We start from the raw sequence: 72,089 nt of genomic DNA, 5'->3' as shown, positions 1-72,089 counted from the left end.
ATTAATCTGGACTCCCAAGATTTCTCAAACAATGGACCACCAACCAGAAAGCATATACCAGCTCATATGAGGCCTTGAACACATATATAGTGAGGAATACTGAGTCTTTGTTCAATCAGAGATGATGTACCTAACCCTCAAGAGACTGGAGGCCCAGGGAGTTTAGAGCTCAGGTAGGGTGGAGGTGGGGGTTGGAGACAGCCTGGTGGAGACAAGGGAATGAGTTGGAGGTACTGGATGTGGAATGTGGAATAATTGGAGGGGGGATAAAATCTGGAGTGTAAATAAATAAATAAATTTTAAAAATAAAAATAAATAAAGTCTTTGTTGAAAAGTCTGGTGTAAATTTAACAACTCTTACATTTATATGTTACTTGTACTTTATCCCATTTAGCTTTTAATATTCTTTCTTTTTCTGTATATGTAGTGTTTTGATTATTATGTGGAAGGAATATTTTCTTTTTTGGTCCACTCTATTTGGTGTTCTTTAAGCATCTTGTATGTTTATAAGCATCTTGTCCTTTAGTTTAGGGAAATACTTTCCTATGATTTTGTTGAAGATATTTTCTAGGCCTTTGTGTTTGAAGTCTTATTCTTCAATTTTTATTATTCTTAGGCTTGCTTTTTTCTTTTTATTTGTTTATTTTTGGGTATTTTATTTATTTACAATAAAGATGTCATCTCCTTTCACCATTTCCCTCCCTAGAACCCCCATCCTATATATCCTATATAAGATATACATCTTTATACTTTTATATCATTTTGATTACATGATACATGCATATATTAAGGTCAGTCCTAGGTTGAGGGTCTAGCAATACATTAGATGCAAATAGTTGAAGAACAAGCAATACAATAAACACAAAAAATCAAAAGAAAAGCAGGGCATAAAACCGAATTACATGAACACTCCCATGACCACTGTTTCTAAAGGTTTATCAGGATGACGACAGTGTCTGAGCCTACTTCCCTATCCTAGCCCAAGGTCATTTACATGTCTGAGGCCTACTTCCTTATTCTAGCCTAAAATTTGGATTCTTGTCAGAAATTGCTTTTTTGTTCTAGTCTAATATTTAGATTTCTGCCTGAGATTACTTCTTTGTTGTAGCCTAAGATTTAGATTCCTACCTGAAATTACTTCTTTGCTCTAGTCTAATGTCAGATTCATGCCTTAAGCCTCCTTCCTTGTCCATGGCTAATGTCCTATTTCTGCCAGGCAGCCCGTTTCCTTGTCCTTGGCCCATGTCAGCATCTTGTCAAGCAGCCACAATGGCTCTCCACCTCTCCCCCTTTTTTATTTTGTTAAGAAGACAGAGCCTGTCTTAGGTTGTTCTGACAAGAATGTCTTTCTTACCCATCATGGAATAGGCATTATCCAAGCAATGCACTTCTGTCTTAGGTTGGTAAGGCTCTGTGCAGAATCTTACCCATTCTTGGCTTGCCAGGCTGTTAATTTAATAATTCTGTCTGGGGGTCCATTTTCAGGTTCAAGCCATGTACTTTGGCTGCCAACATTTTGATATTGTTAAAGATAAGCTTTAATACTATGGGCAGGAATAAATGTATTGCCAGGACAAGAAGGGCTAACCTGATCAAGCTATATATACCATTCCTGACAATTGACCAAAATGGAAATACTGACCTCAGGACATTGATAATTTTATCAGCATTATCTGCAGCATCAATGGTTGACAGAGCAGCATTATTTAAATTCACCATCTCACTATGCAAAGTTATCACACCCAGAGAGGTGTTAGGATTATGCCAAATATCCGACATGTATCTTTAAACTTTTTTCTAATTTTAACGATAATCATTGTGAATTTCAAAAATAATACTACTCCAATGATATTTGTTATGACACTTGGGATTCCTTCTAGCTCTTGAACCCTGAACCTCCTTCAGATAATTTGAATGGGTTATAGAGAATCATGCATAGTTTGAGATGCCTATATAAATCCTTTTGAATACTGAATAATACATTGGTAACATTTTTGTGCTAGATGGTTAACAAAAGTAGTTGTCTTACCTCCATGTGTCAATGCTATTTCAGAAGCAGAGATGCTAGAAATTAATGGAATTAAATCAGATATACCAGCAATAATCAAGCCTGCTACCTTCTTGCTTCTGCTTAAAGCCAAACTCATTTCTTCCAGTACGTTCAAGCTTTATTCAGTGAATTAAGATTTTATAATATTCAGGGTAGTGAGACAAAGACTGGTTGATAGACCCCTATAACAGACATGCCATGTTTCAATACACTAACATAATTGGAAATTATACAGTCAATGTAACTTATAATAAATACTGTAGAAGAGACAAAACCAATTTTAGCTTGACAATTAAAAGAGCCTTAAAACATACACTAACACTTGTTTAAAGCTCAGATCCTGTCCCAACATTATCTCTTGCTATTGTAACATCATAGTGAGCTACAACTAACTTCCAAATATGTCTCTGACACAGTCCAGATCCAGTCTTCCAAAAGTAGACTGTTATTTCCCATATTGGATTGATTTCTAGACCAGTACATGATTGAGTTCAAATAGCTGGTCACCTTTAAGAAGGATACAGGAGACATAATTTCTCTTTTTGATTCTCTATTCCACAAGGTTTGAGAACTTGAGGCAAGGCATCTTGTCCCATCTGGGATATAGTCAAGCTAAAGGTGCGTCAGAAACATATGTGTAATACAGCTCCCCAGCCCCTTCATCAGGGCACTCAGCAAGCTCACAGTTCGGCATCATTCTTTGTCTCAGCAACAGCATGTCACACCAATCTTTTTAAAGTTCCATGGGCCTCTTCCATAATACCTTGTGCTTGAGAATTGTACAAAATCCCCTTAATAAATTGTTGACAAAAAGTCTTGACTGCTCAAATATAATTGCCAGACACATTATATGTTTTTTTAATTGGATAATTTATTAATTTACCTTTCAATGTTATCTCCTCTCCCATTCCCCCATAAAACCCCTTATCTCATTCCCCTCCTCCTATTTCTATAATGGTGTGGTCCCACTATCCTCCCATTCCTCCATCCCTGCTCTAGAATTCCATAACACTAGGAAATCCAAACGTTCAGGGACCAAGGCCCTCCACTTCAACTGATGACTGACAAGGCCACCCTCAACTACCTATACAGGTGGAGCCATGAGTCCCTCCCTTTGTGTTCTCAGGCTGGAAGTTGAGACCCTGGGAGCTCTGGTTGAATATTTTGTTACTCCTTCTAAGAAGGACCAAAGCACCCACACTTTGGTCTTCTTCTTGAGTTTCATGTGATCTATGCATTGTATCTTAGGTATCCTGAGCTTTTGGGCTAATATCCACTTATCAGTGAGTGCATACCATGTGTGGCTTTTTGTGATTGGGTTACCTCACACAGGATGATATTTTCTAGTTCCATCTATTTGCCTAAGAATTTTATGAACTCATAGTTTTTAATGGCTGAGTAGTACTCCATTGTATAAATTACCACATTTTCTGTATCCATTCCTGTGTTGAAGGATATCTGGGTTCTTTCCAGCTTTTGGCTACTATAAATAAGGCTGCTATGAACATAGTAGAGCATGTGTCCCTGTTGTATGTTGAACCACCTTTTGGGTATATGCCCAGGAGTGGTATATCTGGGTCCTCAGGTAACACTATGTTCAATTTCCTGAGGTACCACCAGACTACTTTTCATAGTGTTTGTACCAGCTTACATTCACACGAACAATGGTGGAGTGTTCCTCTTTCTCTACATCCTCCTCAAATCTGCTGTCATCTGTGATTTTGTTCTTAGCCTTTCTGACTGATGTGAGGTGGAATCTCAGAGTTGTTTTGATTTGCATTTCCCTGATGAGTAAGGATGTGGAACACTGCTTAGGTGCTTCTCAGACATTCAAGTTTCCTCAGTTGAGAATTCTTTGTTTAGTTCTGTACCCCACCTTTAATAGAGTTATTTGAGTGTCTAGAGTTTAATTTCTTAAGATCTTTGTATACCTTGGATATTAGCCCTCTATCAAGATGTAGAATTGGTAAAGATCTTTTCCCAATCTGTTGGTTGCTGTTTTGACCTATTGAGAGTGTCCTTTGCTTTACAGAAGCTTTGCAGTTTTATGAGGGCTCATTTGTCAATTCTTGATCTTAGAGCATAAGCCATTGGTGTTCTGTTCAGGAAATTTTCCCCTGTGCCCATGTGTTTATGGGTTTTCCCCATTTTCTCTTCTGTTAGTTTCAGTGTATCTGGTTTTATGTGAAGGTCCTTTATCCACTTGGACATTGTACAAGGAGATAAGAATAGATCAATTTGCATTCTTCTGCATGAGACCTTCAGTTGAACAAGCACAATTTTTTGAAAATGCTGTCTTTTTTCCACTGGATGGTTTTAGCTCCTTTGTCAAAGATCAAGTGACCATAGGTATGGGGGTTCATTTCTGGGTCTTCTATTCTATTCCACTGATCCTCCTGCCTGTCTCTGTACCAATAGCATGCAGTTTTTTTTTTTTTTTTTTTTTTTTATCACTATTGCTTTGTAATACAGCTTGAGGTCAGGGATTGTGATTCCCCCAGAAGTTCTTTTATTGTTGAGAGTATTTCTTTGTTATCCTGGGTTTTTTGTTTATTTCAAATGAATTTGAGGATTGCTATATTGATTATTTCCACTCTGTGAAGAATTGAGTGGAAATTTTGATGGTGAATTGCATTAAATCTGTAGATTTCTTTTGGCAAGATGGCCATTTTTACTATATTAATTCTTCCAATCCGTGAACATGGAAGATCTTTCCATCTTCTGAGATCTACTTCGATATCTTTCTTCAGGGACTTTAAGTTCTTGTCATACAGGTCTTGTACTTGCTTGGGAAGATTCACACCAAGGTATTTTATATTATTTGTGGCTATTGTGAAGGGTGTCATTTCCATAATTTCTTTTCAGCCTGTTTATCTTTTGAGTAGAGGAAGCCTACTGATTTGTTTGAGTTAATTTTATATGCAGCCAATTTGCTAAGTTTTTTATAAGGTTTAGGAAATTTCTGTTAAAAGTTTTGTGGTCACTTAAGTATACTATCATATCATCTGCAAATAGTGAAATTTTGTCTTCTTCCTTTTCTATTTGTATCCCTTTACTTCCATAGTCCTCTGGCTAGGACTTCCAGTACTATATTGAATAGGTAGTTAGAGAGTGGGCAGCCTTGTCTAGTTCTTGATTTTAATGGGATTGCTTCAAGTTTTTTTCCATTTAGTTTGATATTTGCTATTGGTTTGCTGTATATTGCTTTTACTCTGTTTAGGTATGGGCCTTGAATTTTTGATCTTTCCAAGGCTTTTATCATGAAGAGGTGGTGAACTTTATCAAATGATTTCTCAGCATCTAGTGATATGATCATGTGTCTTTTTGTCTTTGTACTTGTTTATATAGTAAATAATATTGATGGATTTCCATATATTGAACCAACCCAACATTCAACGATAAAGCCTACTTGATCATGATGGATAATTGTTTTGATGTGTTCTTGGATTTGGTTTGCTAAAATTTTATTGAGTATTTTTGCATATAAATTCATAAGGAAGATTGGTCTGAAGCTCTCTTTATTTGTTGGGTCTTTGTGTGGTTTAGGTATGAGAGTAACTGTGGCTTCATAGAATGAATTGGGTAGTGTTCCTTCTGTTTCTATTTTGAGGAACACTTTATAGGGAATAGGTATTAAGTCTTCTTAGAAGGTCTGTTAGAACTCTGCAGTAAAGCTGTCGGGTACCAGACTTTTTTTTTTGGGGGGGGGGCTCTTTTAATGAGTGCTTCTATTTCTTTAGGGGTTATGGGACTGTTTAAATGGTTTATCTGCTCCTGATTTAACACTGGTAACTGGTATTTTTATAGAAAATTTTTTATTTCATCCAGATTTTCCAATTTTGGTTAGTATAGGCTTTTGTAGTATGATCTAGTGATTTTTAGAATTTCCTCCGTTTCTGTTTTTATGTCACTCTTTTCAGTTCTGATTTTATTAATTTGGATAATGTCTCTCTGCCCTCTGATTAGTATGGCTAAGGGTTTATCTATCTTGTTGATTTTATCAAAGAATCAGCTCCTGGTTTTATTGCTTCTTTGTATACTTCTTTTTGTTTCTACTTGGTTGATTTCAGCCCTGAGTTTGATTATTTCCTGCTGTCTACTCCTCTTGGGTGTACTAGGTTCTTTTTGTTTTAGAGCGTTCAGGTGTGTTGCCACACTGTTAGTGTGTGCTCTCTCTATTTTCTTTTTGTGAGCACTTAGAGCTGTTAGTTTTCTTCTTAGCACTGCTTTCATTGTGTCCCATAAGTTTTGGTATGATGTGTCTTCATTTTCACTAAATTCTAAATAGTCTTTAATTTTTTTCTTTATTTCTTTCTTGACCAAGTCGTCATTGAGTAGAGCATTGTTCAGTTTCCACATGTATGTGGGTTTTCCATTGTTTTTGTCATTGTTAAAAACCAGCCTTATTTTGTGGTGATCTGATAGGATGCATGGGATTGTTTCAATTTTTTGTATCTTTGGAGGCCTGTTTTGTGACCAATTATATGGTCTATTTTTGAGACAGTATTATGAGGTGCTGAGAAAAAGAAATATTCTTTTGTTTTAGTGTGAAATGTTCTATAGATACATGTTAAATATATTTGGTTCATAACTTCTGTTAGTTTCACTATATCTATGTTTAGTTTCTGTTTCCATGATCTGTCCGTTGCTTAGAGTTGGGTGTTGAAGTCTCCCACTATTATTGTGTGAGGTGCAAAGTGTGCTTTGAGCTTTAATAAGGTTTCTTTTATGAAAGTGGGTACTCTTGCATTTGGAGCATAGATGTTCAGAAATGAGAGTTCATGTTGGTTGACTTTTCCTTTGTTGAGTGTGAAATGCCCTTCCTTATTGTTTTTGATAGCTTTAACTTGAAAGTAGATTTTATTTGATATTAGAATGGCTACTCCAGCTTTTTTCTTAGGACCATTTGCTTGAAAAATGGTTTTCCAGCCATTTATTCTAAGGTAGTGTCTGTCCTTGTCACTGAGGTGCGTTTCCTGTATAAAGCAAAATGCTGGGTCCTGTTTATGTATCCTGTCCATTAATCTATCTCTTCTTATTGGGGAATTGAGTCCATTGATGTTAAGATATATTAAGGAGAGGAGATTGTTGCTTCTTGTTATTTTTGTTTTAGCAGTGGCATTGTTTTGTGGCTATTTTCTTTTGGATTTGTTGGAAAAGGGTTTCTCTTTGCTCTTTCTAGGGTATAATTTCCCTCTTTGTATTGGAGCTTTTCCATTATTATCCTTTGTAGTGCTGGGTTTGTGGAAAGATATTGTGTAAATTTGGTTTTGTTGTGGAATATCTTGGTATCTCCATCTACGGTAATTGAAAGTTTTCTTGGGTATACTATCCTTGGCTGACATTTTTGTTCTCTTAGGGTCTATATGACATCTGTCCAGGATTTTCTTGCTTTTACAGTATCTGGTGAGAATTCTGGTGTAATTCTGATACGTCTACCTTTATATGATACTTGGCCCTTTTCCCTTACTGCATTTAGTATTCTTTCTTTGTTTTGTACCTTTGGTGTTTTGATTATTATGTAACGGGAAGTATTTCTTTTTTTTTTTTTTTTTTTTTTTTTGTCTAGTCTATTTGGCATTCTGTAGGCTTCTTGTATGTTTATGGGCATCTTGTTCTTTAGGTTAGAAAAGTTTTCCTCTATGATTTTGTTGAAGATATTTATTGGCCCTTTAAGTTGGGAATCTTCACTCTCTTTATTATTTATTATTATCCTTAGGTTTGGTATTTTCATTGTGCCCTAGATTTCCTGAATGTTTTGTGTTAAGAGCTTTTTGAATTTTGCATTTTCTTTGACAGTTGTGTCAATATTTTCTATGGTATCTTCTGCACCTGAGATTCTCTCTTCTATTTCTTGTATTTTGTTGGTGATACTTACATCTCTGGCTCCTGATTTGCTTCCTAGGTTTTCTATCTCCAGGGTAGTCTCCCTTTGTGATTTCTTGATTGTTTCTACTTCCAGTTTTATGTCCTGGATGGTTTTGTTCAATTCCTTCACTTGTTTGGTTGTGTTCTCTTGTAATTCTTTAAGGAATTTTTGTGTTTTCTTCTTAAGGGCTACTACCGGTTTACCTGTGTTCTCCTCAATTTCTTTGAGAGTGTTATTTGTGTCCTTTTTAAAGTCCTTTATCATCATAATTAGAAGTGATTTTAAATCTGAATCTTGCTTTCCTAGTGATATGTGGAATTCAGGACTTTCTGATGTGGGAGAACTATGCTACATACCCTGGGTTGCTGATGCTTATGTTCTTGTGCTTGCCTTTTGCCATCTGGATCTCATTAGTGCTACTTGCACCATATCTGACTGTAGCCTGTCTTTCTTATAATATTGGTTGTGTCAGAATTGTTTGGGGTGGGTGTTGCTGCTGGGGTTAGAGCTAAGGCCCAAGATCTGCTCAGTGCTCAGGTGTAGACAGGAAGGAACCTGTATTCCAGGCCAGGAGTCAATTCCTGGGTCCCAGTGGATGCCAGTTACTCCCTGTTTGGGACAGGTGTTGCTGTCTCATTACCTTAGATACTGTCTGGGTTAGAGCTCTTGGGTGCCCAAGTTCCTCTGGGTTTTGTGAGATTGGGTGCAGAACTGCCACCCAGGATCTGCTCAGTGCTTGGGTACAGACCTTAAGGAACCTTGCCTGCTTGTTCTTGCATTTCTCTGTTCTTTGCACCAGATTACTGGAGTTCTCCAGAAGGTAGTTGCTCACCAGCCTTAGTGACTCACCTCCACCTCACTGGGTGGGACAGCTCTGGCTCCTGCCAGGGCTGACAGCTGCTGGCCAGGCTCCAAGAAAGTGGCTTAGCATAAAGTGTTGATGGCAGTGCAGTTCACCCTACCAGGCCCCTAGAAGAGATCCCTCCTTCTTAGAAACCCTTCAGTGTGGAGAGTCAGTTTTCCTCTCTGGAAAATTTGTTAGGATGTGTTCACCTACTCTGCTCTTCAGCGATGCTCCTCTCTGCTCCTTATTTTCCTATCTAAGCTAGTAGCAGGGAGACTTGCTCTTTTCATAGTGTTCAAAATTTTCTGTATGTTTTCCTTTTGAAACATTTTAGCTTTAGCATTTTGTTTAATCAATGTATCAGTTTCTTCTATAACATCTTCTATGCCTGAGTTTCCCTCTTCTATCTTTTTTATTCAGTGTTTTTTGCTTGTGTCTGTAGTTCCTGTTCTTTTTTGTATATTTTCTATCTCCAGGACTTTTATTTTTCTTATTGCTTAAATGTATATTTCCGGGTCTTGAACTTTTTTTTTTTTTACCTGTTTGTTTGTATTTTCATGTATCTATATTTATTTATTTCTTCTTTATGTATTTCTACTTTTTTATTGTATTTGCTGTAGTTCTTTAAGGGATTTATTAATTTCTTATTCAAAGACTTTCATCATCTTCATAAGAATAGATTCAGGTCATTTTGTTTGCAATCCATGTGTGTTAGGATATATAGGGCTTCTTGTAGTAGGATAGCTAGGTTCAGATAGTGCCATGTTGCTCTGGCTACTATTGATTGTGTTCTTATATTGGCCTTTAGCCATTTGGTTGTTCCTAGAGTTGCCAGACCTGGTAGTCCCTTATGAGAGTAGGTCTTTGGGGCTGCAGGTAGGGCTGGTAGTACCTGATGTCATCAGGCCTCTGATATTGCTTGTAGAGTTATTTGTTTCTTGTGGCAGCATGTCTCCAAGGATGGAGGTAGAGCTGGTGTTCCCTTATGGTTAGAGGCCTTTGTTTGTTCTGGGCAGAAGCAGTCTTCCAGGGATGCAGGTCAATTGTGGCCTAAGATATTGAATACAGAGGAGGCAGGGCACAGCTTGTCATTGCTGCTTTTGTACAGATGTTCCTTCACACAGAAGATTGAGGTAGGGTTCTCACCTCATAGTTTGCTGATAGCTGCATGTATCTGGGATTTGGGTTAGAAGTATGGATCAGAAGCGAGATGTATGTTTTAAGATGGTCCATAATCCAACTCAATTATATATAATTATACATAATTATATTTATATAATCCAATATAATATAATCCAATATAATCAAATAATTACCAAACTCAAAGAAATAAAACCACATGATCAACTCCTTAAATGCAGAAAAAGCAGTTGAAAAATATAACACCCCTTCATGTTAAAAGTATAGTAGAGATCAGGAGTTCAAGGGCCATACCTAAATATAATAAAAGCAATTTACTACAAACCAACAGCCAAAATCAAATTAAATGAAGCCATACTTGAAGCAATCACAGATCAAGAATGCTTTTTTTCCTGTGCTTTGATAGTCTTTTTCCCATTATAGTTACATTTAGCTGTTTGTTATAACGCATTCGTGATCTGGTTTTGCTAGATTGCTAGCCTGGTATTACCACAATTGAAGGTCATTGAAGTCCTCTAGTATATACAATTTCAGATAATTTAACACTAGGTATGGAGAGGTGTTTGAGCTAGAAAAGTACTTCTTGCTCATGAAGGGGATCAAGATTTAGTTCCTAGCATAGATTTGCTGGCTCACTATCATTTATAACTCAATTTCTGGGTATCTGATACCCAATTCTGACTTTTATCAGCAATGGGAATACAAATGGTGCACAGACATACATTCAGGTAAAGCACATAAACACTGAAATCAATTGTTTTTTAATATTTAAAAAGAAAGTAAGAGACAGATTATGGAAGAAGAGGTGGTTTTATTCATCTCATTTCTTGAAAATGTGCAGTAGAATTATGTGGTTCAAAGAAATGTATTCCCTGACACCAGAGAGAAGCTTCTTTTGCAGTAAATAGTGGTTAATACAGAGTTCCACAAAAAGTCAACACATAAGGCATCAAAGCTATAAAGTGCTCAAACTTACATGAAACATATATTATATCTAATTTTAGTCAAGGTTCTCTAAAGTAACAGAACTGATAGAATGAATTTTATGTGGGCTTCTACCAAAAGATATGGCCCAGATTTGGAGATAGTCTTTCCACCACAAATAACCCAGTCAAGAAAATCTCTCTCTCAAATTAACAGTCAAGATTAGCTATGGCACAGCCATTCTCATAAGGCACAAGGATCATCAAGAAAATAGGAGCTGAAAAACTGCAACAGCCAAATGCAGTGGATCTTTGCAGGAAGACAGTATAATCTAGACATGACAAAACCATTGCACACATGATTCTCAGCAGCTGTGATTCATACCCAAGGCTTGCACAAGCTCTAGCTAATCAAAACTCCACCATGGATAGAGGAGGAGATCATTAAGTTCCACCCCATGAATTTTTGGCAACTGATATTTCTTTATTATAGACGATTTTATTAGAGAATACCTGACCAAGGAATGGAATCATTCTTTTCAAGGATCTTCAGAGAGGAATAAATGAATTCTAACACTTCATTTTTTAATGTACTGAGACCAATGATAGTTTCATATTCTTAAAAATTATAGTAGTACATTTTTGTTTAAGTCATTAAATGTTTGGTTATTGATAGGCAATGAAAGTTAGTTCAGTGTTCACACTTTTCTTACTTATTTGGTAAACTACCTATATCAAAATTCTAAATTATTATTAGCATTATTGTTAACAAAATTCTATATTATTGTGTAATTCAGATAGTGATTCAATTTATTTAAATGCTGTACATTTTGTATCTAAAATTAGCATATTTTGACTCCCTATAATTTTATAATAGTAATTAATCACATGTAAAAAATGACAAAAATGGTAAAAAGAGAAAATATCTGTTCATAAAAATGACAAAAGAATATGCTTGTCTAAAAAGAACAGTTAATACGATAGAAAAATTAAGACTGTGCTTATTATAAGTACATTATAAATAAACATTCAGAAATATGTCCTCCCCTTTAGTATAACTAAGTCACTTTAAAATTATTGAAACTTATGGGCTCATAGCAAGGTGAGAAAAACACCTAATAAGCAATGGTTTAACCCCTTTCTATCCATGGAATAATTTATAAGAATTTTCTAAATTCTCTAAAATAACCATAGAGAATATCCAAGTGAATGTTTAGCTATGCTGTAATTTAAAACATCAAGACAAAAAGTAGTGTGCATGCAGTGCCTGTCTGCACTATGAATATTTGTATATACATTCTTTATATTCTTTACGAAATAAAAACTCCTCAGAGGAATAACACAAAAAATGTGGCAATAGTGCTTGCTATACTTATGACAATATTTAATGTAAAACATTTCCTAATTTATTTTTACTAATTTATATAATGTAGCAAAAGAGTATTCTAAACTGCTTCTCTAAGTTCTAGTGAAGATATGTCTCTCTTTAATGAACCTGATGAAACTGTGTTATATTATCTGTTCTCAAGAAATTCATCCTACATTACGCATTTCACAAAGGCATGAAGTTAAACACATTTGTGACCAACTTCCTATACTTGCATTATGATTATTTTTCTCTTTTGGGTTGCTTTTGATTTCAGTACTCATCCATATGGAATAGATATGTCTATTTCATTATCTCCCAGAGCATCAAAGTCACTTAACCTTTTATAAATGGAGTCTTTGGCCCAGATTGATCGAGTTAGATTCTTATAGTGAGTAAACTACTCCCTAGGACAAAGTTGAGCATTTTTGGAAACTGTGTGAACTCTTCCCTGTCACTGGGGTTCCATTAAGTAAGTTACTGCTTCAATGGCTTGAAAGAAGTCATTCAGCTTCCAAAGTGCCTAATTGACTCTCTGGGAATACTGTTGGAGGTAGCTGCTCAGTCACTATTGTTTTTTCATATTTGCAACTTCCACTTCATTGGTGGATTTAATGGGAGGACACTAAGTGAGCCAGATTTCCCAGCATGGGAGCCCATTGAGACTAAATCAGGCAGTCTCTTGTCTGACTTGAGTATTCAGCCACAGCTCAGTGATAAGTTGAGAAGCAATTGTTTAATGACTAAAGAATTCTGGATAGTCCTAAATTTATAATCTATTACTAAGGGTTTGGATAATTAATCTGACCAAATAATGTAACATAGAACATATTTCGGTCACCAACTTGAAATCAGAACTATATGTAAAGCACTGTGCTGAAAAATAATTTTTCTAAGAAATCTTATTTTAAGAGCATTATTTTGTAGTCTTTGTCCTCTCAAACTGAATCACAGCACCATGTGAAATCTTCCAATTCAATATGAATATTGTAAAACAAGCAAACAAAATAATTCCAACAGTAAAATGTCTCTGAACATGCAACAAGGATGTTTAAGTGACAAAACAGTGGTGAATTCAGGATTTTTCTGGCAGTACTCAATCCACTTTGCATTATATTACTTCATTGCAGCTTTGATTCTGAAAGTACAACAAGAATATTTTGCATTGGTCCTGGCAGTACAACCAGTGTATGTCTTACTGAAACACCTAGACTCAGATTGAGAGGTAATATATTATATGAACTGAAGTATTCATATGTGTTACAAGCTATGGGTTACTATAGCAATATAGTGGAATATTTACAGAAAGAAAAACTTTATTATCCTTCCATCATTTCTCAGTGTTGTAAGAGAATACAGCAAAACTACAGAACAGGGCAATTCTACATGAAAAAAACAAACAAACAAAAAACAACAACAACAAAAAAATAAAACAGAGGGGACAAACTAGTGGGCTGTCTTAGAAAAGTAGAGAGACTGGTGTGAGGTGGTATCTCAGGGTTGTTTTGATTTACATTTCCCTGATGATTAAGGATGTTGAACATTTCTTAAGGTGCTTCTCGGCCATTTGAATTTCCTCAGTTGAGAATTCTTTGTTTAGCTCTGTACCTCATTTTAATAGGGTTATTTGGTTGTCTGGAGTATAATTACTGGAGTTCTTTGTATATATTGGATATTAGCCCTCTATCAGATCTAGGCTTGGTAATGATCTTTTCCCAATCTGTTGGTTGCTGTTTTGTCTTATTGACAGTATCTTTTGCCTTACAGAAGCTTTGCAATTTTATGAGGTCCCATTTGTCAATTCTTGATCTTAGAGCATAAGCCATTGATGTTCTGTTCAGGAACATTTCCACTGTGCCTAGGTATTCGAGTGTCTTCTCCACCTTCTCTTCTATTAGTTTCAGTGTATCTGGTTTTATGTGAAGGTCCTTCATCCACTTGGACTTGAGCTTTGATCAAGGGAATAAGAATGGATTGATTTGCATTCTTCTACATGCTGACCTCCAGTTGAACGAGCACCATTTGTTGAAAATGCTGTCCTTTTTTTCACTGGATGGTTTCAGCTCTTTTGTCAAAGATTATGTGACCATAGGTGTGTGGGTTCATTTCTGGGTCTTCAATTCTATTCCATTGATCTTCCTGCCTGTCTCTGTACCAATACCATGCAGTTTTTATCACTACTGCTCTGTAGTAGTTTGAGGTCAGGGATAGTGATTCCCCCAGATGTTCTTTTATTGTTGAGAATGGAATCTTAAGATAAAAAATTCAAGTGATGGTAGATGTTGACGAAGATGTAGAGAAAGAGGAACACTCCTCCATTGTTGGAGGGAATGCAAGCTGGTACAACCACTCTGGAAATCAGTCTGGTGTTTCCTCAGAAAATTGGACATAGCACTACCTGAGGACCCAGCTATACCACTTCTGGGCATATACTCAGAACATGCTCCAACATATAACAAGGACACATGCTCCGCTATGTTCTTAGCAGCCTTATTTATAATAGCCAGAAGCTGGAAAGAACCCAGATGTCCTTCAACAGAGGAATGGATACAAAAAATGTGGTACATTTACACAATGGAGTACTACTCAGCTATTAAAAATAATGAATTAAAGAAATTCATTGGTAAATGGATGGAACTAGAAAATATCATCCTGAGTGAGGCAACCCAATCACAAAAGGAACACACATGGTATGGTATTTACTCACTGATAAGTGGATATTAGCCCAAATGAAACCACTGTATGTATCTACACATACATGTATATATTTTTGATTGCCAAATTTATTATAAAGAGTAACATCCATTTGCCAGATACTGTTTGGTATCTGTCCCTTTGGATTTATGCCCAAATGAGGAACTTGTAAAAGTGTAACACATGATTGACATTGTTTAACAATTTGTCTAGCTTGTTCTCTGGTAATTGTAAACATAATTTTTAAAGTTTCAGAATTAAGGTGATGTAACTTATGAGCCTTTGTGGCCTGATCTAAGTTAGATTTGGAATCTGATAAAGCCACTTCAGTAGGTAAGGCCCGAGTCCCATTTCTGGGGTTAATACTGTGTGGGTAGCAGAGCTGAGATCTAGTCCTGCACTTTCTGGTGTTGCTCGACCAGAAAGTTCTGAATTGGATTGTTGTTTGCTGGTAAAAAACTGACTGCTCCATAAGCCTCTTTTGGCTTGCATTGGTTCGGGGCCTGGAGCTGGCCCCTGTTCTCATTTCCCTGATTATTGGAAAGGATGTTTCTTTGTGCTTCTCTTTTGGACCTACATTCACTAGCCCAATGCTTTCCACATATGCAAAGTTGGCAGAGCCCAGGCTGTTTTCTGGGCTGTCTCTGGATTAACTCATTTTCTGCCTTGCAATCTCTTGCAAAGTGTCTAGGCTTGCCACATTTAAAACATGCCTTTCTGTCCCTACTTGCCAAAAAATCTCTTACTGATTGTCCTTGCATGGCAGCAGCCATAGATAATCCCTGTTGGTATGAGGGACCTATATCAGAACAGAGTCTTATTTACCCTGTAAGGTCTGTCTTTTTCCTGTAGGGTCTAATGGCCGCTTGGCAAGCAGGATTGGCATTTTCATATGCAAGTTGTTTCACATAATCTATACCTGCCTCTGCATTACCAAAAATCCTCCCTGCTGTTGTCATTAATCGATGAACAAAATCAGAAAATTGTTCATCAGGTCCTTGTCTGACTGCTGTTAAGGATGCACCAGGACCCCCTTTTGCTGGGAGTTTATGCCAAGCTTTCATGGCTGCAAATAAGCCTGGGTCATATTGCATCTGGTTATCACTAGAAGCAAATTGCCCTTCTTTTACTAAAGCATCAAACAACCAACCATTGTATGCCTGAATGTTTCTCCTAGCTGTTTCTTTAAAATTCTCATGATACTCTGATTTACAAATAAGATAGTCACCACCACTAGGAACTGCTCTCACTATAGTATTCTAATAACTAGGAGTCAGCCACTCCTCTGCTGTAGACTCTAAAATTGCAAGAGTAAAGGGAGCAGTGGCACCGTATTGTGATACTGCATTTTTAAATTTCTTAATAATTTGAAAATTAAATCTTGTATGATGTCTCCAAGCAACCCCTTGATTGTCTCTGGTCTCTGATACAAGGGAAAGCCTCAGCATTTCCCTTCTCTGGATGATCTGTGGCTAATCTTAAGCTAGGTGATAGGGACTGCCTTTGGACTCCTGGTTGAGGAACACAAGGAGCCAGGGGATTTTCAAAGTTTATCTCTCAAGACATCCTCCCAGTCTTTAATTTTTGTAGCTGATTAATTAAGTCCTGATACTCTTTTTCTAATTCTATTTGGTGTTTAAAAATGGATATTTTTTCCTGTAACTCCCATCTGGGATCTATAACCACCATCTCCATTTTGGGAGCACCTGGAGGTAGAGGCGCACTGGGAGAGGGGCTTTGGGAAGAAGACCATTCAGGGTCATAATGTTTGGCTGCCTCTTCCTCTAGGTTAGCACAATCTGACTCTGACAAATAGTCATCAACCTTTGGTTGTATTTTAGATTCTAATTTACGTTTCTTTTTATTTTGAACATGAAAGACAGCATTCAAACAATGAAACAAAAGCAGGCAATTAACACATGTGAGCAGCAAACAGCAAAATAAAAACAGAGAGTTGAGTTCAGGCTGACTTATTTCTTGCCCCATTTTCATTAACATGACTTACCTTTCTCAATGAGGCAGATTCCTGCGGTGATCACCTTCATTTCACTTCTGAATTTTCAGCAGATCCTTCTTCCAGTAATTCTCTTCACTGGGTCTCTCATTCTTGCTGCCCCACATTGGGTGCCAAAAATGTTGAGAGCCACTCTGCCCCACATTTGGGGGCCAGAAATGTCAAGAGCTGCTTAAGCTACCCCATGTTTGGGGGCCAAAATGTTGTGGCCTGAGCTGCCCCAAGTTTGGAGGCCAAAATATCACAGGCCGCTTTGTCAGTGTTGGAACCCGCACTGCCAAAAGCCTTGAGGGCTAAGTTGTTAGAACTAGCACTGCCCCAGCTGCTCCAGTCTGCGAGTCAGGGTTCAGCAAGAGACAGAGTGAGGTCTGATTCAAAGAATGGAGACCAGACAGAGTGTGATTCAATCCCATTTATTCTTCAGTCTCTCTTCTTCTCTCTAAGTTCCAAGTCTTGAGTTCCTAGTCCCTAGTTCCTAGTTCCTAGTGTCTCTAAGTTCCAGGTTACTTCTTCCAAGTGCTAAGTGCCTAATGTCTAATGCCTAATTCTCTGTTCTTCCTCCAAGTGCCAAGTGCCTAATAACTAATAATTCTTCTTCTGAGTTCTCTAGTCCAAGTGTCTTCTTCTTCAATGCCTAATTCCTACTCCAAGTTTTACTCCAAGTTGTACTCTTTAACCTAATTCCTAGTTCCAAGTTGTACTCCAAATGTCTAATAACTAACTCCAAGTTATACTGAACTCTTCTGTCTGCCTCTCACCTTTTATATGTCTCACTTCTAAGCCATGCCTCTAAGTCACGCCTTTAAGTCATGCCCTTAGGCCTTGTCTCTAAATCTGATCTCTATGTCACACCCTTAAGTCTCAGCTCTAAATCAAAGTTTTAAGTCTCACACACCCAAGGGAAGATCCTGGGTATCTAAAGTAAGATGTTATCAGAGTGGGCTCAGCTGTTGTAGGCTAATGTAATCAAGTCTCTTTGTCAGGGTATATGGCTCAAGATGGCTGCAAGGATTATAGCAGCCTTCTGTTGGCTCCCCACACACTGATAAGCAGATATTAGCCCCAAAGCTTGAAATAGCCAAGATTCAACTAACTGACACATGAAGCTCATGAAGAAGGAAGACCAAGTGTGGTTGCATCAGTTCTTCTTGGAAGGAGTGACAGAATGCTCAAGGGAGCAAATAAGGCAACAAAGTGTGGGACAGAAAGTCAAGGAGGGGCCATCGGGAGACCACTCTACCTTGATATCTGTCCCATGTGCAGTCACCAAAGATAGACGCCAATATGGATGTCAGGAAGTGCATGCTGACAGGAGCCTGATGTAGCTGTCTCCTTGGAGGTCTGCCAGAGTCTGACATATCCAGAGACAGATGCTTGCAGCTACCTATTGATCTGATCAAGGGTTCCCAATGGAGAAGTTAGAGGACTGAAGGAGCTGAAAGGGTTGGTGGCCCCAAGAGGAGAGCAACAGTGACAGCCAACCAGAGCTACCCAGGGTTTAAACCACCAGCCTGGGAGCACAAAGAGAAGTACCCATGACTTCAGCTGTATACTTAGGGGAGGATGGCCTTATTGGACATGGGTGGGAGAGGAGATCCCTGATCCCATGAAGGCTGAACACCAAGCAGGGAGAAATTTGAGGGAGGGGAGGAGGTGTGAGTGGTAGGTGGGAGCACACCCTTGTGGAGGCAGAAGGAGGGGAAAGAATAGGGGGTTCCTGGGTGGTGGGGGGAATGGAGTGAGGGGATAAAATCTGAAATGTATTTTTAAAATAAATAAATAAATAAATAAATAAATAAATAAAAAGTAGAGAGAAATAGCCCAGCTTGGGAGAAGCAAGTAGGCTTCAGAGGCATCCTGAATGCTTATGGGCATATTCCTTTCTCTTGGGAGATTTGCTTTATCATGGGTAGAACAGGGTCCTGATGCTGTGCCTAGAGGGAGATTTGTACCTGGAATAATTATGTAAGTTTATGGGTAGCAGTTGTCTCTTTGGCTGTTAAGAGTGGCTATTTAGGGAGAAATGAAGGGACTGAAGGTATGCATTCAGTAAGGGCCCTGGAATCACAGGGTTTCTGTGAAAATATGGAGATTAGGTTTCTGTTTCCTCATAACCATCTACCCTGGCTAAATTTGGTAGCATCTGTAACAGCTGTACTGCTGCCATCATTGTGATCATTTGATAATTGAAATTATGGAGGTTAGGTTTCTATTTCCTCATAACCATGTACGCTGGCTAAATTTGGTAGCATCTGTAACAGCTGTACTGCTGCCATCATTGAGATCATTTGATAATTGAAATTATGGAGGTTAGGTTTCTATTTCCTCATAACCATGTACCCTGGCTAAATTTGGTAGCAATTGTAACAGCTGTACTGCTGCAATCATTGTGATCATTTTGATATTTGCTGTTTGATATACTGACTTTACTAAAAACATTAAATACTTAACTTACTTAATAAAATAAAATTTAAACAATGTTTTAAAAAACACATGAAATAAATTTGTTTTTTAAATTTAGAGACAGAATTTCTGAAATGGTTCTGAAACCATATCTTCCATTTTATACTATGTATTAATGTGAGGTAGTATTCCAAGTATTAATAATTGTAAAATCAGTCTCTTAGTAGTTTTTTTTTTTAAATATTGAAGATCTATGTCCTGTAGCCTGTAAAATACTCAATGAAGATGCAGTTCATGTTAAAGTAAAGACCCACCCTGTTAGTATGCAAATATGTTTTGACTGTTAAAAATAGTAAAAGTACATGTATAGGAAAGAGTTTTCAAATATGATTTTATGACTATCAGCTAATATTTAGCTTATATATCAAGCAACATGTAAAACTATCTTAGAAAGTTGTCACAAGTAGAAAAGCTTTAAGTCCCAGTATGGGCAATAAAATTAGGCATTTTAATTGAATTTTAAATGTAGATCATTTATTAAGAAGCTAGGAAACATTGTTGTACACTATTAATATAAGGTCACCCTTCAAGTGTAGGTTGAAAAGGAAACTAGATTAATAGTCATGGGTTCTACTCAATTGCAGATAATTAGCATTTGGCATCTACTACAAGCAGCTTTCCTTCATCTGCACACTGTAATTACTGTATTATATTGCAGCAGAAAAAATTAACATAGTGGTATTATAGTGATGCATACGAAACCATTCTTAATATTCAAACTGTGTCCCAAAACACATTACGTTATCTTCTTCAATTTAAAAGATCAGAAAAAAAATATTCTTAGAATTACACAAGTTATTGGTTCATAATGAAAATATATAAAAGAAATTTTTCTTTGCCAGATGTAATTATCTTGGATGCTTATTTATTTTTTGGGGGGGGAGATAGTCCTGGGTGAGCGAAAGTATCGGGGTACATGATGTGAGATTCCCAATCAATAAGTAAAAATACTATGCTTATTTCTGAATAAACTCACTTTTTCTAGTTTCTATCTGAACTCTGGCTGGTTGGTTCAAATCAACTCTTCTGGCCCAAACTCCTTTATAATCTGACTGATTCAAACTGGCTTATCTCAGCTTCTGATAAAATTGCTCTGCTTGGCCTAAAACTAACTCTGGTAATTTATTCTAATCATCTAGCCCTTTTGTATTCTCCAGCTTGTTTTGTCTACTGTGTAACCTATTTCTGTAAAACTGTCTTGGTAAAATATCTCTCTCTCTCTCTCTCTCTCTCTCTCTCTCTCTCTCTCTCTCTCTCTTCTCTCTGTCTCTGTCACTCTGTCACTCTGACTCTCTGTCTCTCTGTCTGTCTATTTCTCTTTTTCTCTACCCCCACCTCACCCCACTCCCACTCTCTTAAGTTTTAACCACCTCTCCTTTGTGCCCTGTTCTTTTGTGAGTAAGTTGTAGTTTATCTCTAACTCATTCTGTCAAATCTTTCTCTGATTCTTCACTTTGCCTGCCCCACAATTAGATATCACTTTCAAGTATGGCTGTTTCCTCCTACAAAGTAACCTTACCTACACTGTTTGTGATTAAAGGTGTGTACTAAGAACAAGTCTGCATTCCAGACAGAGTGATTAAATGTGTATGGCCTGCCTGCATCTAAGTGAAATCACAAAGACCTAAGCCTTTGGTTGTGATCCTTTGCCAGAGCAGCCATATTGCTGTATTAAAAGTCCTCTATAAGGATATTTTGTTTACTTCTGACAGTAATATATTTTAAGTGTTATTTCATCATTTCATAGTTATTCATAAAATGTTATTGCTGAATGTTGTCTTTATTATTTCAACAGTATTTAGGAAGACTATCAGAATTAAACACCAAAAACCAGACACCCTGTCCCCTGCAAAAATAAATTTTAGATTCTGACCTATGTTGAGGAAAGCCAGCATATTTTATCTTCAACTTGAAATTTAGAAATGATAGAATGATGTAACTCACATATTTGTTAAGCCATATTCTTTTTGTGTAATTACCACAAGTCTAATATTTAGAAATAGATGTCTTATTATTGTTGCGTTTGGGGTGGAAGCCGAGAAAACTCACTTCAGAGACAGAAGCTTAAAAATGAAAGCTTCATTTTCTGAATTCAGGATATGAACTTTGTCCCCAGAGTAAGATTGGGCAATATTTTTAAAGAATGAAAACCTAAAGCAAAGGTGTGAACTACAGTGTTATCCAATTGTATTTTGAAATTACAGGTTAAGCAAGAGAGCACACGTTGGAGACTGGGCTTGTATCCAGGGCACCTGGCTTCAAGTTTCTTATTTAGCTTTTGCAGCCAGGTGCCTTGCTGGACTCTGGCCCAGAAATTTAGAATGATAAGAGAACAAAGAAGTGGGCAACCTGCACGTAGGCAAGCTAGGCATAACAGGCAAATAAATAGTTATATATTTTTTATAATTTATGACTGTATAATTTTGGTTTCTATAACAGTGCTTTCTATATTATTTACTGGTTAATAGACAATTAAGAAAAGATTTGGAGATGTAGGACAGGCAATCATTTTTAGGCCTGGAACCATGAACATGTTTGACACTCCTAACAGAAAGGTACAGGTATCCTTGAAATGGCTGGCCTCAGACAACTGTCTCCTACAAATTATACCTGAAGTGTCTGGAGTCATACAACAGTTCTTAACAGAAGCTGTTCATCTATAGGGAACTCCCCAGTACCACTAAGGCCTGGGACCTTAAGATTAGTATCTCCTTATGATTAATTGGATTCTGTAAACAAAAGGTTAGTACTTAAAATAAGTTACTTTTGCTTGTTTGCAACAAAAATCCCATTAACTGCATCCAAACTTTTAGGTCTAAATCCCAGAGAACTATTACCATTCATTCTCTTTTATTCTTAGATATGTTCAGAATTGAGAAGAAACATATGTGAAGAAAAAGCATTCATATGCTAAATTAGATAATGTCTTTTAATTTACATAATGAATTGTCAACAAATATGTCTATCTTTTGCCACATTTACAACACAGTTTTTTTTTTTTCTAGACTTGGTGTTTGTTATAAAGTCAAGATAAATGCATTCTTTGGAACTTCAAGTATTTTTCTTAAAACTCCACTTAGATTTCTCAGAAATTTGTGCCAAATATTGGGAATTAAGGTGATTAGAAATAAACATAGCTGTGGATTTTTGTTATAAGCTCTTTAGGAATGAGCCAATTGCTTAAAATAATATGTGTCAGGAGATCAATTTAATATAATATAATATAAATTCATTATTTTATTGACATAAATTTTCTTTATTCTATTAGTATTCTATTTCTAATCACATTATATTCTCTCTCTTTTTTTTTATTGTAGTTGCTTTTCATTAGTTTGGTTTTGCTGTTTGATTCTGTTCTGGTCTGATTGAGGCAGTGTTATTGTATAACTCCAGGTCACTAGAAATACAATCAATAGACCAAATGCACCTGACAATTGCAGTCTTCCTACCTTTGCTTTCAAAGTGCTTTGATTATAGTCATTATCACTATACAAAGATCACTTCCAATCCTTTATCCTTTCCAACATAACTCATTAATTTATCTAAAGAAATAATAAATAAAAATATTTTTATTTATGTGTAGAGTGTGATCTCTGTGTGTGCATACACTAAAACATACATACTGAATGGACATTTCCACAAATATACTTTCATTTGATTTTGTTAACACACATTACAGATATTTTTATTCTTTATTTCTATATCTAATGAAGATAGCAATGAAATAAGATACCTGTTTCAAATCAATTTTATTACAACTGACCATTTAATATGTCTTTGGTAAATGAAGTAGAAGTAAAATTTGTTAGGCAGAGATTTGGTAAAATATATGCTTTGGCTTCACCCTTCTTCATGACATACCTGATGGTAAATAATAAAAATTATATTGTGCAGCTGGCATACCAGGAGTAACATTCTGAATGATTCCCCCTTAAATATATTAGCAGAATCTACATTTTGGAAATGACAAATATCTTCTCTTTATACTTACAAATAACTATTAATGGCTAAACATTGATGTTAGATCTAGAGTTTTCATTTATCAACTTCTGGTATAAGGGAATATATATTATGTTAAGTCACTGAATGTATGAAACATTTTACAGGCTCTCTGTGTGTAGTCCTGGATGTCCTGGAAATCATACATAGACTAAGCTGGCCTTGAACTCATAAAAAATACTCCTACTCCTACCTTTCAACTTCCTATCTTTTGCCTATCTTTTTGGATTAAAAGAGTATGCTACCACAACTCATCTATTAGTTCACTATTTTCTCATCAGTGTTTTGCTTCCTATCTTCCCTCTATGTATTTTCTCTGTTTCTTTTTCTCACTAACTTGATTAATTTAAATAAACCTGATCTTGATTTTCTCTCCAAATTCTGGCTGATGAATATAATAGTTAAATACAGGTACATTCATTTTTTTTCAATTTCCTATAATAATTTGATATTTTCTCATTTCTGTTAAGTTTTTGAAGACTAGCATTGACAAATATTGTCCTCCAATATCTATTTTAATTATCTTTTTTGTTTGGGAATTTACTTTCTGTTCAAACTATGAGAATGTTCTATTGTAACTTGAATGTGATTAACTTTGTTATTTCTACTTTATTTTTGTAATGCCACTCCATCTTCTGTTTCCCAAGTAAACCTATTTATCCAAAACACATTCAGCTCTTCAGTATAGTTATGCTCATTATGCATAAAGGTTTTAACTTTTAACTAGATAGGCATGGTGTGCATGCCTGTAGTGCCAGAACATAGGAAATCGAAGCCAGAAGATCAGAGTTCAAGGGGAGCCTCAGTTACTTAATGATGTTGAGGTTGGACTGGACAACATGAAACTCTGCAAGACAAAATCAGAACCAAAATGTTTTAACACTTTATTTCCATTGATAGTTATCTTTGTTTACATAAAGCTTTGTCAATATTTTTGTAAATCTTGCTTGCATTTTGAACAGTATATCACATCATTAAAACTTCTAACATGTTAAATGACATGAGGTTTTAGTGAGAGAAATCCTGACACATTATTTTAAAATTAAATTTAATAGCAACAATTCTTGATGCATGTATTTTTGTCTCTTGCTTAAAATTGAATAATATTCCAATAACCTGTGCTGGAGGAAGTCAAAGGAAAATAGTGCAGAATGATTGCTGCTGATTGCTTCTGGTGATTGTATCAAGGTTCCAGTTAATTAAGGATAATTGTAGAACTGATGTGTGTGACAAGGCTGGTGATTATCTGGATAACAATGTTGGGCTCACTTCATGGCAAGTGTTAAGTGTGGAAAATGTGTACAAAGCTGCTCACTTAACAAGGAATATTAATGGTAAAATAGAATGATGTGAGTTAAATACTTAAGGTTTTATTACTAAATATGGAAGTAGTTATTGATATGGCCAATTTGCAAGTGAGAAGACTAGAAATTGTGAGATAAATGTTTCAGTTGACTCAAGTTTTTTTTCTTTTACAAAAAAAACATTAAAAATAGAACACACTGTACTAAAAATATTTGTACATTGATGATTTTGTAGATCATCAGTCAAACAATTCAACTGGATTGTTAAAATCAGCAACAGAAAACTATCAGTTTAATAGTTATGCATAAAAAATACAAAAGGACTGAAAATATAATTCTCTGATACTTTTCACATATTGGCTGAATTCAGAATGTAAAGTAGCTCAAAGTTTTAAGTTAATCTTAATACATTGAGCAAGGTGTAAAGGTGAAAAAATATTCATTATATTTTATGTTAAAACTTTCCTGAATAACCTATTTATAAGAAACATTGGCTAAACAGTTACAATAAAACATTTCAAAACTTTAGTTTACTTTATAACTTCCTTTTGTATTCCAAAATGATTTCTGGGGTGTACTACCCCTAATTTGTTATTTAAAATACTTAGAAACAAAAATGTTACCAATTCAACTTTTTCTCATTTTTGAATATTGAAAATATCTGAAATCCATTCATATTTTATACACATCTTTTGCACTTAACAGCAAGAGAATTTTATATGATAGTATAGTATGCCAGAATTTTTATCTCTGATATTCACACATTTGTGAAATGTTTTGCTTGGGACATTGTGCTGGTGTTCAGTTTCAGTTTTTACTGTTTTGAAAAAAAATCTGAAAGCAGTTTTGATTTGCATTTACTTCCTGGCTAAAGATGTTTTACATCTAGACAAAATATTCATTGCCCATTCATCTTTCTTTGCAGAATTGCCTGGTTTACTAGCCCATTTATTGATTACCAGTTTTGTCTTTTGGACATTTATTTTTGTATAATTAACTTTGTCTAGTTTGGGTTTGGTGATATTTTCTTCTTTTGTCTTTTGCAAAGTAAATTTGTATGCTTCTCAGCTTTCTATTACTGTTGAAAAATACCTATGATACTGAACTTAAATGGGTGAAAATTCATTTCAATTTATAATTTTTTAAATGTCACTCCATAATTTGAGCCAATGCTTATGAGCCCTTACAAGGCTGAGAATCATGGCGGCTATTCATGACAAGGGAAAGGACATGCATGATGATAATCATCAATGATAAATTCAAAATAAGCAAACTTTTTCCTTCTAATTGCCACTTCTATTTTTATATATCTTTTTTGTATTATTTCTGTGACAATTCCATATAATGTACTGTCTTAGTTAGGGATTTACTGCTGTGACCAGACAACGTGTCCAAAACCATCCTTATATGACAACATTTAATTGGGGCTGGCCTATAGGTTCACATGTTCAGTCAATTATCATTAAGGTGGCAGTATGGCAGCGTCCAGGCAGGCATGGTATTGGAGGAGCTGGAAGTTTTATATCTTCATCTGAAGGCTGCTAGGAGAACACTGGGGTCCATGAAGCTAGGAGGAGGGTCTTAAAACCCATACCCACAATGACATACTTCCTCAAATAAGGCCCCACCTATTCAAAGAGGTCACACCTCCTAATAGTGCCTCTTCTAAGCCAAGCATATTTAAACCATCACATTCCACTCCCTGGCCCCCTTAGGTTTATTCAAACACAAGAGTCCATGGGAGCCATACCTAATCATAGATATAATGAAAAATAACACAATGAAAAAAATCCACATAGTCTATGGCAGTTTCAATGTTAAAAGTCCAAAGTTCAATGTGTTTTCTTAGATTCATACAGTTTCTTAATTGTAATCCTTTATAAAGCCAAAAATACTGGAAGTAAGTAAGTCAGAAAACCAGCTGAACAGTTTGTCTGCCTCCCAGGAGGTCCAAAGTAACCATGGACACAGGTGAGAATCTTGCCCAAATACCTACACTAGCTGGGTTACCCACAGAACTCAGCTGATTCAGGAATCAAGCTCCATCTTCCTTCTGCTCTGCTTCTGTGCCTGGGCCACATTGTCAGGCCTGATACCCTCCCAAACCCTACAGCCTGCCTGCCTCCCAGAAAGATCACAGTAACCAGGGACACAGGAGGCCCACACAAACCAGAGACAGCACTGCCAGTCTCCCAGGAGACCAGTTCTAACCCATGTCACACAGGTCGACTTGCCTCAGTAAAGATCAGCTTCAATTAACCACAAAGATAACCAGTTGGTAAGGGGCAAGGGCAAGATCATAAGCTACATAACACAATGCAAGTCAGCAGCATCAGAACCCAGTTTTCCCCCCACGGCAAATGATCGATACACTAACATGCTTAAAGGCAAGATTCTGACCTAAAATCCAATCTCATGAAGATGGTAGAAGCCTTTAAGGATATAAACACCAGCATAAAAGAAATACAGGAAAACACAAACAGGTAGAAGCTCTTAACAAAGAAATAAATAACTCTCTTAAAGAAGTTGAAGAAAATACAATCAAGCAGGTGAACAAATTGAACAAATTGAACAAAATAGTCCAAGAACCTTCTCCAAAATTGACCATATAATCAAACACAAAACCAGACTCAACAGATAAAAGCAGGTTGAAATAACCACATGCATTATGTCAGATCACCACAGACTAAGGCTGAACTTCAATAAAAACAAAAACAATAGAAATACCACATACTCATGGAAACTGAACAACTTGCTGATCATTACTTGCTTAGGGAAGAAATAATGAATGAAATGAAAGACTTTATAGAATTCAATGAAAATAAAGACACAACATACCAAACTTCTAGGCCACAATGAAAACACTATTAAGAAAATTCACAGCACTAAGTGTGTTCATAAAGAAATTGAAGAGATCCTATAAAAGCAATTTAACAGCACACCCAAGAGCTCTAGAACAGAAAGAACTAAACATACCCAAGAGGAAGAAACTACAGGACATAGTCAAACTCAGAGCTGAAATCAACCAGTTAGAAACAAAGAGAGTGATACAATGAATCAACAAAACCAGCTGCTGGTTCTTTGAGAAAATCAACAAGATAGATAAGCCTTATGCAATCTATCTAAAGGGTACATAAGAGAGAGAGAGAGAGAGAGAGAGAGGAGAGAGAGAGAGAGAGAGAGAGAGAGAGAGAGAGAGAGAATCCAAATTAACAAAAGCAGAAATGAAAAGGGAGACATAACAAAAACTGAAGAAATTAAAAAATTACCAGAAACTAATTCAACAGCCTATACTTAGCAAAACTTGAAAATCTAGATGAAATGGATGATTTTCTAGACAGATACCACAAACGAAAGTTTAATAAAGATCAAGTAAGCTACTTAAACTTACTCATAACCCATAAGAAAATAGAAATAGTCAGTAAAACATCTTAACACCACCAACAACAAAAACATAGCCTGATGGTTTTAGTGCAGAATTCTACCAGACCTTCAAAGAAGAACTAATACCAATACTCTTCAAACTATTTCCCTAAGTAGAAACAGAAGGATTACTACCTAATTCATTCTATTAAGCCACAGTATCTCTGATACCTAAATCTCACAAATACTTCAAAAAGAAAGAGAACTTAAGCCAATTTCACTGATGAATATTGATGCAAAAAATACTCAATAAATTTCAGGCAAACCTAATCCAGGTATATACCAAAACTATCATTACCCACAATCAAGTGGGCTTTATCCCAAGAATGCAAGAACAGTACAATTTATGAAAAATCCATCAACCTAATACAATATATAAAGCAACTCAAGAAAAAAAATCACATGATCATCACATTGGATGCTATAAAAGCCTTTGATAAAATACAACACCCCTTCATGTCTTGGAGAGATCACGAATTCATATCATATAACTAAACATAATAAAAGTAATATATAGCAAATCAACAGCCAACATCAAATTAAATGGACAGAAACTAGAGCCAATCTCAATAAAATCCTGGGCAACACTGCTCACTCTCTCCCTATCTATAAATATAGTATTTGAAGTTCTAGCTAGAGTTATTAGACAACAAACAGGAATCAAGGAGATACAAATTGGAAAGGAAGAAGTCAAAGTATCACAATTTGCAGATGATATGATAGTATACATAAGCAATCCCCCAAATTCCACCAGAGATACAGCTAAAAAACAACTTTAGCAAAGTATCAGGACATAAAGTTAAGTCAAATCAGTAGCCTTCCTTTGTACTAATGATAAGAAGTCTGGGAAAGAAATTAGTAAAACAACACCCTTCATAATAGCCACAAATAGTATAAAATATCTTGGTGCAACTATTACCAAACATGTGAAGAATCAGCTTGGCAAGATTGTCAAATGCCTGAAGAATAAAGTCAAAGAAGACCTCAGAAGATGAAAAGATTTCCCATGCTCATAGATTGGTAGTGAAAAATTGCATCTTACCAAAGCAATCTATGGATTGCCCAACATTGGGGAGAGAGAACTTGAAAAGTCCACCTCCAGTATATTGGTCTCAAGTGGAAGAACAGTGTTACTAACCAACAGTCAAATTTTCTGACCCAGAATTGTTTCTGTCCAAAAGAACTGTAGGGACAAAAATGTAGAAGAGACTGAAGGAAAGGCAAGTTGAGATCCACTTCATGGGTGAGGCACCAAAGCTGATACTATTACTGATGCTATGGTGTGCTTGCACATGGGAGCCTAGCATTACTGTCCTCTGACAGGCCATACCAATAGGTGATTGGGACAAAAGTGGATACCCATACCAACAATTGAACTGAAGTCAGAGATCCCTATGGTTGGGGAACAATTGAAAAAACTGAACTCAAGTGTGATCCCATAGGAAGAGAGTAAATCTTAACTAACCTGAACTCCAGGAAACTCCCAGAGACAGAGACATCAATCAGGCAGCATACAGGGACTGGCTCAAGACCCTAGGCACATATATAGCAGAGGATTGCCTGGAATTGTCTCAGCGGTAGAAGATGTACTTAATCCTTGAGAGAATTGAGTCACTAGGGAAGGAGGAGGCCTGTTGTAGTGAAGCACGCTCTCGGAGGCAAGAGTGAAGAAGAGTGGAATGAGGAAATGTGGTAGTTAGGGTTAACAGCTTGGAGTACCAAACACTAAACACAAGAAACTGGATTATATCTTATGATGCTGTAAGACAATGATCTGATAAAAAGCCTATAGACTGTCTCTCCTTATCTACACTCTGTTCCAGCTAACACAGCCTGATTTAGGAAGACCAGATGGCCAGGAGAATGAATGGAATTATGCAGCCTTGCAGGGAGGGATATCAAGTCAGTCTTCCTTTTTCAGTGATATTCATGCTCTGTCCTTTGAGTCCTCCTTGTTACTTAACTTCTAAAGGGTTTGTGCATTGCAGCATGGTTATTCTTTACTTTATGGCTAATATCTGTTTACTAATGAGAACATACCGTATTTGTCTTTCTGAACCTGTTATGTCACATAGGATGATCTTTTCTAGTTCCATCTACTAGCCTGCAAATTTTATGATGTCATTGGTTTTAATCACTGAGTAACAGTGCATTGTATAAATGTATCACATATTCTTTATGCATTCTTTGGTTGAGGGGCATCTAGGCTGTTTCCAGTTTCTGGTTTTTATGAATAATTCTTCTATGATCATAGTTGAACAAGAGTTCCTGTGCTATGGTGGAACATCCTTTGGATATATGGCCAGGAGTCTTATATTTTGCTATTGAGGAAGATAACTTTCCAGTTTTCTGAGAAACCATGAAATTGATTTCCAAAGTGGCTGAACAAGTTTTCCCTCAGAGCGCCGCAGACTGTATAGGGAACAGAAGGGGGATAAGAAGAGAAATTAGGTGTGGGGTGGACATAGGGGAAAGCTATTGAGAATTGGAAGTAGGAATACCTCTGGGTTGAATTAAAAACCCAGGTCAAATAAAATTCCCAGGAATTTATGAGGATGACCCTAGATAAGACTCCTAGCAATAGGAGACCTGTATTCAGAACCAGCTATCTCCAGTAAACAGGTACGACTTGCAGTAGAGATTTTGGGACAGCAACCCAGCCACAAAACATTCAACCTACTATTGCTCTGGCCCACAATTGTGCAGGGGTAAATATGGGGCAGAAATCGAAGGAATGGTCTCAATGAGTGGTCAAGGTTGAGATCCAAGCCCTGACAATATTAATGCTATTCTACTACACTTGCAGGCAGGAGCATAGTATAACCATCATCAGAGAGGGATTATCCAGCAAATGATGGAAACAGATGCAATGACATATAGCCAACCATTAGATGAATCCAGTGGCAGAGTGGGGAAAAGATTGTAAGATTGTAGGAGACAGCAGGGTCAAGGCCACCACAAGTAAACCTACAGAATCAACTAACTTGGGCCCATAGGTAATCACATAGACTGAACTGTCAACTAGAGAGTATATGTGGGACTAGTCTAGGCCCTTTGCCCATTTGTAACAGTAGTGTAGCTTGTTTGTCCTGTGGGACTATTAAGCATGAAAGCAGGGGCTATCTCTGATTCTATTGCCTGCTTTGAGAACCCATTCTCCCACTGGGTATCTTGTCTTATCTCAATAGAAGAATATGAGCTTTGTCTTACTGCATCTTGATATGCCAAGGCTAGATGATATTCATAGGAGGCCTCCACATTTCTGAAGAGAAAGGGAGGATGAGTGGATGGGTGAGGGGAGGTTAAGAGGAAGAACTTGAGGGAGAGAAAAAAGGAAAAACTGCAGTTGGAATGAAAATTATTTATTTATTTATTTATTTATTTATTTATTTATTTAGGTTTCAGAATAATCCGTGTCTAAATTCTTTCTCATTGCTGACTATAGTAAGGTTTAGCTTATATTTTGATAAACCAAGAAATACAAGAAACTGTAAGGATCAGGAAATTAAATTTTCCAGTTTCTCTATGGAGCATTTTTATCATTTAAAGCTTTATTTTGATACAATAAGAGCTGTAATTCAAAAAACCTTATTATTTTAACAACCAACAGAGATAAAAGCTGCAAATCTTGAAAGTTATGAACTTGCTATCAACTTCAAAACATGATTAGGACATTCATGTTGATGGTAAGTCAACTCATAAATTAATAAATTTTTTTTATCATTTTCTTTTTGTTTTACTTATTCATTTTACATCCTGCTCACTACCCCTTTCCCAGTCACCCCCTCCTAAAAACCTTCACCCATCCCCCTTCCCTTTCTAATCTGAGCATGTGGCAATCCCCTGTATATTTTCCTACCCTGCCACATCAAGTCTCTGTGATGTTAGGCACATCCTCTCCCACTGAGGCCAGACAAAGAAGTCTAGCTAAAAGAACATATCCCACATAAACACAACAGCTGTTTGCATATCTTACACTCTAGTTGAATAGGACCTATATGAAAACTACATTCCACATTGGCTACATATGTGCAGTGAGGCCTAGGTCCAGCCCATACATATTCTTTGATTGGTGGATCAGTCTCTGAGAGTTTCAAGGTCCAGTTTAGTTGAGTATGTTGGTCTTCCTGTGGAGTCCCAATTCACACAGATGCCATAATCTTTCCTTCTGTTGTTGCATAAGACTCCCCAAACTCCATTCACTGTGTGGCTGTGGATGTCTACATCTGTATGAGACAGCTAATAGGTGGATCCACTCAGAGGATAGACATGTAAGATTCCTATCTTCAAGCATAACAAAGTATCATTGATACTGTCAGAGATTGGCATGTGCCCATGGAATGGGAATCATGTTGAGGTCTGTTATTGGTTAGCTATTCCCTCAGTCTCTACTCCATCCTCCATCCTTCCATTTCTTGTAGACAGGATAAATTTTGGATTGAAAGCTTTGCAGGTGGGTTTATGCTCCTATAATTTCATTGGAGTTTCTGCTCTGGTACAGGAGGTGGGCTCTTCATTTTTCATATCCCGAATGGTCACAGCTAAGACCATCCCCATTGATTTCGGTGTGCCTCCCTTATCCCAGGTCTCTGTGTCTTCCTAGAGATGGCCCCTACCTCCCCACACCTGTCAGCTGCACATTTCTATTCATTACCATGGCCATATGGCCATCTGTCCTGTCCCTCCCCATATCTAATCCTGAAATTACCCCCATTCCTCTCCTCATCCCCTCTTCCACCCAGTTCCCTCCATCCTGCTGCATTTAATGACTATTTTCTTCCACTTTCTGAGTGAGATTCAAGTATACTTGCTTGCACCATTCTTCTTGTTTATCTTTTTTGGGTCTCTGGACTATAACATGGGCATCCTGTATTTTATGGCTAATATCCACTTATAAATGTGAACATACCATACATGTCCTTTAGGTTTTGGGATACAACACTAAGGATGATATACTCAAGTTCTACCCATTTGCTTGCAAAACTAATGATGTCTTTGTTTTTAATAGATGAATAGTATTCTATTGTGTAGATGTACTACATGGTTTTTTGACAATTCTTCAGTTGAGGGACATCTAGGTTGTTTGTGGTTCCTGGCTATTATAAATAAAACTGTAATGAGCACAGTCGATCAAGTGTCTTTGTGGGATGGCAGAACATTTTTGAATATATGTCTAGGAGAGGTATAGCTGGTTATTGTGGTAGAACTATTCCCAGTATTCTGAGAAACTGCCAAATTAATTTCCAAAGTTGTTGTATAAGTTTTCACTCTCACCAGCAATAAATGAGTTTTCCCCTTGCTCTACCTACGTGATAATATCACCTAAGTTTTTATCCTAGCCATTCTAACTGATGTAAGATTGAATTTTAGAATTGTTTTGATTTATATTTCCCTGATGACTAAAGAGTTTCAACGTTTCTGTGACTGATTCTCTGCCATTGGAGCTTTCTACGTTGAGAATTCTCTTTTTAGTTCTGTACACCAGGCTTTAATTGGGTTATTTGGGTTATTGTTGTTTACATTCTTGAGTTCTTTGTAAATTGTACATATTAGCTCTCGCTCTCGGTCACATGTAAGGTTGATGAAGATTTTTTCCAAATCTGTAGATTGCCATTTTGCCCTATTGACAAAGTCCTTTGCCTTACAGAATCTTTAGAGTTTCATAAGGTCACATTAATTGATTTTTGATCTTTGAGCCTGAGACATTGTTGTTCTGTTCAGGAAATTGTCTCCTGTACTAATGTGTTCAAGGCTATTTCCCACTTTCCCTTCTACCACATTCAGAGTGTTTGGATTATGTTGAAGTCCTTGAACCACTTGGACTTGAATTTTGCATACAGTACTACATATAGACATTTAGTTAGATCAGCATCATTGTTGAAAATGCTTTCTTTTTTCCACTGTACCAGCTTGCAATCCTACCAACAATGGAGGAGTGTGCCTCTTTCTCCAAATCCTCACCAGCATCCACTGTCACCAGTGATTTTGGTCTTAGCCATTCAGACTGGTATGAGGTGAAAATTCAGGGTTGTTTTGATTTGCATTTTCCTGATTAATGAGAATGTTGAATATTTCTTAAGGTGATCCTTGCCCATTTGAGCTTCCTCCATTGAGAATTCTTTGTTTATCTCTGTATCCCATTTTAATAGGGTAATTTGTTTGTCTGGAGTCTAATTTCTTGAGTTCTTTATATATATTTGATATTAGCCCTTTATCAGATGTAGGATTGGTAAGGATATTTTCAAAAATCTGTTGGTAGCCGTTTTGTCCTATCAATAGTGTCCTTTGACTTACAGAAGCTTTGCAATTTTATGAGGTCCCATTTGTCAAATCTTGATCTTAAAGCATATGCCATTGGTGCTCTGGTCAGGAAAATTTCCCCTGTGCCTAGGTATTCGAGGGTCTTCCCTACTTTCTCTTCTATTAGTTTCAGTGTATCTGATTTTATGTGGAGGTCCTTCATCCATGTAGACTTGGGTTTTGTACAAAGAGATAAGTAAGGATCAATTTGAATTCTTCTACATACTGACTGCCAGTTGAACCAACACCTTTAGTTAAAAATGCTGGTTAATTTTTTTCCATTGGATGGTTTTAGCTCCTTAGTCAAATATGAAGTGACCAGATGTATGTGGGTTCATTTCTGAGTTTTCAATTATATTCCATTGATCTTCCTGCCTGTCTCTGTACTATTATCATATAGGTTTTATCAACTTGAAATCAGGGATGTTGATTCCCACACAAGTTCTTTTATAGTTGATAATATTTTTCACTATCCTGGATTTTTTGTTATTCCAAATGAATTCGAGTATTGCTTTTCCTAATTCTATGAAGATGAGGTTGAAATGTTGATGGGGATTGCATTGAATCAATAGATTGCTTTTGACAAGATGGCCATTTTTATTATATTAATCCTGCCAATCCATGAGCATGGGAGATCTTTAAATCATTTGAGACCTTCTTCAATTTATTTCTTCAGAGACTTAATGTTCTTTTCATACACAGCTTTCACTTCTTTGGTTAGAGTCACACCAAGGTGTTCTCTATTATTTGTGACTATTGTGAAGGGTGTTGTTTCCCTAATTTATTTCTCAGCCTGTTTATTTTTGAGTATAGGAAGGCTACTGATTTGTTTGAGTAAATTTTATATCCAGTTACTTTGCTGAAGTTGTTTATCAGGTTTAGGGGGTCTCTGGTGGAATATTTGGGGTCACAAGTATACTATCATAGTATCTATAAATAGTGATATTTTGACTTCTTCTTTCCAAATTGTATTCCTTGGACCTCATTTTGTTGTCTAATTGCTCTGGGTAGGTCTTCAAGTACTATATTGAATAGGTAGGGAGAGAGTGGACAGCCTTGTCTAGTTTCTGATTTTAGTGGGATTGCTTCATGTTTCTCTCTATTAGTTTGATATTGGCTACTGGTTTGCTGTATATTGCTTTTACTATGTTCAGTTATGGCCATTGAATTTCTGATCTTTCCAAGTCTTTTACTATGAAGGGGTGTTGAATTTTGTCAAATTCTTTCTCAACATCTAATGAGATGATAATGTGGGTTTTTTTTTATTTTGAGTTTATTTATATAGTGGATTATGATGATTGATTTCAGTATATTGAACCATCCGTTCATTCCTGGGATAAAACCTATTTGATTGTGATGGATGATTGTTTTGATGTGTTCTTGGATTTGGTCTGCAAAAATTTTATTGAGTATTATTGCAACAATATTCATATTAGAAACTGGTCTAAAGTTCTCTTTCTTTATTGGGTATTTGTGGGGTTTAGATATAAGCTTAATTGTGGCTTCATAGAATGAGGTGGGTAGTATTCCTACTGTTTATATTTTGTGGAATAGTGTGAAGAGTATTAGGTCTTTATTTTGTGGAATAGTGTGAAGAGTATTAGGTCTTCTTTGAACGTCTGATAGAATTCTGCAATAAAACAATCTGGTTCTGGGCTTTTTTTAGTTGGGAGACTTTTAATGACTGCTGCTATTTCTTTAGGGTTTACAGGACTATTTATGTGGTTTCTCTGATCCTGATTTAACTTTTGTGTCTGGTATCTGTCTAGGAAATTGTCCATTTCATTCAGATTTTCCAGTTTTGTTGAATATAGGCTTTTGTAGTAGGATCTGATGTTTTTTTAATTTCCTCAGTTTATGTTGTTATGTGTCATTTTTCCGTTCTGATTTTATTAATTTGGATACTGTCTTTGTGCCCTCTGGTTAGTCTCGCTAAGGGTTTATCTATCTTGCTGATTTCCTCAAAGAACCAGCTCTTGGTTTTGTTAAATCGTGCATAGTTCATTGTGTTTCTACTTGTTTGATTTCAGCCCTTAGTTTATTATTTCCTGCTGTCTACTCCTCTTGGGTGCATTTGCTTCTTTTTGTTCTAGAGATTTCAGGTGTGTTGTCAAGCTGCTAGTTTGGGCTCTCTCCAGTTTCTATTTGTAGGCATTTAGAGGTATAAGTTTTCCTCTTAGCACTACTTTCACTGTGTCCCACAAATTTTGATATGATTGTCCTCATTTTCATTAAATTCTGAAAAGTCTTTAATTTCTTTCTTTATTTCTTCCTTGACCACATTATCATTGAGTAAAGTGTTGTTCAGTTTCCACATGAATGTGGGCTTTCCATTGATTTTATCATTATTGAAAACCAGCCTTATTCCATGGTGATCTGACAGGATGCATGGGATTATTTCAATCTTCTTGTGTCGCTTGAAGCCTGTTTTGTGATGAATTGTATGGTCAATTTTGGAGAAGGTACCATGAGGTGTTGAGAAAAGGGTATATTCTTTTGTTTTAGGATGGAATGTTCTATAGATTTCTGTTAAATCCATTTGGTTTATAACTTCTATTTGTTTCATTGTGTTTCCATTTAGTTTCTGTTTCTATGATCTGTCCATTGCTTAGAGTGAGGGTGTTGAAGACTCCCATTATTATTGTGTGAGGTGCAATGTGTGCCTTGACCTTTAGTAAAGTTTCTTTTATGGATTCAGGTGTCCTTGCATTTGGAGCATAGATGTTCAGAATCGAAAGTTCAGCTTTGTAGGGTTTTCCTTTGATGACTATTAAGTGTCCTTCCGTATCTTTTTGGATAACTTTTGTTTGAAAGTCAATTTTATCTGGTATTAGAATGGCCACCCCAGCTTGTTTCTTGGGATTATTTGCTTGGAAAATTGTTTTCCAGCCTTTCACTCTAAGGTAGTGTTTGTCTTTGTCACTGAAGTGCATTTTGTATACGCAGCAAAATGCTGGGTCCTGTTTACCTATCCAGTCTCTTAGTTTATGTCTTTTTATGTTAAGATCTATTAAAGAAAAGTGATTGTTGCTTCCTGTTATTTTTGTTGTTAGAGGTGGAATTATGTTTGTATATTCTTTATTATGTGTGTGTTTTATTATGTTCTTTGGGGTTTGATGAAAGATGTTTTTCTTTCTTTTTCTATGGTGTAATTTTTCTCCTTGTGTTCAAGTTTTCCATCTATTAGCCTTTGTAGGACTGGATTTATAAAAATATATTGTGTAAATTTGTTTTTTTTTATGGAAAATCTTGGTTTCTCCATCTATATTAATTGAGGGTTTTGCTGGATATACTAGCCTGGGCTGGCCTTTGTGTTCTCTTAATGTCTAAGATCTGTCCAAGATCTTCTGGCTTTTATGATATCTGCTTGAGAATTCTGTAGTAATTCTTACAAGTCTGCCTTCATATGTTACTTGACCTTTTTCCTTACTGCTTTTAATATTCTTTCATTGTTTTGTGCATTTGGTGTTTTTATTATTATATGATGGGAGAAAATTTTTTTCAAATACAGTCCACTTGGAGTTCTGTAGGTTTCATGTATGCTCTTGATCATCTCTTTCTTTAGGTTATGGAAGTTGTCTTCTATAAATTTGTTGCAGATATTTATTGGCCCTTTAATTTAGAAATCTTTACTCTCTTATATACCTATTTTTCTTAGATTTTGTCTTCTCATTGTGTCCTGTATTTCCTAGATGTTTTGAGTTAGAACCTTTTTGCATTTTGCATTATGTCAATGTTTTCTATGATATCTTCTGCACCTGAGATTATCTCTTCTATCTCTTGTATTCTGTTGGTGATGCTGATCTATGACTCTTTCCTAAGTTTTCTATCTCCAGGGTTGTCTCCCTTTGTGATTTCTTTATTGTTTCTATTTCCATTTTTAGATTCTGGGTGGTTTTGTTCAATTCTTCACCTGATTGTTTCTGTTTTCCTATAATTCTTTAAGGGAATTTTGTGTTTCCTCTTTAATGCCTTCTACCTGTTTACCTGTGTTCTCCTGTATTTATTTAAGGGAGTTATTTATGTCCTTCGTAAAGTCCTCTATCATTATCAAGAGAAGTGATTTTAAATCTGAATCTTGTTTTTCTGGTGTTATGGGGTATCCAGGACTCGCTATGGCAAGAGAACTTGATTCTGATGATGCCAAGTAAAATTGGTTTCTATTGTTTATGTTCTTGTGCTTCCCTCTTGCCATCTTGTTATTCCGTGTGCTACCTGCCCTTGCTGTCACTGACTATAGCCTATTTCTACTGTGATCCTGATTGTGTCAGAACTCCTCAAAATCCAGAAAAAATGTCTCTGTTTCTTTGATTCTGGGATCCTCTGATCCAGCGATCCTGGATGTGTCAGAGCTTCTGGGAGTTGAGCTTCCTCAGGGTTTTGTAGGACTGGGTTCAGAGTCAGTGCCCAAGGTCTGTTCAGGCATCAGCTCAGACCAGAAGGAACCCATGACACTGGGCATGTGGGTGTTCCTGTGTCCCTGGATCCTGGTGATCCCAGTTACTCCCAGTATTGGGGAAGATGTTGTGGCCTTCTCACCTATAGAGCACCTGGGAGTTGAGCTTCTTCTGGGTGTTTTGGTGCTGGGTGTGGAGACAGTGCCCAAGGTTTTCTCAGGGCACTGGCTCAGATTTGAAGGACTCATATGACTTTTTTTAGTTTCTATATATGGTGGATTAAGTTGATGGATTTTCATATATTGAGCCATTCCTGCTTCCCTAGGATAACATCTACTTGATAATGATTGATGATGTGTTTGATGTGTTCCTGGATTTGGTTTCCCAGTATTTTCTTGAGTATTTTGACATCAATGCCCATAACAGAAACAGGTCTAAAGTCTGCTTTCATTATTGAGTCTTTATGTGGTTTAGGTATCAGGTTAACATGAATTTGGCAGTGTTCCTTTTGTTTATATTTTGTGGAATAGTTTGAAGAATATTGACCCTAGTTCTTCGTTGAATATCTGATAGAATTCTGCACTAAGACCATCTGACCCTGAGTTATTTTTAGATCATGAAACTTTTAATGATTGTTTCTATTTCTTTAGGAGTTATAGGGCTATTTAAATAATTTACTCAATCTTGAGTTGACTTTGACAAGTCATATCTCTCTAGAAAATCTTCCATTTCAATAAGATTTTCTATTTTTGTGGTACAGTCTTTTGAAGTAAGACGTAATGATTATTTGAATTTTCTCAGTGTGTCTTGTTATGTTTCCCTTTTCATTATTGATTTTGTTTACTTGGATACTATCTCTCTGCCTTTTAGTTAGTTTGACTAAGGTTTTGTGAAGTGGAAACTTAGGGATTCTTTGGAAAGTCAGTTGTGTTGAATGGTGTTTTGATGTGACAAACACATGAAATAACATTTCACTGAGGTGGACATAGATGAAAGGATGTTTTGCATAAACATGCATGCGAAAGGTCATATGATAAAGAAATCTTACTAATGGTACAGAACTATTGGTTCACCTTACATTGCATAATTGAGCTCCATTTATTGGGATTCCATAGAGTGAAACACACCAAAAAACTTCTGGTGGTATACTGTGCATTTTTTGCTGCTTCTGCAGCCTTGAGTTGATTACCAGAGTGACATCAACTGCAGTAGACCCATGCTGAAAGAAGATATGTGGTGAGACAAGAACCATGGAGAATTTGTGATTTTCAAAAGGAGTATAAATTGGGCACCAGGGACAGTGACTGGGGCTGAGTTTGCCTTGCCTGTAAACCTAGCTGGACAATACTTGTTGGATTTGAGTCCGATCTTTCTCTTTGCTGAAAGAAGTAAAGCCTAAAACATTTCCTGTTGTTCCTGTTGTCCCTGGTTCCTCCAGGCTGAGGCTTGCTCTTTCTGCTACCACTGCTGATTCATGTTTGCTATCCTGACTCTATCAAACCAGACTGCTGGTATACTGTTGAAGTGTTTCAGAGTGGATCAAGTTACCACAGCTGACCTATGAAATGAAATACAAATACCCTACAACATAGATCAGATTTTCTCCAAAGAACTATTTCTAAACAGGTCCACTTCCCCTGTATCCTTTCATTTCCACTACCTCTGGAATGTGATGGGCTAGAAGGGAGGTGAAACCGTTAAAGAACCATCATTAAATGTAGACTTTGAAGAAAATTAATGTTACAGATTTGTCTATTTGTCTATTTTGTTGATTACTTTTAAAAACCAGTTCTTGGATTTGTTATTTTTTTCTATTGTTTTATTTCTTTCTAACTCATTGATTTCGGCTCTGATTTTGGTTATTATCTGACTTCTACTCTTCTGTGGTATGTTTACATCTTTTTTTTCCTAGAGTTTCAGGTGTACTTTAAAATTGCTGGTATGTGATCTTTCTAATTTCATTATGGAGGCATTTATTACTGTGAAATTTCTTCTTAGCATTTCTTTCATTTTGTCCTATAAATTTAGTTTTGCTGTACCTTTCATTGAATTCTAAAAAATTTTTAATTTCTTTCTTTATTTTTTCCCTGACCTCTAGACTAGAAAAATGTTAAATTTCCATGAGTGTATAAACTTTCTTTTTTTCTTTTATTTATTTTTTGGATATTTTATTTACACTTCAGATGGCATCCCCTTTCCCCAATTCCCCTCCCTAGAAAACCCTTATCCCATGCCCCCTTTTCATTTGTGCATTTATACATTTTTTTAAATGTTAATCAAAGGCTTTATAAGGTTGGTAATGCTCAATCAGAAGTGTAACCCAATACCCAACCTAGATATATCAACTATCTTTGACTGGTGGAGACACGTGAACATCTGCCTCCATGTCCCCTCTCTCTTTCTCTCTCTCATCACCTAGCTTCTCCTCTCCTTCTTCTCCTCCTCTCCTCACTCCTTCTCTTCCTCTCACCTTAGCTCCTCCTACATATCACCCTTCCTGTTAAAATAAAACTTTTCGCTCAAAAATACAATTAGAGCATAATTATACCAATTTGTACCAGTGAGGTATAAGATAGTCCTAATACACAGTCCATCATTTTGTTGACTAACCAGAACCTCTGTCATCTCTCCTAAATAAAACACTTAGTTCTGAACCTGGCTTTTTTCTTGGCTTTAGAATGAATGTCAGCTGAAAACCATCCTCTCAAATCTTTTCTCTCAAAGTAAATAGCCAGGATTGGCTATGCGATTATATGTTTTCAACCCCGTCAGAAATCCACAATGGCTGAGTTAACTGAAACTATGGGAAGCACTAAACATAGCTTCTAGAACTTAGCCAATTTATAGATACAGCTGAATACCTGGACAGTCCCTATACTATAAAATGTTGGAGCATCTGATCTTCAGCCTTCTGGCCCAGGATCATCTGACAGACCTTAGTGATGCAGAATTATTAAGGGCTGATTACTCTGTCTAGGCAGATATAATCAGTCGACTATTCTGCAAGTATGTCTTTTTCTGGACATTAATTTGTCTGTGAATGGAAAGAGGCAATTCTTGCCTAGTGGCTGTCTCACCACAACTGGAGTAACTCCAAAGATGCTCAATTTGTTCTTAGAATCCAAGACAGGAAGCTGTCAGGATCAGACACGTCTCTAATCAAAATGAACATTAATACAAAAATGTTTGTAATCAATTCTGTGGACTTCTGACATTTTGAAAACCAACTATTTGTGTAAGGTAATCTGGACTGTTGTCTGTTAACTCCTCTCAGCTATTTCTAAAGAAAATATAGAAAACATAGCAATAAACTCCAAGCCATGAATTTGCTATAGGCTCTTAACTCACAAGCTAGCCATATCAAATTAGTTAAGAATGTTAAAGAAGGCCTGGGTCTAAGCCTTGTATTCCTAAATGTGTTATACAGGCCCAATGCCTATGAGAGTAACAATATTCATCTCACTTTTATATCAATAAGAAGCTCATACCAATGGAAACCTTAAATTTGAAATCAAAGTAAATTCTGTACCATTTAAGAAATTATAACTTCATCTTGATAACAATTATACAGATTTCTACCAGTAGATAATGGCTATGAAATAAATCCTAGCTAATCCTTCCTGTTCCAACAGAACCACTACTTTTCCCTAGAATGGCAGCCCAATATTAACCACCTTAGGCCCCAAGCCCAGGGCATAGGGGCGCTGACTCTTCATTAACTTCTTCAAGTTGATTATGGGTGTTGAGATATTAGAAGAGGGGCAGGAGGAAGAGTAAATTGATAAGCCTCTGATGCTGTGTCTTCACTGCATCCAGATGGAATTCCAGGACATCAGAGGTTTGAACAGGTCTGCTCAGCTTGCCTGATGAGTAGATACACCAAGGCTGCTTATTCTGCAATATACAATTCTCAAAACAAATTTTAGTATCAAGATTATTTTTTAAGACGTCTGACATTTTATTAAAGATGTTGGTTCTAACAACTTTTCTTTTTTTTCCTTCTTTTTTAAAATTGGCTATTATATTTACATTTCAAATTTTATCCCCTTACCCCATTCCCCCCACTACCCCAGGAGCTCCTTATCCCATCTCCCCTCCTCCTGCTTCTATGAGGGTGTGCCCCTACCTATCCCCCACTCCCACCTCTCCACCCTCAGATTCCCACACACACACTCAGTGTTCAGCCTTCTTGGGACCAAAGATCTCTTCTCCCAACTATGACCAACAAGGTCATCCTCCCCTACATATATAACTAGAGTCATGTGTCCCGCCCTATGTGCTCTTAGGCTGGTGCTTTAGACCCTCGGGAACTCTGGCTGGTTGGTATTATTGCTCTCCTCATGGGGCCATCAACCCTACCAATTCCTTCACTCTTCTCTCTAACTTCTCCATTGGGAGCCCTTGATCAGATAAATGGTTAGCTATGAGTATCTGCCTCTGGGTATGTCAGACTCTGAAGGACCTCTAAGGAGACAGCCCTATCAGGCTCCTGTCAGCATGCACTTTCTGTCATCCATATCAGTGTCTATTTTTGGTGACTGCACATGGGATGAATACCCACGTGGAATGGTCTCCATACAGCCCCTCCTTCAGTTTCTGTCTCACACTTTGTCTCCATATTTGCTCCCTTGAGTATTTTGTTACTCATTCTAAGAAGGACCAAAGCACTCACACTTGGTCTTCCTTCTTCATGAGCTTCATGAGCTCTGTGAGTTGAATCTTGGGTATCTCAAACTTCTGGGCTAATATCCAATTATCAGTGAGTGAATACCATGTGTGTTCTTTTGTGATTCGGTTACCTCACTCAGGATGACATTTTCTAGTTCCATCCATTTACCTAAGAATTTCTTGAATTCATAGTTTTTAATAGCTGAGTAATATTCCATTGTGAAAATGTACCACATTTTTTGTATCCATTCTTCTGTTGAAGGACATCTGGGTTCTTTCTAGCTTCTAGCTATTATAAATAAGGCTGTTATAAACATAGTAGAGCATATGACCTTGTTACATGTTGGAACATCTTCTGGGTATATGCCCAGGAGTGGTATAGCTGGGTCCTCAGGTAATGCTATGTCTAATTTTCTGAGGAACTGCCAGACTGATTTCCATAGTGGTTGTACCAGCTTGCAATCTCATCAACAGTGGAGGAGTGTTCCTCTTTCTTCACATCCTTGCCAGCATCTACTATCACCTGAGATTTTGATCTTAGCCAAACTGACTGGTGTGAGGTGGACTCTAAGGCAAGAAGATCAATGGAATAGAATTGAAGATCTAGAAATGAACCCATACACCTATGGTCACTTCATATTTGACAAAGGAGCTAAAACTATCTAGTGGATAAAGGACAGCATTTTCAACAAATGGTGCTGGTTCAACTGGAGGTCAACATGTAGAAGAATGCAAATTGATTCATTCTTATCTCCTTGTACAAAGCTCAAGTCCAAGTGGATAAAGGACCTTCACATAAAACCAGAATACACTGAAACTAATAGAAGAGGTGGGGAAGACCTTCAAATACTTAGGCACAGGGGAAAAGTTCCTGAACAGAACACCAATGGCTTATGCTCTAAGATCAAGAATTGACAAATGGGACCTCATAAAATTGCAAAGCTTCTGTAAGGCAAAGGAAACTGTCAATAGGACAAAACAGTAACCAAGAGATTGAGAAAAGATCTTTACCAATTCTACATCTGATAGAAGGCTAATATTCAATATATACAAAGAAATCAAGAAGTTAGACTCCAGACAACCAAATAACCCTATTAAAAATGGGGTACAGAGCTAAACAAAGAATTTTCAACTGAGAAAACTAATGGCTGAGAAGCACCTAAAGAAATGTTCAGCATCCTTAGTCGTCAGGAAATGCAAATCTTCTGTTATTAATTTTAGCTTATGTCTTTTCATGGTATTGTGAATTTCCTGGATTTTTGTGTCAGAAATGTTTTATATTTAACATTTTCTTTTACTGGTGTATTAATTTCTTCTATTTTATCTTCTATGCCTGAGATTCTCTCTTTTATCTCCTGTGTTCTGTTAGCTAGCATCTGTTGTTACTGTACTCTTCCCTAGGTTTTCCACCTCCAGGATTCCCTTAGTTTGTGTTTCCTTTATTGATTCTGTTTCCACTTTCAGGTCTTGCACAGTTTTATTTATTTCCTTCACCTGTTTAATTTTATTTTTCTCTGTTTTAAGAGATTTATCTGTTTCCTCTTTAAGGACCTCTACCTGTTTGCATGTATTTTTATGTATTCTGTTAAGGAATTTATCCATTTCTTCTTTAAAGGCCTTTATAAGATTGGATTTAAGTTCATGTTTTTGAGTTTTGGTTATGTTTGGATATCCAGGATTTTCTCTAGTTGGGTACCTATGTGCTGAAGCTATCATATTTCCTTGGCTTTTGTTTATAGTATTCTTTTGAGGGTGTTTAGCCATCTGGATGGCTTTGATCCTAAAATGTTCCAGTTGTAATAGGTATTGAGAAGTAACTTGACCTAAATGGTCCTGGTTTGGCAGTTCTCTGATGGATTTCCTTGAGCTGTATGGTTGGTCTGCAGGTCTGTATGGTTCAGAATACACAGATCTGTATTGTTCAGGATACACAGGTTTGTATGTTTCCTGTCTTGTTGCCATTGAGGTAATGGCTATTAGATACCAATATAAAGATGTACCTACCACAGAGTCAAAGATTTGACCGAGGATACAATTCAAGAAGGGAAAGGTTATGGCTAAATTTATAATCTTATTTTAAATTACTGTGAATAAGACATGTCTAACATGACCAGTATGTCGCTGCTCAGGCCCAGATAGGCTGCCAGTGTGGCAAGTGAGCTGGCTATTAAATGAACCCCATCTGGGACTACAGAAGCTAGCCCAGGACAACTGCCAGCCCAACAGCATCTTGTCTGGACAGGGAGTTTGCCTCAGATGATCACCACCCTGACACAACATACTCCTAGGCAGGTAGACCATGCCAGCCATGACTACTTCCTGATTCCATACTGCATGGGTGAAGCATAGCACTGTTAGTGTCAGACCTCTGAGCTTTGCCCCATGGATATGTATGTTCTTGAGATTTTTTTTGTTACTCAGGATTAAAAAAAGACAGACCTCTTTTGTATTAATAAATGGGTATTCAGTACTAACTAAATTAAATAAAAAGTACTGACATTTTCTTTATTCAAGTTAGAGAGTGTGTCAATGGTTCAGTGAAATCTGAATTCTTGAATTGGTTTTATCATTAGTTATCTTTGTGATCTTAACAAAGCTATCTAAGCTTTTTAGAATTTCAGTAGTCTTCCTAATAAAGGAGCATACTATCAAATGATTTGCTAATTTTTCAGGAGTTGAAATTATGCCTTGTCAGAATACAAACTGAGTAAAAGTATGATACTCTGGACTAGTCAATTAAAATAGCAGACCAAAAATAAAAATAATAGTAAGCTTTTAATCATTTGCTGCAATAATGCAAGACACATTAACTAGAGAAAGTGCTAACTCACCCCCATACCTACAGGTAGTGTTAACACTATTCCAAAGCTTTTGTTTTGTTTTGTTTGTTTGTTTTTTACCAAGGAAAGATGTTGTTCTAGAGGCAGCTGGATCATCAAAAATGAAGAAAATGGCTTCACTGCTAAGGAAACTAATTAGAAAGCCACACAACACTGTTCTATGAAGCTGGGGTCTCAGGAAAAGAAAGACAAAATAAATAAAAGAAAATAAGCAGACTGAGAACTGAACATGGTCTCTGAATGGAGTAATCTTGCCATTTCCTCTGGACTAATCTCTGACTCATAAAGAAGTTTTAGCAGAGTTAATCAAGATAAAGCCTGATCAAAGGCCCACATAAAAAATCATCTAAGAGGAAGTGGCTGGAATAAGGCAGGTTTATAAACACATGGGGCTGGGAAAAGGAACCCAAATATTTCAATACATCTACTGTAGGGTTGTAGTGCTTTGTCACCACATGAAGTGTGGAGGAGGAATGTAGCTTGTCTTATGAGTCTTTCAGACAGAGCATTTATAATTGACTGTCTATGGATGTATATAAAAATCATAGCTAGAGGCAATGCTTATATAATTTATTAAAAAATACCAGCATTATAATCATACTGAGGTATTTATTATTTTAGTTATTAAGTTCTGTTCAGTTAATTCAACCAAAGTAAGAACTTTCATTATCCTTTTCTTCCTATTTTTTTTTTATTTGATACCTGAAGAGGGAATATTTAGCTTAATCAGAATTTTCTAAGCTATTTTGAAGGCCTAGAAACAGTCAAGCAGTCCCATTTTGCTTGGTTTATAGCAATGAATAAAACCACATCATTCAGTGATAAATTAGATATAGGTTAAGAATTAAAGAAATGTCAACTCACTGAACTTCTTGATACTTACTGCTATGTTATGGTTTGAAGTCACTAAAATGACTTTAAAGGCAAATATATCCAAATATAATACATATTGTTAAGAAAAATATGATTATAATTTGGAGTTTCAAGCTGACTAAAGAAAAATTCATTTTTTATACTCTGCCTACTGATTCATGATTTCACTAACATTTATCAATATAATTTATAGTAAGTTCTTTAACAAAAGTACCTGATAGAAACAGAAGATTGCAATGTAAAATTTGACATGTCGATATGAGAAAGAGTAATTATCTTATAATGAATTCTTTGGATTCAGTCATTAAATATAATGATTTAACTTGAAAAAATACAATCGTGATCACATTATTAAGAAAAAAGGTATCCAGAGGATTATACCATAAGCCACATCAACTTAAAAAATAAACTCCCACTCCAGGGGATCTGATATCTCTACTGACTTCTGTAATCCATTAAAAAATACCTGTGATAGTATGGCACATACACAGTCATATAAATAAAATAAATATTTTACATAAAATAAGAAAGTTTCATGTGGGCTAGATTTTCCCTTATTTCTCATAATGAATCATTCAGCTCCATCATTGCTTTGCTGCTTAATCCATTTTTTATAATTTTAAAGCTTTATGCATTAATGTATTTCATAAGACATTATACAATATATAGAATGTTTGAGAGAAGTTAAATAAATATTGTCTTATTAAATATATTAAAGAAAGCAAAACAATACAATGGTTAATCCAGAGCCTATTTCTCATAAGTGACATTACATTTATATTTTTAAATTGTTGGTGTTATTAGAACATAATAAACAAATGTAAATAATTAATTAGACTTCTCTCACTTCTAAGTGCAGGAACAAATAAAAGTAATGAAATGAAAGTGTTCAAAAGTTCAAAAGTGACACTAGGAAGTTTTTTGAAAGTTTTGTAAAATGCCATGACACAATTTCTTTTTGTAAAATATTTGTCTGTCCCTTTGGGTTAAATACAAAAGATTTTAAAATTAATATTTTACTGAGTATAATAGTAACTTTATCACTTTACTTCTACCAGAATTCCCCTAAAGAACAGCATTAGCTCAAAAGGCAAAAAATATCTTCCAATTAAAACTCTTCACAGAAATTTTATTTTAATGTCATACTATCACTTTGATGATTTTAGTTTCATGCTCTAACATTGTGCCAATGCAAATTGAGACACATTTAAGGGCAGACAGTAAATATAGACTATTGATCTTTCTTTCTATCCCTTTAGCATGTGTTTTTCAAACAGAAAATCTTATGTAAACATTTTCAAAGATAGACAACTAATCATAAGTTTCAGCATAATAAATGAATATAATTACATCAAGAAGACCTGCATAATGAATGGTAAGGCCAGTTTACATGTCAGAATAGATGGCAGAAATCTTACAGGGTCCCACCCATAGATGAACAGATACAGGCATTTGATCACTGCTGAGAAGGGAAAATTCATCTTCTCCTAGTATGGACTTCCTTATTGGTTATCTAGTACTAGATGATAAGCCCTAAAAATATACAAATAGAAAAATATTAAATAGACTTAGAATACTCTATTGTTATATTTATTAATGTAAACATGTATATAAACATATATAATACACATACATAGTAGTAATAATTTTTAAAAGTTGAGACTAAGAGAGAGCAATGGTGTATGGGAGGCATAAGAGAGAGGATTGGGAGAAAGAAAATCATGTACATTCATTATTCATAGGAGAAATACTAGAAAACTAAATTAAAAATAAGAACATGAATATGATGTTCTTCCATAATAAGTATTTTGATTAGGATATTATAGTTGCTTTTTAAAACTTTATGATTTAGATTTAGATTTGGATTTTGTCATCACTAAAACTATGTAAATAGAGTAGGGATCTTAACAGGAACTCTAGGCCCTGTTCTCCTCAGGAAATATTTAAAAGCTATTGAAAGAAACAAAATAGGAACTTCTGACATCTGTAAATGAAAAAGGCTAAACTTAAAAGGGAGATAATATGATGTATTTGTTTTTAAATCATTTTTGTGATTTTAAGGTGTATTTACTTATTTTAGTATATGCACATGGGTGTTTTCTCTGCATGTATTTCTGCATACTATGTACATGCATTGCCTGTGGAGATCAGAAAATATTGAGTCCCCTGTTGCCAGAGTTACTAATAGTTATGGACTCTCATACAGAAGCTGTGTACTGGACCCATATCCTCTGGAAGAGCATCTAGTGCTTCTAACTAGTTAGCCACCTCTATATTCTCATAAAATATATTTTTTGGATCTTGTCTTACTCAGTTCTAGGCATAGCATAGTGTAGTTCATTAAACGTCCTAGTTATTGTTTTGTATCCATGGCCTGGACAAGTTGAGAATATATTTATCATTCTAACCAGAGTTTATTATTCCTGAAAAACTGGTTTTACTATCACTTCTTTGAATCTTGAGAATTAAAAGGGAATATAGCTGGAATTTCAGACTGACAAGAGAGAGAAAAAACAATGATAGATACCAAAGCACATGAAAGCTGCAAATGAACTATAGACCCCAGGACAATAAATGATGGCTAGAATAAAACAGTTTTTACAAGGAAATACTGGATGAATTTACAAACATTTAAAGGCTACAGTGTTTGTGGAAAGCATCTGGAGAAGTATTAAAGATACAGACAAGAGTTGAAAGAACATTAAGCTTTCAACTTAGAATGATTACTTTGCTCAAAATACTTTATTAAAGTGTTCACTACTTTATTAGTCTAAATGGACTAAGAAACTGTGGCCAATTTTTTTCAAATGCCCAATATTTAACAACACATGAAAAAATATAAAACAATACAGAAAATATAATTGCTTAAAATTTACATAATAGAATGTTTTAGGTAAAAACAAAAAAAAAAAAAAAGAGAGAGAACCTGGAGCTAAACTGTTCCAGAAGTATATAATTAAGACATAAATGTCTGGAAATAGATTTTTCTTTGATCTTGTGATGATTAGTTTTGGTCTAGTTTGTTAGTTATTAGAATAGCTGTAACTACTTGTCTCTTTGTTACACTTATAATAATATTTTCATCTTTGTATCCGAAGGCAGTGTCTACCACCAATGATAAGATATGACTCTTGAAGGGAGAAAAAAGGTGGATTTCGTTTACTAATTTAATCTGTTAGGCTATTTTTTCATTGGGGGGAGTGAAACAATTACTGCTGAGAGTTATTGTTCTCAACAATATTTATTACTGCTTTTGTGGTAGTATTATTTTCTTAGACATTTTTGGTTATCCATTCTTGAATTATATAATCTTGTGCGCTCTCAGGTATGATCTCTTCATACCAGTCTAGGGCTTTCTGTCTTTCTGTCTTTTTATCCATTGAAAACTCAGTCATTATTCTAATATACCTTCTTTTACAATTATTTATTCATTTATTTTTATGTGCATGACTGTTCTGTCTGCTTCTAAGTATGTGTACCATGTATATGTCTGGTTCTTATAGATGACAGAAGAGGGTGTTAGATTCTTTGTAATTGGAGTTATGAACTGTTGTAAGATGTCATGTGGGTTCTGGGAAGAGAACCTGATACCTTTCCAAAAATTCCCACTGTTATTAAACACTGAGGCATTTCTCCAGTCCCAGAACTGTGGCTTCATCTTTCTCTCTTGCTTTTATTTGCTATACATTTAATGTTTTTTTTCTGCTCCTATCTACTTGATATTCTATAGGTCTCATACACTTTGATAAATCATCACTTTTTTAGATTTAGGTAAAATTCTTCTGTGATTTTTTGACAGTATTTTTTTTTTTAATTTTAGTTTGTTCTCCTTGCTCTATACAAATTAATCATTGGATGAGTGTTTTTATAGTGTTCAAAATTTTCTGCATATTTTAATTTTGAGGATCATTTTCATTACATGAATGAACAATTTCCTGTCTCATGTCTTCAAGACCTTATGTTCTCTCTTCCACTTGATCTAGTCTGTTGGTATTACTTTTTTCTAAACTTTTTGTAAAATTCATTTAGGTTTTCATTTCAAGTTGTTTTATGGAAATAATATTTACTATGTAAAGGCATTCTGTGACCCTTGAAATACCACAGATAGACTCACACATATATCTCAGGTAGGCATAAAAAAGTAATGTTTCTTATGTAAAATATATTTAATTGGGAACATGCTACATTTAATGAAAATTCTGCTAACTGACCAGTCTCTTTGGGATATGACTTGAGTCTTTTTCGTAGAGATGTATAACTGAATCAGGCAGTAAACCTGTTTAATGTATTATGCATTTGAGATATTTCACTTATTTGTAAGTATTCCATATTAAAGAAAAAAGATAATATCTGTTTACCTAATAGAATATTGATACTTGATACATCATCTCTCAAGCTGTGTAAATGCATTGAGACATAACTGAAGTCAAAAATATATCTTGAGGGATTGGAGATACTCAAACGAACTACTCAGCCTGCTTCTTTGTTTTAATTTTTCATTTATTTTTCATTTAATTTTTTTTGTACACTCCAGATTTTATTCTCTTACCACTCCATCCTTTGGCTAGTAGGCAACCTACAGATTGGGAAAAATCTTCACTAACCCCACATCAGATAGAGAGCTAATATTCAAAATATAAGTTAACCACCAAAAAAGCTAAACAACACAATAAAAAAATGGGGTATAGAACTAAACCAAGAATTCACAACAGAGGAATCACCAGTGACCAAAAAAACGCCTAAAGAAATGCTCAAAGTCCTTAGTGATCAGAGAAATGCAAGTCAAAACCTCACTGAGATACCACCTTTCATCAATCATAATGGCTAAGATAAAAACCTCAGTTGACAACACATGTTGGCAAGGATGTGGAGAAAGGAATGCTTCTCCATTGCTGGTGGGATTTACAAGCTGGTAGAACCACTCTCGAAATCAATCTGGAGGTTCCACGGACAGTTAAAAATGAGTTTACCTTAAGATCCAGCAATACCATTCTTAAGAATATACCCAAAAGATGTCCTACCATGCCACAAGGACATGTGTTTCAAAATGTACATAGTAGCCTTGTTTGTGATAGCAAGAAGCTGTAAACAACCTAGATGCCCCACAACAGAAAAATGGATCCAGAAAATGTGGTTCATTTACACAATTGAATACTACTTGGCCATGAAAAATGAGGACATCCTGAGCTTTTCAGGCAAATGGACAGAACTAGAAAATACCAACCTGAGTGAGGTAACTCAGACCCAAAAGGACATGCATGGTATATACTCACTAAAATGTTGATATTAGCCAAACAATGTACAGAATACCCAAATATAGTCCACAGAACTCAAAAAGGTCAACAAGCCGAAAGGCCCAAGTGAGGATGCCTCAATCACACTTGAGAGGGAGAAGAAAATAATCACAAGGGGATAGGAAGGGAGAGACCTGGGAGGGAAACAGGATGAGAGGGGAAAAGAGGGAAACATGATCTGGTATTGGGTGGGGGAAAAGGACTGAATACCTGAAGGCCAGCAGAAATAATGGAAACAGAGGTAGGAGGTTGGGGAAACAGTCCATAATGTACCAGAGAATTGGGGCATCAGATACTCTCAGTATTCAAATGAAGGGACCTTGGATGAAATGCCCTACAGTGGGGAGAGGAAACATGTAGAGCCCACCTCCAGGAGAAAGACAGGGCATCAAGAGAGGGATGGATTTGCCATCTTACAGAACTCTGACCCAAAATTATTCCTGTCTGAAAGAACTGCAGGGATGGGAATAGAGAGCAGCCTGAGGAAAAGATGGGCCAGGGCCAGGCCCAAAGTGGGATCTAATTCAAGGGGAAGTCCCAAGGCCTGACACTATTACTGATGCTATACAGCTCTCACAAAAATGGACCAATCATTTCATGTTTTATTTTGGGTATTCAACAGATAATTTTTTTAATCCATTTTATACTTTAAATTGTTTTCATTATTTTTATTTATAATTTTTATCCTTATTCATATATTTGTGCATGTGCTGTTTGGGTTTCTTGAACATATTTATACTTGGTGTTTTTTTTTTTCTTTTCTTTTTTTTTCTTTGAGGAATAGATCCGAGCAACCAACCTTTAGTTTCAGGTTGGACTCTACATGGTGATGATTTGCAGTAGAGTGGTGGATTGGGTGACTGATAGGCAGGCAATCAGGGAAATCCATTACATAATTTTAACATTAAATTTACTGAGTATTGTTTGATGTCCTACAATTAATAAAATCATAATAGGAACTTAAAACAAATTTATGAAGTTAGTTTATCAGTTATTGCCTTGGGGATTACAGTAATCTTGAAACAACCTATTCTGGATTAAAATTGCCTACACTTGAAAAGTACTCAAAAGCTCAACTTCCTTACCTGTTACTTTCCAGACCCACTCCTTATGTTACTGCAAAAATTGTAAATAAACATTAACAAATATTCTGTAGTTTCATGATTGTGGCCTTTTTATTTTTAGTTTTTTTATTGAAAATAAAATTTTCTCTCATATAATACAACTTAATGCACAGTTTCCCTTCACTCTAATTTTTCTGTCTTCCCCATCTCCTTTGTCCTCCAAGTCCACTCTCCCTGTTACTTTATGGATTTAAGCTGGGTATTTGTGTGTAGATTTTTTATGTGTGTATGTGTACAACCAATGTTAAACCACTAATATTGCAATGTCTTTTATGTTTATCTGTGTAATTATGTATACTATATAGATTTCAAATACACGGCAGCATCATTTCATTTCATAGTGAGTATATTTCATATTTCTGTGATAAAGTATGTCATTCATATTAATATTATTTTGCCAAAGAATATCTTAACTCAAAATACTATTTTTCTGGATGTGGAATTTTAAGTACTCCAAAAATATTTATCACACTTTCTGTAATATTTTTTTTATGAAAATTCAGTTGTTAATCTAAAATGACACTTACTGGATATTATATATTTCTTGTCATTTTCAGGTTTTTGTTGTATTTGGATAGCTTAGCTATAACGTTTCTAGGTGTAGATCTCTTTGAGAAATTGAGGATTCTTGATATTCATAAATGTGAGGATTATACATTTTCATCTAAAATAGGAAGTTAATATTTTTAAAGTTTACTTACTCATTCTTTTTCATTTTCATGGCTCTTTTTGATTTTCCATTAAGATTATGTCACTGTGTTTGAGTGTCTGTCACAAGTCTCTGAGACTCTGTTAATGTTGGTCTGAATATTGGCAACTATAATTATTCAACTGTAATTGCTGGCGTCAAATATATGATCCTCCTCTCTCAGCCTCCTGATAGCTATGATTAGAAGTATGCTGTTAGTACTTTTAATATCTGTCTGCATGTTTAACTTGAAGAATAGTTTTCTGTTTCATATTTCTATAATGTTCTTCAAATTGAATAATATCACATTCTGGAACAGTTTACATTGCTATTTCTCACTCTTAAGTACTTTTAAGATGAATAATATTTTTAGGTTTCCTTGACTACCATTTTAAAAGTTCTTTGTTTTGTGAATATATAAAATATGGATATGTACAACATATATGTTTAATTAACAATATCACAGTTAATTGCACTGAGCAATTACAGTTGCCAGAATACAGACCAAATACAGTATGTGTTGTGCATTTTTTCTTCTCAAAAATTTTCAGTATGGGCTGGAGAGATGGTTTATTAAGAGCATCTACTGCTCTTCCAGAAGATCCCAGTTCAGTTCCCAGAATCCTTATTGGGTGGCATTTTCCACATTTGTAATTCTAGCTCCAGGGGATCCAACATTTTATTTTTACCTCTGTGGATATAGTACTCAGTCACACCACACACACATACAGAGAGAGAGAGAGAGAAAGAGAGAGAGAGAGAGGAGAGAGAGAGAGAGAGGAGAGAGAGAGAGAGAGAAGGGAGGGAGAGGGTGGAGAGGGAGAAAGAAAAGAGAGGAGAATCTCTCATACCTAAGAAAAATGTAAAAGGTATATTTAGTTACAACCTGGTCTTATTTAACCTCACACTTTTACATCTAAACTACTTTGAATCTGTTCTTCTACCAAATTATAACTGTAACTATGACATAAGAACATCTGGAACTTTACCACTGTACTGGCTGATTTTGTGTGTCAACTTGACACAAGCTGGAGTTATCACAGAGAAAGGAGCTTCAGTTGAGGAAATGCCTCCATGAGATCCAGCTGTAAGGCATTTTTGCAATTAGTGATCAAGGGGTGAGGGCCAATTGTTGGGGGTGCCATCCCTGGGATGGTAGTCTTGGGTTCTATAAGAAAGCAAACTGTGCATGGCAGGGGAAGCAAGCCAGATCAACAGCAATATGCAAAGTGTAAACTGAAAAAACTCTTTCCTCCCCAACTTGCTTCTTGGTCATGATATTTGTGCAGGAATAGAAAACCTGATTAAGACAATAACCTTAAAGAGTATTAGTAGATGATATCATAGCCTCAGTTTTAAGATAGGAAAGTACAACAAAGTTTATAGACAATGGCCAATTTTACAAGTATCTCTGTTAAATATTTATCATTTCTATTTGATATTACCATATTTTTATATTTATATTTGAGTCAAATTTACTCTTATATTTCCACCTTATTTTTGAGTTACTCAATTAAGCTTTTTTGAGACAAAGTCTCAATTTGTACACACTTGACCTAAAACTACTTGATGTGAAATCCAGGTTTTTGTAAAATACATATTTCTAATTCACCCTCTTCATATATGTTATTACTGGAGTGCAGCCTTTACTTTATTATCAGTCTGAACATTAAAATTTGCAAGTAAGCTTTCTGATTTGCCTAACATTATGAACTTGTTTGCTAATCTAAGTTACATTTAATTTTGTGGTTGCACTGTAAAATAATTTGATCTGTTTATACAATGCCCCTTATCAAAAAGAAAACAACATATTCTTTTCTACTTTCAAAAAGTAATAGATCCTCTTGTAATGTCAAAGTTGGCAAAGTATTTTTAAATGAATGTTATAATTTCAATAGTTATATTGTAGTAAAATTTATAGAAAGTATGCAACCATACTTCCTTATCAATATCAAAACTTATGTAAACTTATTATTATCAATGAGCCAATAGTTATTTGCCATTCTCAAGGAAATTAGATTCTTTGTTCTGGCAAAGTATCATACAGACCTAGGGGGTATTTGGATGAGATTCCTTGCCATAACAGCCATGTTGCTAGATTAAAATTCCTATACAATATTTTATTGAGATTTTCTCAGATTCTTCAGACACTCCCCAAATTTATATTTCTGTTTATTATTAATCCCTCTAGAATACTGTTCTACATTTTGTTGGTGTGGTTTTTATAGCCATTGTTTTCTTTGTGTGTGTGTGTTTGTGTATATGTGTGTGTGTTTGAGTGTTTGTGTGTGTGTGTGTCCTCTAGCTTCCTTTTGGATTTGGTAATTTCTCAGACTTTTGTTTGATAATATTTGTAGGGCATAGTCCTTAAGTATTTTGTAGAATATCCCTGCATTTGAGTTTATCTGTACTTCTCATGGTAAGAATGAAGTCAGCCTGAAGTGTCAACCACATGAATTAACAGTGCTACCTTTCATGTTTCATGTTCACTTGTTGACCTGCCTGAGATAGTTTGGCTGAATTTTTAACTAGAATGTTAATGGTACTTCACTGCCAATGATAGAAAGAAACTGTTAAATGTCAGGGGCCATAATGGGACAAGCTAATAATGAGCAGATGATCATCCTGAAATGCTTGCCTCAGATTATTATATAATCTGCGATGAGTGTGCCCCATTAGCAAGGCTGTGGTGGATGTGATTTTAGGAAAGATTCCTGATATTAATATGCTTTTCCCATTATTACTATTATTAGACATATGCTACTATCACCAAGCAATAGCACACCCCTTTGTAGCAGATCTCTGCAGATCCACGAAGATATACTGTCTTGTAGTGATACTATATAGACAAATAGATGACTTCTTAAGTCTTAATGATGATCCTATAAGAATTCCTAAAATTATATCAATGATTATTAAGCTCTTTTATAACGGGACTGCTATTAAGTCCCTCAGGCATAGTCGAGACTGCAAAGAGAACTCTGCCAGTCTCCTGAGTGTTATCAGTTAATTGCCCCAAGAGAGATAGTAACTGGACCTTCTCCTGCTTAGAGCACATTTCAAGAGGTCATAAAACAATCAGCCTAGGTTACTAGAGTGAATCCACAATTTATTATAGGTACCAGGACAGAAGAGAAAATATTGCCTGGGTTTATCTATACAAAACTTCACTAATTTCTTAAGTTATAGTTTCAAACTTTCTGCGAACCTGTGGAGCTAGACAGGTGATAAATGTCTAGCTAGATAATTACTCCTAATGGATATTCATGTAAACATTCTGTGTTGTAAACTTCTATTTCAATTTATGACTTGAATTTTGGTGTGAACTTGTGATGAACCTTTTAACATGTGACCATGTACTCTGAAAGATGTATAAGTTCTGAGGACAAAGAGAGAAGAGTTCAGTTAGAATGGTGAGTTAGAATGGTGAGTTAGAATAGTTAGAATAGCAAGTTAGTTAGTTAGTTAGAGTGAGTGAGTGTGTGAGTGAGTCAGTTAGTTAGTTAGAAGCCCTTTGTCTTTTCCTTTTCTTTTCCCCCTGCCTAGAATTTTTCTTCCTTAGAATTTTACTTTGTTAGAATCTCTTCTTCTTCCCCACTCAGGACCTTTTCATATTTCCCCTCAGATAGCTTTCATAGGATACTTTTTACACTTAATAAACTCTATAGCAACTCTTCTAAGTGTCTCTTCTTCCTGCGACCCAGCCGCAAGTTAAAGCCCAGCAGTTCCTGCTGAGATACAATAAAGGCCATGTTGCCTAATCCTCTGCTGTTAAGGCTACAGGTGTTAATCACCCTAGCCTGCAGTCTCTTACCCTCCAAAGCAGTTTTTAGTATACAAGGCTATTTACTTAACTCCTTGCTGGTCTTAAGGCTGGGATGCAAGTGCCAGTTTCTGGCCACAGGTTCACTGACTGCAGGTCAGCTACAGTAGCATAGGGGCTGCTTTGAGAAGAACCGGATGGTGGAAGGAGGAGAAGAAAGAAGAAGCAGCTGCATCTCTCTCTCCCCCTCTCACCCCCAAGCTGGGGGTTGGCTCCTGGCATCTTTTTTGTTTTGTTTTGTTTTGTTTTTTGTTTTGTTTTTGAGACAGGGTTTCTCTGTGTAGCCCTGGCTGTCCTGGAACTCACTCTGTAGACCAGGCTGGCCTCAAACTCAGAAATCCGCCTGCCTCTACCTCCCAAGTGCTGGGATTAAAGGCATGTGCCACCACCGCCTGGCTCCTGGCATCTTTCAACTAAGACACATTTTAGGCTTGGGAAAGTTAAGTAACACTCCATTGATCATGTAATATTTATTTAATTATTTAAAATTCTGCAAAGTTGATTATTTAAAATTTTTAAACTGTTTAAAACTAAACCAGGCAATGCCCTTATATTACCATTTTATGCACTGTACATGATGTGATATTTCTCTTAAAAGAATTTTGAAACAATCTCATTTGGAATAAGATACATTGCACCCTGCAGGAATATATAAAGCATAAAATGTTTAACAATTTTCTGTGTAAGTGCTTTCATAATGAATGCATTTTTCATAACAGAAGATGTTATGTTCTTGTTGTTAAATCATGTATCACATATAACTATGAGATAGTCGTTTTGCAACTACAAAATCAATCATGATTCTCCCTATATTTCTAATAAAATAGTTTATGTTATTTGTGAAATGACCGGTATTAATGCTTTGTTTTTAAGCTTTATTCTGGTTATAAAAGAATTCTCATTAGTCCTTAACATCATTAAATTCAGCTTTTGAAATAATATAGTTAAGCAGTGCAAAATACAGTACTAGAAGGTATTGTTACATTAATGAACCAATATAATAAGGAAAGCTAATCTTTAATGATATCCAAACTTCTGTTAGAAATATTTTAAATCCCTCATATTTCTTTCTAAGATAATAATGTGGTTCCCTAATTATCTACATAATTCTGCATGAAAGAAACATATCTGATGAAGAGAGCAAAGGGTAGCTTGCTGGTTTATATTTAAAAAATATGAGTATCTAAAACAGAAATGTGAATATTATATAACCTAGAGTTCTGATAATTTGAGTATTATATTCTGTGTTGAGAGCAAAGATAAAATGGAGTTAACTTTTATGAGAAATTTCTGTTATACATAAGACATGAGTTTTTACCTAAGGCATTAGTCATAATGTATTTATGAGGAGAGAAGTATGTCCCCTATTCTGCTAAATTTCTGAAGATGAATTTATACTGTGGATTTTACATAGACAATATCTCTCACTTCACCATACTCACAGCACTTTTTGTCCCTTTTAGAAAAAAATGACCATGATTAAAAATGGTAGTAATATTACCACCTAAATTTTTTGAGCACATTGTTCATTCCAGGGATATTGTCAACTACTTTATAAGCATTGACTTATTTAGCACTCAGAAAAAGGTGTGGGTTGCCTTCATTTTACAAATAAGAAAAGATTGTTTGTTATGACATCATGTTACTAAAGCTAATACTGATATTTATTTAATCTGTACTCTGTCAGGATAGTATTTTACATAAAACACAGAAAAATAGCATGGAGAGCATATGGTTAATTTTATCTCTCAATTTAACTAGACTTTAGGGTGTCCCAATATTTAGTTAAAGACTCATATTTGTGAGCTTGTTTCTACATAAAATCAACTTTTGAATAAGCCTTCCTCAATGTGAATAGGCATCATCAAATGTGTTACAAACTCAACAATACCAAAAATTAAGTGAAAAATAGCTTCATTTTGGCTGTAAGATGGAATATTAGTTTTCTCTGTAAATAAAATTTATAGTTAGACTAGAACTGATCTGTCTTGGACACACATATTTATTTGACTGACTGACTATGGATATTATTTTTTCAGTATTCAAAGTTATGTAAGCCAATTCCACATAAAAAATTCCCTATAGTCTCTCCATATATACGTGTGTATATATATGTATATATATGTATATATGTATGTATATATACATATGTATATATATGTATATATGTATGTATATATATACATATATATATACACACATATATGTGTATATATACACATATATGCTATATATATGTATAACATATATACATATATGTATACACACACATATATATATAAAACAGTATAAAATTATATATATATATAAAACAGTATAAATTATATATATAATTTTATACTGTATCATTGATGGTATATTAGTATTATTGCCTTACAAATATTGATCTAAATCCAAGCTCATACTCAAAGTCATTATGCCTTAGTATATAATGTTATAATGTTGATTCTCAGTTATTCATTTAAGTGAGGTTCCCTTTAACCAGCAAGTTTAAGGACTCAAAGAAATGAGATTTGTTAATTCATTCATCTTATATATTTCCTCATATATTTTTGTTTTCCACTTTTCCAAAGAACTTATATTAACTCAAACCATTACCATTTTTTCCAACAGCTTAACTCATTTCAAAATCTTTACCAGGATTTACATCTTACTTTAAAATTAATTTCTATAGTAAATACATACCATCTCTCAAGTTTTCATTTTTCAACCATGCAAACATATAATAATAATTCAGACAGTTTCTATGAACTTAAGGATATGGGAGACTGCTATGAAGTGCTGTCTCCTGGATACTATATAGACATCATATGTCTAATTTCACAACACCTACTTGAGATTAAGCCAAGCAAAAGTCTAGTATAGATGGGAAAGATCATCTCCAGATTCCAGTTCTTATTGAGCAGGTATTAGATTTTGGTATTTGCTAGGGGAGGAAGAATTATTCTTTATAGAGAATTTGGTTTTCAATAAGATTTCCATTCTCCAGCAGATGTTCCTACATTCCTAAACATATGGACATTACTAACTAGACTTAATGGAATAAAAAACCACAAACTTTTGAAAAAACAAATAGAGAAGATAAAAAAGATAAAATTTGTAGGAGTAAGTATGGCCATATTTGACTATATATCTGTATGTAGTTATTAGGAATAAAATTAAAAAAAAATTACAAAACTATTACATCCACATTCTCAATGGATCCAAATGTGAAAAAGGTCAACTATTGCATGAAGCTAGGAAATAAAAAATAAATGTAGGCTTAGAAATACAATGTTCATCATTGCAAATGTAGGTTTACATAAACAATTTCTTATAAAGAGGCAAAAGTGAAGCCAAGATTGACTGACAGAATTAAACATTGAAAAATCTTTTTAAATGAAAATAGATTTCTTTCAAATATAATTTAATATATTCTCATTATGGTTTCCCTCCTCTAAATTCTTCCAGATCCGTGCTGCTTCACCATGCACATCATAGCCTTCTCTATCTTAAGTTTTAATGCAGGTTGAATGGGTTCAACCAGAAAAAGGAAGAGAATGTTGTTGAGAACTTGTAGAATGTAAATGCTACTGTAACAATATGTAAATGACAAATGATAAGGAAAATATTTATACTGTTTCTTCTCTTAAATATTACAGTGTTACTCTTATATATACCAAGCACTCTTAAAATATGCAGTAATAGAGTTAGTTATAATGGTAGAGAGAAATTCTAAGAACTCCATGAGTATCAGATATCTTAGAATTTATTCATTTTAGCACTTATCAAAAGATTATATGTCACTTTGTACACTATACATGCTATCAAATAGAGACTTCTATTCTTAAATTTGCAGAAAGAAAAGGATGTTAAATGATATATTCTTATATAGCAACAAAATATAAGCAGCTAGATATATTTTGACAAAACTATCAATACAAAATATTTGGTACATACAGCTACCGAAATATTTAGTGTATATGCATTAATCCATAATAAAGACCTAGTGTTAGCAAACAATTGTCTTTATCACTTTGGTTAGTGATGTTAAGAGTAAGTACATAAATTCTAAATTTTAAGTTAAAAACATTCTCAATGTTTTATATTTCAGTTTTGTAAAAGAGTTATCCATGACAACAATACTAGAGATCAAAAACATTATGATAATTGAAATAATGATGTATTTTTAATGATTGATCAAAAATAAAGTGTTTTGACTAAACAATTTCAGTGTAATACTGTTAATATGTTAAGATATATTAGAGTACAAATAATATCCACTTTTCATGCTGTGCATGCTGAGATAACAAGAAAATCCATTCACAGAAAAATAGTGTACTTGGTTCAACTACATGGATGATTATGCTCCATTCTTTCCCCTGGAGCATTCCTGTTGTTCAGGAGAAAATTATGACAGTCCATTAACATTACCCCCTGAGAGATAGATAAATTTAATTTCTACATGTAGCGCAGATTAGATGTTTAGAGCTAGTTATTATCTATCTATGAAATATTTCATATTACCCCATCAAAAAGCAAAATTAGGTGTTTCCTCTCAACAGTAAGTACTTTTCTTAGGGCATCCATTTTACCTATAGAGAGCTAAAATTTAAACATACACACTCACACATAGATGCACACACACTTTTGCTCACATACATGTACATTAACACATGATGCAAGCACATATGAGATTAGTTGGTCTCAGCAGCAATTTTTGACGCTACAAGAAAATTTCAAATTGAAAAGGACTTTGAAAGGAATATAATTTCTAGAATATTTCTTCCCTTATATTGTGGAAGTTATAAGTTTTATAGACAGTATTTAAATAGTGTTAAATCAACATACATATGCTAAATAAAGTTATTGTATTAGCTTACTAATATCCATTTTAAAATTTAGTACATATATCATTTATTCATTCATTCATTTATTTATGTATGTATTCATTGTGTGTATGTATGAAGGTTGATGAGAGTGGATGTTCATGTGTGTGTTGACACACGTTTGGTGGTCAGAGAATAATATGTTGGAATTGTCTCACCCTTATATGTGGGACTCAATGACCAAATTCGGGTTATCTGTCTTAGCTGCAAGCACCTTTACCTGATGAATTATGGTAATGATAACCATCTCTTGCCACAGTTCACTAATTTTCTGTAGTTCTAGTCACATTATCTTAGAATACATCTATTTTATCACTGGCAACAGATAATGATAATTTGTTCTTGAGCCAAATATGAGTGACCAATGATCTAGAAACAAATATTCAGTTTAACCCAAATTCTATGGTATAATAATGTAGCAATTTCAAGAAGTTGTTTGTGTGGAAACAGAATATATTTTTACCTCAATATTATTTGCAAAATTACTTGTAATCTTTTCAGTCTCTCATACATTATCTTTTTATCACACTAATCCTTATTACACAACTTCTGTCAAATACACCCTCCTGCCTTACACACACAAATTTTGTGTTCTCTTTTTTAAAATAATAATTACAAAAAAGAAATTAGTTCAATTTCTGTACTGTACATATATTTTTATGCCCATTTGGAACATGGTTTATATAGCAAGATTCACAATCTTTAAGAAAATAAACATTCAATCTCCTAGCAGCTATAACTTGTCAATACTGCCTCAACAACCTATAGGCATTTGTGTTCACCTCCCATGTCTATGCTAGATTTTTCACTAGTTTCAATTTCTATAGTTATTGTACACAATGTTATAACCAGTCTAGCCATATATGTAGCTGTCTTATTCTGTCTAGAAAACACTGTTTTTCCTGTAATCATTCAGCACATTTGGCTTTTACAAGTTTTCTGTCTGTTCTTTTGAAATTATCCCTTAAGACCACATGAAGCTCATGAAGAAGGAAGACCAAGAGGGGATGCCTCTGTTCTACTTAGAATGAGTAACAAAAATACTCAAGGGAGCAAATATAGAAACAAAACATGGGACAGAAACTGAACGAGGGGCCATCAGGAGACCATTGACCTGGGTATTCATCCCATGTACAGTCACCTAAGCTAGATACTGATGTGGATGGCTGGAAGTACATGTTGTCAAGAATATGATATAGCTGTCTTCTTAGAGGTCTGCCAAAAACTAACACATTCAGAGGACGATGCTCACAGCTAACCACTGATATGATCAAGGGTTTCCCAATGGAGAACTTAGAAGACTGAAAGAGCAGAAAGGGTTTGTGACCCCAGAAGGAAAGCAACAATATCAGACAACCAGAGCCCCTCAGGGTCTAAACCACCAGCCTGGGAGCACATAGGGAGGGACCCATGACTCTAGCAGTATATGTAGGGGAGGATGGCCTTGTAGGGCATAGGTGGAAGAGGGGTTTCTTGGTCCCATAAAAATGAACACAGAGGGGGAGGAATGTGATAGTGAGATGAGGGTAGTGGGGGGGGGGGGTAAGTGCAGGCACTGCCTCATAGAAGCATGAGGAGGAGGGATGGAATAGGAGGTTTCTGGGTGGTGGGAGGAAGTGGGGTAAGGGGATAAAATCTGAAAGGTAAATATAATACCCAATTTAAAAAAGAGAGAGATGAAAAAAGGGGGAAAGGAGAAAAAAGAAAAAAAGAAAGAAAAAAGAAAAATAGGAGATTTAATAACACAAAGGGAAGGATTTAAAAATTTAGGAGGCAGTTTATGATAATGGAAACAGCATCACAGAAACTGGAAAATCAACCCTCATAGAAGCACAAGGAGGGGGGATGGGATAAGGGGTTCCTGGGTGGTGGGGGTAATGGGATAAGGGGATAAAATTTGAAATGTAAATACTACAACCAATTTTAAAAAGGGAAAAAAAAGAAAAGTTGTTAGAACCAACATCTTTAAAAAATGTCAGCCCTCTAGGAAAAAATTGAGAATTGTATATTGCAGAATACACAGCCTTGGTGTATCTACTCATCAAGCATACTGAGCAGACCTGCCCAAACCTCCAATGTCCTGGAATTCCATCTGGGTGCAGTGAAGACACAGTATCAAAGGCTTATCAATTTACTCTTCCCCCCCCCCCACGCCTCTTCTAATATCTCAATGCCCATAATCAGCTTGAAGAAGTTAAAGAAGAGTCAGCACCCCCATTCCCTGGGCTTGGGGACTAAGGTGGTTAAATTGGTCTGTCTTTCTAGGGAAAAGTAATGGTTTTGTTGGAACAGGGAGGATTAGCTAGGACTTATTGCATAGACATAAGCTATTGGTAGAAATCTGTATAATTAATATCAAGATGAAGTTATAATTTCTTAAATGGTACAAAATTTACTTTGATTTCAAATTTAAGGTTTTCATTGGTATGAGCTTCTTATTGATATAAAAGTCAAATGAATATTGATACTCCCATGGGCATTGTGCCTGTATAACACATTTAGGAATACAAGTCTTAGACTCAGTCCTTCTTTAACTTCTTTAACTGATTTGGGACAGTTAGCCTATGAGTTAAGGGACTATAGCAAATTCATGGCTTTAAGTTTATTGTTAGGGTGTTTTCCATATTTTATTTAGAAATAGCTGAGAAGAGTTAACAGACAACTGTCCAGGTTACCTTACATGGATAGTTGATTTTCAAAATGTCAGAAGTCCATAGAATTGACATTACAAACATTTCTATATCAATGTTCATTTTGATTAGAGACCTGTCTGCCCCTGACAGCTTCCTGTTGTGGATTGTAAGAAGAAATTGAGCATCCTTGGAGTTACTCCAGTTGTGCAGTGACAGCCATTAGGCAAGAATTGCCTCTTTCCATATACAGACAAATTACTGTCCAGAAAAGGACACACTTGCAGAATAGTCGACTGATTATATCTGCCTAGACAGAGTAATCAGCCCTTAATAATTCTGCAGCACTAAGGTCTGTCAGATAATTCTGGGCCAGAAGGCTGAAGATTTGATGCCCCAGTGTTCTGTAGTATAGGGGCTTTCCAGGTGTTCAGCAGTCTCTATAAATTGGCTATGTTTTAGAAGCTATACTTAGTGCTTCCCATAATTTCAGTTAACTCAGTCATTTTGGATTTCTGACAGGGTTGAAGACCTATAGGCTCATAGCCAATCCTGGCTGTTTACTTTGAGAGAAAAGATCTGAGTGGATGGTTTTCAGCTGACATTCATTCTAAAGCCAAGAAAAAAGCCAGGTTCAAAACTGAGTGCTTTTGTTAGGACAGATGACAGAGGTTCTGGTTAGTCAACAAAATGATGGACTGGGTATTAGGACTGTCTTGTACCTCACTGGTACAATTAGGAATAATTATGCTCTAATTGCATTTGGAGAGAAAAGTTTATTTTAACAGGAAGGGTGAAGCTAGGTGATGAGAGAGAGAAAGGGAGAGAAAGGGAGGGGGGCATGGAGGCAGATGTTCACGTGTCTCCACCACTCAAATTTAGTTTTTATATCTAGGTTGGATATTGGGTTACACTTCTGATTGAGCATTATCAAATTTATAAAGCCTTTCATTAACATTTTTAAAAAATGTATAAAAGCAAAAGGGAAAAGGGGGCATTGGATAGGGGTTTTCTAGGGAGGGGAAATGGGGAAAGGGGATGGCATCTGAAATATAAATTTAAAAAAAGAAATTATCCCTTAACTTTGAGAAGAGTGGTGTAATATACTTGTCTCATATGGGCCTGAGAGACCCTAATTTCTTATTATCTATACCTTGGCCAGTTTTGGGTCTCTGTGTAAAATTACATTTATTGAAAAATAAATATCTCTACATGGAGGAGTTAAGGGAAACTCTAAAGGAGCTGTAGCAGCCTTATCTGGCATCAATGGGAGGGGAAGCCCTTGGTCCTATGAAGGCTTGATGCCCCAGTGTCAAGGAATGCTAGGGTGGTGAGGCAGGATTGGGTAGGTAGATGGGGAAGCATCCTCATAGAAGCAGGATAGGGGGGTAGGGGATAGGGAATTTGCAGAGGGGAAACTGTGAAAGGAGATAACATTTAAATGTAAATAAATAAAATATCCAGTTTAAAAAAAGAAAAGAAAAGATCTCTGATTAGGGTTAGGAAGTCATTAATCTATGAGTGCTGTGGTGGTTTGAATATGCTTGGCTCGGGAGTGACACTATTAAGAAGTATGGGGTTTTTTGGAGTAGGTGTATGGCTTTTTTGAAGGATGTATATCACTGTGGTAGTGAACTTTGAGATCTTTCTTCTAGCTATGTTTTAAACTGTCTTCTTCTAGAGGCCTTCAGATCAAGATATAGACATTTCAGCTCCTGTGCCATGCCTACTTCAATGTTGCCATACTTCCACCTTGATAATAATGGACTGACCCTCTCAACCTTTAAGCTGGCTTTAATTAAATATTGTTCTTTATAAGAGTTCCCTCCATCATGGTGTCTGTTCACAGCAGTAAACCCTAAGACATGTATAATGATAAATCATTAGGATTCCATCTAATAGTATTTTAATTTATTAAAGTAACAGTAGTAGGCTTCTCTTAGGACCTATTATTTGTCCATAGGAACTTGGTTCTGCTATTGTTGCCAAGTAATGGGGGGTTTTGTTTGTTTGTTTTTGTTTTTTTTTTTTTATGAATTAGATCTAAAATCCAAAAAGAAACTGGATAAGTACTTCTGTAAGCTCTGTACTACTACTGCACTGATGGGCATATCTTGCTATGCTGTTCAGTGTTGTAGCTTGCAGAACTCAGAGTTGGGTAAAATTGAAGAATATTTTCCTTCATCTTTCATCATTCACATTTCCTTTCAGCTAGCCAACATTTATATTCTAAGTTAGCAGCAGGTTGATTTCTGCTGTTCTATGACACTGCTATGTAGTGTTGTGGGCAATAAGATAGGTCATCCTCTCAAATTCTGAAGGGAACCAATAGCTTTGGCAATAGATTGTAATATTTGGAGATCTAAGGGTCCCTATTTCCAGCAACTTCAAAATACATATCTTATTACTGGAACTGGAATTTTATTGGTTACTTATGGCATCTAGTAAGACCATTGTTAACCATTATAAGTGTTAACTATTATCTAGTGTTTCAGATGACTTTTACAGACGATTTTTAGTGTCCAGTATAGCTTTATGCATTCCATCCACTATGCTGCTCTTATATCTTCCATTCTATTTAACCCTTCCCATTCCATTAATTTTTTTCTTTTTAATATCACTGTATATTTCCTCTCACTTGAAAGCCTCTTTTTAATGGTCCCTCCCTTGCTACTTTCCTAAACTGAGGAGCTATGTGTAAAAAATATTAAGTTTGATCTTTATCTCACTTTGTACAAAATTCAAGTCAAAATTCATATAAAAATTATATTTTATAGGAACACTCTAACTAGAATCTTGTCAAAATTCATAGTACAATGCACTCTGCAGGACAGTGATGAAATTTTTTTGCTAAAATCTGTAATTATGATCGAAGCCTTTACTTCTTCTATGTGTATGTCTTAGTAAAGTAATATTAGTAACTCTTAGAAATGGTGACACAGGACTGTCGCAAGAATATGAGGCATAATTGTCTCTAAAATTTTGAGGACAATCTGTACTACAGAATAACTTTCAGGCTATACTGAGCTACAGAGAAAGATTATATTTTCAACACTGTGTAATAGATATCCATATCCCTGTCTTTATTTTATCTATACTGAAATATAATTCTATATGAATCAGAAGACTGATAGAGTAACCTGTCAGTAATATTATTAGAACCAGCATATTTCAAAAATTACCAGTAATAGCTTTAAAAGAGCAAGGAGACATTAAATTGCAATATATTGACTTTATTTTTTGTGAACTTACACACTTACCTCAATGTTACTATTTTTGTTGCTTATCAAATCCATAGTTGTGCTCTCCAGTTTCTGAAAGAAATATCATTATTCATTCAAAGCACATGAGACTAAAACAATATAACATGAAAAGGTGCGTAAACACAGTATATTTTTATCTCCTGTTCTGAAGATTTTTAGGAGATCTTATCCATTGCAGCAGCAGTGATGAAATAGTATCTAATATTTTTTAGCATAGTATATGGGCATAGAAGCATTCTTAAGTATATTTGAAAGGCTAGAACAGTTTTTCTGGTCTGGGCCCAGGAACTGAGCAGATCCAAGACAGCAGCTCTGCCCCCAATCACACAGAACCAAGAGGAAGCAGGGCTCCCAGGAACTCTAAACTGGGCAGTGTATTAGGTAAGCAGACAGCAACATTCATCCCAAACAGGTAGTAACTGGGCCCACAAGGACCCAGGAAGTCACTCCCAGCCCAGAGCACTGGTTCCCTTTGGTCTGGGTCAGAGCACTGAGCAGATCTTGGGTGGCAGCTCTGCCCCCAATCTCTAAGAACCCAGAGGAAATGGGGCTCCCAGAGCTGTAACCTGGGCAGCATCCTATCTGCCCTTGAGCACTGAGCAGATCTTGGGCCCCAGCTCTTACCCCAGTAGTTATACCCAGCCTACAAAGTTCTGATACAACCAAGATAATAGGAAAGACAGGCTCCAGTCAGGGACAGGGCAGGTAGCACTAAAGAGATACAGATGGCAAAATGCAAGCACAAGAACATAAGCATCAGTAACCCAGGGTACTTGGCATCATTAGAACCTAGTTCTCCCACACTAGAAAGTCCTGAATTCCCCATATCACCAGGAAAGTAAGATTCAGATTTAAAATCACTTCTAATGATGATGATAGAGGACTTTAAGAAGGACATAAATAACACTCTCAAATAATTTGAGGAGAACACAGGTAAACAGGTAGAAGCCCTTAAAGAGGAAACACAAAAATTCCTTAAAGAATTACAAGAGAACACAACCAAACAGGTGAAGGAATTGAACAAAACCATCCAGAACATAAAAATGGAAGTAGAAACAATCAAGAAATCACAAAGGGAGACTACATTGGAGATAGAAAACCTAGGAAAGAAATCAGGAGTCACAGACACAAGTATCACCAACAGAATACAAGAGATAGAAGAGAGAATCTCAGGTGCAGAAGATACCATAGAAAATAGCAACACAACTGTTAAAGAAGATGCAAAATGCAAAAATTTCTTAACACAAAATATCCAGGAAATCTAGGGCACAATGAGGAGACCAAACCTAAAGATAATAGGTATAGATGAGAGTGACGATTCCCAACTTACAGGGCCTAGGTGACCGAAAGTTTGGATTTTGTGATATTAGGAAATTTGAGAGCAGGAAGGCAAAAATGGGAGGATGGTGAGAGCACACCCTTATAGAAACTCCAAGAATTATATGGATTAGACATGATAGAGGCAGGCCACCAGAAGACTAGATTCCATAATTCAAACAAACAATTATCTTGATTCTAAAATTCTTTTTGAGAATTGTATATTTCAGAATACATAGCCTTGGTGTATCTACTCATCAGGCCAGCTGAGCAGACCTGCTCGAACCTCTGATGTCCTGGAATTCCAGCTGGATGCAGTGAAGACACAGAGTCAGAGGCTTATCGATTTACTCTTCCCCCAACCTCTCTTCAAATATCTCAATATTCATAATCAATTTGAAGAAGTTAATGATGTGTCGGTGCCCCTATTCCCTGGGCTTGGGGACTGAGGTGGTTAATATTGGGCTGTCTTTCTAAGGAAAAGTAGTGGTATTGGTGGAACAGGGAGAATAAGCTAGGATTTATTTCATAGCCATAACCTACTGGTAGAAATATGTATAGTTGTTATTAAGATGGAGTTATAATTTCTTAAATGGTATAAAATTTACTTTGATTTCAAGTTTAAGGTTTTCATTGGTATGAGTTTCCTTTTAATATAAAAGTGAGATGAATATTGTTACTATCATAGGCATTGCACCTGTACAACACATTTAGGAATACAAGGCTTAGATCCAGTCCTTCTTTAACTTTTTTAACTTATTTGAGATGGTTAGCCAGTGAGTTAAGGGCCTATAGGAAATTCATGGCTTTGAGTTTATTGTTAGGGTGTTTTCTATGTTTTATTTAGAAATAGCTGAGAGGAGTTAACAGACAACAGTCCAGATTGCCTTACATAAATAGTTGGTTTTCAAAATATCAGAAATCCACAGAATTGACATTACAAACATTTCTGTATTAATGTTCATTTTGATTAGAGACCTGTCTGCTCCTGACAGCTTCCTGTCTTGGATTCTAAGAAGAAATTGAGCATCTTTAGAGTTATTCCTATTGTGGTGAGTCAGCCACTAGGCAAGAATTGCCTTTTTCCCTCTACAGACAAATCACTGTCCAGAAAAGGACACACTTGCAGAATTGTCGATTCATTATATCTGCCAAGACACAGTAATCAGCCCTTAATAATTCTGCATCACTATGTATGTCAGATGATCCTGGGCCAGAAGGCTGAAGATCGGATGCTTCAATGTTCTGTAGTATAGGGACTGTCCAGGTGTTCAGTGGTCTATATAAATTGGCTATGTTTTAGAAGCTATGTTTTGTCCTTCCCATAATTTCAGTTATCTCGGTCATTCTGGATTTCTGATGGGGTTGAAAACTTATAGTCTCATAGCCAATCCTTTCTATTTACTTTGAGAGAAAAGATTTGAGAGGATGGTTTTCAGCTGACATTCATTCTATAGCCAAGAAATAAAAGCCAGGTTCAGAACTAAGTTTTTTATTTAGGAGAGATGACAGAGGTTCTGGTTAGTCAACAAAATGATGGACTGGTTATTATGTCTATCTTGCACCTTACTGACGTAAATTGGTATAGTTATACTCTAACTGTATTTGAGAGAAATGTTTTATTTAACAGGAAAGGTGATATGTAGGAGAAGCTAAGGTGGGAGGGGTAAGGAAAGAAGGAGTAAGGAGAGGAGGAGAAGAAGGAGAGGAAGAGCTAGGTGATGAGAGAGAAAGAGAGAGGGAGGCCAGACATGGAGGTAGATGTTCACATGTCTCCACCAGTCAAAAATAGTTTATATATCTAGGTTGGGTATTAGGTTACACTTCTGATTGAAATTGAGCATTACCAAATTTATAAAGCCATTGATTAACATTTAAAAAAATTGTATAAAACCAAAAGGAAAGGGGGCGGCGG

The sequence above is a fragment of the Arvicanthis niloticus genome, chromosome X (assembly GCF_011762505.2).
Source record: "Arvicanthis niloticus isolate mArvNil1 chromosome X, mArvNil1.pat.X, whole genome shotgun sequence".
NCBI lineage: Eukaryota > Metazoa > Chordata > Mammalia > Rodentia > Muridae > Arvicanthis > Arvicanthis niloticus.
Note: the sequence above shows the minus strand (reverse complement) of the source record.